This window comes from Astyanax mexicanus, chromosome 17, assembly GCF_023375975.1.
Source record: "Astyanax mexicanus isolate ESR-SI-001 chromosome 17, AstMex3_surface, whole genome shotgun sequence".
Taxonomy (NCBI): Eukaryota; Metazoa; Chordata; class Actinopteri; order Characiformes; family Acestrorhamphidae; genus Astyanax; species Astyanax mexicanus.
Window position 1 is genome coordinate 5,211,389 of NC_064424.1, and position 59,260 is coordinate 5,270,648.

Genomic DNA, 59,260 nt, shown 5'->3' on the forward strand with positions numbered 1-59,260 from the left:
TGCTCTTACTGGTGCATTAATGTGCAATTAATGAAGATTGAACACCAGGCTGCTCCAATTTAGCCATAAAACCTCCCACACCTATCTATCTATCTATCTATCTATCTATCTATCTATCTATCTATCTATCTATCTATCTATCTATCTATCTATCTATCTATCTATCTATCTATCTATCTATCTATCTATCTATCTATCTATCTATCTATCCCCGTTGAAAAGTGAAGCTGCTCCACAGCGCCGCCGCTGGTAGACAGGGGAAATCGCATTCTCAGACTTCTCGCCCCCCCCTCGCCGACGCTCCTCAGAATCTCGCGATATTCTGCGCGGTTTCCGGTGTTGTGAATTGTCTCTGGAAAGATGGCGGTTAGCATCCGAGTTCGTCCTATCCGGAGTATACGGATGCGAGGTGAGGGTTAGCGGCTCGGTGCGGGGCCGGTGGCGGGTCTGTCCTGCGGGAGAAGGCGGTGTGTTGGGGGCGGGTGTTTGTGCGGAGGCTGTGTGGGTAACTGAGCGCTGTGTGTGTGTGTTTAACAGGGCGGAATGACAGCGGGGAGGAGAATGTACCGCTGGATCTCAGTAGAGGTGGGTTACTCTCCCTGTATATTATATTCACACACAGATATATAAACACTGAAACCTGCTGCTCTTATACTGCTGATATCCGCGGGGAGAGCTGATTAACAGGGCTCAGGGGGAGTGTGAGTGTGTAGGGGAGATATAAACAGGTTCCTGCGGGGTTCTGCTATTCCCTGCCGCCCCATAATCTGTCTCAGCAGCAGCAACATCACCACCAAACAGTACCACCACCACCACCACCTCCACCACCACCACCACCACCACCACCACCACCACCCAGCCCCGCCCAGCCCAGCCCAGCTGCCTATAGCTATAACCTCGCTGCTGCTGCTTCACATAGCTATTAATATAACAATCAGGCTCATTAAAAGCTCCTCATTTACTCACTTAACTCAACCAGGGTGCTATCTAAATACAGCTCTGGAAAAAATTGAGACCACTTAAAAATGATGAGTTTCTTTGCTTTTACTAAATTGAAAACCTCTAGAATATGATCAAAAGGAGGAGGCATGATCACAAGCCATCAAACTAAACTGAACTGCTTGAATTTTTGCCCCAGGAGTAAAGCAGCATAAAGTTATCCAAAAGCAGTGTGTAAGGCTGATGGAGGAGAACATGCCAAGATCCATGAAAACTGTGATTAAAAACCAGGGTTATTCCACCAAATATTGATTTCTGAACTCCCAAAACATCTTTGTATTATTTGAGGTCTAAAAGCTCTGCATCTTTTTGTTATTTCAGCCATTTCTCAATATATGTGCACTGCAAATAAATGCTCTAAATGACAATATTTTTATTTGGAATTTGGGAGAAATGTTATCCGTAGTTTATAGAATAAAAAAAAATTCAAACCTCGCCAACAGTTTATTTTTATGCCTTCAGCCTGGATTGTTTAAAGGGGCACTAACACCCTTAGCTCGAATTTTAAAAATGCTAAAAAAGAAGGAGCACGTTGGAAGGGGCACTTGGTGATGTATGGGTTTAGGGGTGGGGCAGAATGGTGAACTGGGAGAATTGAGCTGAGCAGTGTGGTCGGTATTACTGATTTGCATATTTTGAGTGTTTGTGTACCATTGATTGATTGATTAATTAACCCCGCCCCACTCAGCTCTGAATTCTCAAAAAGTGCTTTTCCGCCAAAATACCTTTTAAGGTCTTGTACTATTTTCCCCTTTGGTTAATTTAAAGTAAGAGTTAATTTACAGTACATTTACTGTAAGTACAGTAAATTAGTTTTGAGTGTAATCTGTTGTATTTTTATTCCAGTTCCAGTGTATGAATAATAGGTTTGTTGCCCATTAACAGATCATTATTGGATTTTCATGATACTATATTGTCATTATAACAATGGCATACAATGGAATTTTATTGAGAGTTATTTTTGTTTTTATAGTGACAGGCTTACTTCTGCATCTGCTATTTTGGTCTGGACCAAACCAAAAAGTCCAAAGGTCCACCTCTAGGGCTGTGTGGATTCTGTAATGCAGAGAACACAGATGCAATCACTGAATTGTGGAATAAAAGCAGAATTCAGATATAAAAACACAGAAAACACACAGAAGTTTTTAGAAGTTGTACTTACTACAAATCCCAAAATGCTTCTGTTTTTCTGTGTGCATGTGTGTGTATAAACAGTAGCTGGCTAGCTGGTGTGGGAATGTCCAAAAGACTATCTTCCAGTATCCAAAAGCAAAACACACAGTCTTAATTGCACATTAAACAACAGTGGTACAATATAAGTAGTGTACTCAATAGTACATTTTTTATAAGTGTACCCTGAAAGGAATAACATTGGTCTTTAGAGGGTCAGATGAAGTTCAAAGTTTTTCCTAACAGCAGGATGTAGAGATTTGTACCATTTAAATAGCCAAAAGGTACATTATCACAGTTCTGTATCAGTATATAGATTTGAATTATACATTTTGTATTTGAAAAACAGAATTTTAAATCATCACATTCTTGACACATGTTCAATTGATTTATAATGTTTTTAATCTTTACTGGTACAAAAAAACATGGGTACAAAAAAAGATATTCACTGAAAGGTGCTCTGTTGTACCTTAATATAAGTTACAGCCCCAGCGAAATGCTTTGTACTCTTTTAAGTACAAATCTGTACTTATTTTTTTTTTAGTGTTTGCAAATTTAGTGCACAACAGTATCTATGTGGTATATTTGAGTAAGGTACAAAAACATGTATTTATGTAATGAGGAACAACATATTGTTGTGGGCATTCACTACTTCCACAGCTTTGTGGGGAAACGATTAAACTAAGCTAAGGATGTACAGTTGCATTGAATTAAGGATTTAAGGGCATTACTAAAAGGATATTTGTTTGAAAAAGAGATTTGCTGCAATCAGACAGTTTATTTTTATTTATGCACTTTTATTTATGGCTATATTACTTTTTTGCTATTGCTAAATGTATTTGCAGTAATTTGTCATTTAGTCATTTAGTCATTCGTTCAGAAAGTCTGTCACTGCTTCCTTCCCATAGTGTTTACTGTACACTTCCATGTCTCATTAATGGTGAGGGTATATCTTGTCTATAACCCAAAACAAAGCAGGAATGACATTTGTTTGAGCTTGAATGCAGTAAGGCTTTCTGAGTCTTTCTGTACTGAGTTCTCCTTCTTTGTTGATAAACCCTGTGACTTCACACGCTGTCAACAATGTGGTGTTTGTCGTTTTAGGCTTTTGTGCTATTCTGAGTTCCTGTTAAGACATCTGTTTTTAGGTGAACGCAGAACTCTGGTTTCTATTTCTGGTGGAGAGCTATGTATGCAATTAGGAGTATCACATCCTTTTGAGTTCAGGTACTGGGCAGTGAGAGGGCTTTAGTTATATCAGCTTGTTTGTGTTTAGGCATTTTATATTTCTCACAGTTGAAGGTCTGTTCACGACTGTATTAACAGCAAGAAATCTGCCACTGCAGCTTTTCACAAGTTTAGAAAAATAGCAGCTCTCTGTCTGTAGTTATAGCTTACATTTCTAACTGCTGTACACAGCTCTGGGGAAAAATAAGAGAGCACTTAAAAATGATGAGTTTCTTTTATTTTACCAAATTGAAAACCTCTGGAATATAATCAAGAGGAAGATGGAGGATCACAAGCCATCAAACCACCAAACTGAACTGCTTGAATTTTTGCACCAGGAGTATAGAAGGCATAGAATTATCCAAAAGCAGTGTGTAAGACTGGTGGAGGAGAACATAATTCTAAGATGCATGAAAACTGTGATTATTGAAAATGAAAATGAAAACGGTGTTATTCCACCAAATATTGATTTCTGAACTCTTAAAACTTTATGAATATGAATTTGTTTTCTTTGCATTATTTGAGGTCTGAAAGCTCTGCATCTTTTGTTATTTCAGCCTTTTCCCCATTTTCTGCAAATAAATGCTCTAAATGACCATATTTTTATTTGGAATTTGGGAGAAATGTTGTCTGTAGTTTATAGAATAAAACAACAATTTTCATTTTACTTAAACATAAACCTATAAATAGCAAAATCAGAGAAACTGATTTAGATACTAAAGTTGTCTCTTCATTTTTTTCCAGAGCTGTATAATATTGATGCTCATTGCTATCTCAAACCTCCCCAACAGTCACTGAAGTGGTCTCTTAATTGTTTTCCAGAATTGCATGTACAAAGTGTGTTATAAATGTAGTTTTTTTTTTATTTCATCTTTACAAAGAGGAGTACCTTTAAGGTTTAAGGTTAATGAGCCTTTTACATACTAGTAGCGCATCTCAAAAAATAGAATATTATTGAAATACATGATACATTATTTTAGTAATTCAGTTCAAAATGTGAAACTCATATATTATATAGATGTATTAAACACAGAGTGATCTATTTTACATATTTATATATTGTATTGTTGATGATTATGGCTTACAGCCAATGAAAATCCAAAAATCAGTCTCTCCGAAAATTAGAATATTATACAGGTATAAGACCCAATTGGTACTTTTGGCAGTGTGGGCAGTGTGCCAAGTCCTGCTGGAAAATGAAATCCTCATCTCCATAAAAGTTGTCAGTAGCAGAGGGAAGCATGAAGTGCTTAAATAAGATTTTGTGGGAAAACAAAACTGCACTGACTTTAGACTTGATAATAAAACACAGTGGATCAACACCAGCAGATGACATGTCTCTCCAAACCATCACTGATCATCAGTAAATTTTACATTTCATTTGTAAATGAAGGGAGCAGAGTCTGGAGGAAGAGTGGAGAGACACACAGTCCAAACTGCTCGAGGTCTAGTGTGAATTTCCACCAATCAGTGATGGTTTGGAGAGCTGGAATGATGAACAGATTTTTTCCCATATTATTATCACTAGGAAAGCACAATGAAATTAAAGTCACATCCATGCTGGAAGGCTTAAGCTAGCAGTATACTTGCTAGACTTCTGGCTGCGTTGTAAACATATGTTATATCTACTAGAGAATGATTATATCTGTCCAGTATCATTTTATTTTACTTTAATCCTGAATATATGGAGATATTTGGTGTGCATTATTAGTATTATTAGTAGCATGATATTCTGGATCATTGACTTTTGTTACAAATCTGATCAAATTCTTTTTTTTGTATATCTCAGTAAGGGGGCGTGCCATATTATATTGTATACAATAATAAAATGCAATTTTCATTTTGTTGCAGTAGTGTATTCTTGAAATATTTTTTTAATTCAGTGTTTTGTCATATCGCCAAGAGTATCGTTATCGCACAAAATACCATGGAATATCGTGATATTATTTGAATTTGTGAAATTGTGTTCTGAGTTGGGATGTAAATTGTACCAGGTTTACTTGTTCCTGTCACACTGCGGCAGCATAGTCTATAAACACAAGCGTCTCTGTTCAGAGCTTTCACAAACAGCCATTGTTAAATTAACGTGCAGCACAGAGAAGCACCATTTAATAGGACGAGTGAGACGATACGGGCAGATGTTTCAGATTGTATCAGACGTCTGAACTGTGTTTATCCAACAGCCCCATCTCTTCTATAGAAAATTAGATGTTTGTGTTTTCAAATTGTGCCCTTTTGACATTATCTCATCACTGTTGTCTCTTTATTGTTTATTGGCTGTGTGGCAGAGAGGATTCACTCGCAGTGATTCAATCATGCTGATGTAGTGCAGTGTGTCTGTAGTCCACTAAAGGGAAAAAGAGACAAGATTTTAGCTTCTCCAGTTTCCTGGGATAAAAATGTGTTTATATATATGCATATATATATATATATATATATATATATGTGTATATATATATATATATATATGTGTGTATATATATATATATATATATATATATATACATATATATATATATATATATATATATATATATATATATATATATATATATATATATGTATATATATATATGTGCATATATACATATATATATATATATATATAAAATAGACCACTTAAAATGGTGGGTTTCTTTGATTTTACCAAATTGAAAATCTCTGGAATATAATCAAGAGGAAGATGGATGATCACAAGCCAACAAACAAAACTGAACTGCTTGAATTTTTGCGCCAGGAATAAAGGCATAAAGTTATGGAAAAGCAGTGTGTAAGACTGGTGGAGGAGAACATGATGCTAAGATGTATGAAAACTGTGATTAAAACCAGGGTTATTCCACCAAATATTCTTTGCATTATTTGAGGTCTGAATACTTTTTTATTATTTCAGCCATTTCTCATTGTCTACAAATAAATGCTTTAAATGACAATATTAGAAGAAATGTTGTTTGTAGTTTATAGAATAAAACAACAGTGTTCATTTTACTCAAACATAAACCTATAAATAGCAAAATCAGAGAAACTGGTTCAGAAACTGAAGTGATCTCTTATTTTTTGTCCAGAGCTGTATAAACATATACACATGCAGAATTATTCTGTAAAGAAAAAGTGTTAAACAAACCAGAATATGTTTTATACTTTAGATTCTTCTGTCTTTGATAAATGGTATTTTAATCTCAGTGTCTTCATGAGGGAGAGTCACCTGAAATAGTTTTCTCTGCGTCTTGAAGGAAAGAGTTCCTAGAGGTGCTGAATAATAGTTGCTGCTTTTCCTTCAAGCTGTGAAGCTCCAGCTCATCCCAATTAAATCACCTCAATCAACCATTAATGTGGAGAACAAACACTTTTTTACTGTTTACTACGTAATTCCTTTAAACTAAACATGTCCCTTAATTGTTTTTGTTTTTTTTAATTGTGTCCAAACTTTTGACAGGTACTGTATTTGGGTTCTTCTGCATTTAAAGCGGGATCATGCACTAAAGTTTTTTACTCACTTTCCAAAACTTAATGACTAAAATTGGTAAATTGTTTTTTGTGTTGAAGTATATTTTCCTTCTGTAACTCTGTAATTATTCTGTACTGTAAATTCTCCCGGTCTCTTCTCATTTCAGACCCTAAAGATAATCTGCGAGAGATCCTCCAAAATGTGGCCAAACAGCAGGGTGTTTCCAATATGCGCAAACTGGGTCACCTGAACAACTTCATCAAGGTTTGTCTTCATGTCTGATGGCGTTGGAGCCTTGTTCACTGTGTCAGTTCCACTGTAACGATCCGTTTACACAGATTACGGGTTTTTCCAATTTGAAGAATGGATACAATTTTCAGTTAAATTGAATCTTTATTTGATTAATGTGTCATTGTCCTCCATCTGAAGAGCCGGAGAGAAGCTGCAGTTTCGGACCAGCGGTTTCAATTTTAGGCCAGCAGTTTAAGACTAGCAGGTTTTGGCCAGCAGTTTCAGTTTTCGGCCAGTATTTTCAGTTTTAGGCCAGCATTTTTAGTTTAAGGCCAGCAGTTTCAGTTTTGGGCCAGCAGTTTAGGACTAGCAGTTTTTGGCCAGCAGTTTCAGTTTTAGACTAGCAGTTTTAGACTAGTAGTTTAAGAATAGCAGTTTAAGACTAGCAGTTTTTGGCCAGCAGTTTCAGTTTTAGGCCAGCAGTTTAGGACTAGCAGTTTTTGGCCAGCAGTTTCGGTTTTAGACTAGCAGTTTTAGACTAGCAGTTTTAGACTAGCAGTTTAAGACTAGCAGTTTTTGGCCAGCAGTTTCAGTTTTAGACTAGCAGTTTTAGACTAGCAGTTTTAGACTAGTAGTTTAAGAATAGCAGTTTAAGACTAGCAGTTTTTGGCCAGCAGTTTCAGTTTTAGGCCAGCAGTTTAGGACTAGCAGTTTTTGGCCAGCAGTTTCGGTTTTAGACTAGCAGTTTTAGACTAGCAGTTTTAGACTAGCAGTTTAAGACTAGCAGTTTTTGGCCAGCAGTTTCAGTTTTAGGCCAGCACTTTAAGACTAGCAGGTTTTGACCAGCAGATTCAGTTTTGTGCTAGCATTTCTAGTTTTAGGCCAGCAGTTTTGGGCCAGCAGTTTAGGACTAGCGGTTTTAGGCCAGCAGTTTCAGATTAGTAGTTTCACACCAGCAGTTTCAGTTTGGGCCCAGCAGTTGCATTTTTGGGCCAGCAGTTTCAGTTTTGGGCTAGCACTTTCAGTTTCTGGCCAGCAGTTTCAGACCGGCAGTTTCAATGTTAGCCACACATTTTTAAAGTCTGCTAGACTAACTAAACAAGATGTGTTCAGCAGTTCCATTCAGAGTAAATCAAAATCCATAGCCTTATTAAAGCCCTTTCCTGACACTTTGTTGTGTGGAAGTTGTGAGAATCACAGCTACCAGAAACTAATGTTGTCTTATGGACACGTATAATAATTATAGATGCAAATTATAGTGGTATTATATTGCATGTCTAGATCTTTTAAAACCAATACTTGCAGGCATATTTATTGTATGCCAGTAAAAAGACCAAACGGTGCTGACCACACTATTACCATGGGCCCATCCATACTGGCTGTGCTACTTTAGCAATTTAAATAGATCTATTGTTTTAATTAACCTTTATTATGCTTATTATACTGAATACTTATCATGCTGTACTAATGTCTCTTGCCTCTTTGTCTCCTACCTCTCACATAGCTACTTTGCAATATCGGCCATTCAGAAGAGAAGTTTGGCTTTACCTATGATGAAATCATTATCTGGTGAGTCCTGCCTTAAACAGGAATAAACATTTTGACGGCACTCATTTGCACATAGTAGTAGTTAATCAGGGTATCTGATTCTTTAGGGTATTAGTATCTTAAACTTGTTTACTTAACCTTTTCAGACCTGAATTCTGTTCCAGTGGTGAAAAAATATAAAAATTCTAATTTCTGTCTGCAATGCACACAAAGGAAAACACCAAATTCAATCCAATGCATTTTAAATGTCCATTGCATTGCAAACGTTTTAATATTTTTATTTTATATTTGATATGAACCTTTTATTTCACAAACTATCACTGAACATGTTTTTTTTTTTTTTTTTTTTTTTTTTTTTTTTTTTAAGTGTTCTAAAAGCTTCTGTTTTAATGGCTTGTAAACTTTTTTTTTTTTTTCATTGGCTGGTTCATGGTCAATTCTCATAGACAGCAGGTCTCAAAAAGTGTTATGCACTACAGAACATTTTAAGAACAGAAGAAAATAGATAATATCTGTTTTAACGGACGCAGGGTCTGAAAGTGGTAAAACAAGGTCTTAGTTTGTTTTAAATTGTCTTAAAAAAGCAATTTTAGTATATTTTTGTTTATTGCTTTTCACAATTTCCAAAGATAAGATAAATGTGATTAGAGGAAGCATGGTAGTCGTGACCCGTGATATTGTATGTAGGTTAGGAGTAAATAAATAGCAAATAAATAAGTAAGTGGTAAATAAGTGGTGATATTAAACATAGTAATGGTAAACGGACTATTCCACACATTTTAATCAGATTTATTTTTTTCTTAGTAGAGCACTACAGTGGCCATAAGTAAACAGTTCTACTACTTTCTGCAGAGAGGAGCATCTGTTATACCCTGTTTAGTGAAATAACTTTATTATTCTGCGTCTGTTTCCAGCCTCCGATTGGCTTTACTTAACGAAGCCAAGGAAGTTCGGGCTGCAGGTCTCCGAGCTTTCCGCTACCTGATCAAAGACGCCGCTATTCTTCAGAAGGTTCTCCGCTTCCAGGTGGATTACCTGATTTCCAGGTAGGTTGAGCTCGTTCTTGTAGGTTGTACAGTATTGGTATATCATTGGTGGTTTGAATTGGGGACATTTAGCCAGTGTCCTTTTCTAAAGACCCTGAAGTAGATAGTAGTGCTGAAGCTAATGCTTAGAGAAGACTGGATCAGCTCATGTTAGGGTGTGTGTGTGTGTGTGTGTGTTAGAGAGAGGCTGAGTGAGACCCTGGGAAGTGAAAGTCAGCTGTAGTTAGGATCACTGTGAGGCACTGGGCTCTGCAGTGTAGCTCTGCAGCAGGGATGTGGTGTTCCCTTTGTGCCGGTGCTGTCTGTGCGCATCTCAGCCTGCCGCAGGGGATCTTCTCTGAACTGGATGTTCCAGCCACAGGGTCGCACCTCAGAGAATCACAATAAAACACCACACTTACGTCTGTTTCTCAGGGCATATTTTATTGACATAATCTTCTTCTCTTCTTTGTGCAGTTTTGCTGAAAGTCATTATATAGGGCACCTGCTGTGACACTTACAATTTTACACACCAGTGCAGTTTCTCATCTAGCTTTAACAAATGTAGTGAATTTGCATTGCATCTACAGTGAGAATAGAGGACAGTTTTAGCCGTTAAGTTATGAGACTATTAATTTGATCAATTGAAATGACTGTTTTAACTGTTTTAATATGATTTTTAAGATAGAATAATTGCGATTGTACATCTTTACATATTAAACCTTCCAGAGGCAATCTTAGTAGATAAAATAGCTAAATTAAACTTTCGTTTTTATATTGGTTTCATGTTGTATTGAGCTTGGAAGTTTTTGACAATAGTTCACATAGTTCAAAGCTGTGAATAGTGAGGTTTGTTTCCTTTTTGGGACTAAGCAAGTGAGCGAGAGAGGAAGAGACAGTGCCAGTGAGCGAGAGACAGTACGAGAGAGAAAGAGAGAGAGACAGCGCAAGTGAGTGAGAAACAAAACAAGAGAGGGAGAGACCTAGCGAGAGAGGAAGAGACAGTGCCAGTGAGCGATAGACAGATTGAGAGAGGGAGACACAGAGTGACATAGCGAGAGACAAAGCGAGTGATTGAGACACAGAGTGAGTAAGCGAGAGACAGCGCAAGTTAGCGAGAGACAATACAAGAGAGGCATAGGCCGAGTGAGAGAGGCAGAGGCAGTGCGAGTAAGCGAGAGACAGATTGAGAGAAGGTGAGACATCGCAAGTGAGCGAGAGACAATACAAGAGAGGGAGAGACAGAACGAGAGACAGTACCAGTGAGCGAGAGACAGATTGAGAGAGGGAGAGACATAGCAAGTGAGCGAGAGACAATACAAGAGAGGGAGAGACAGAACGAGAGACAGTACCAGCGAGCGAGAGACAGATTGAGAGATGTGCGACGGAGAGACAGATTGAGAGAGGGAGAGACAGCGCAATAGAGCGACATACAATACTAGAGAGGGAGAGACCAAGCGAGAGAGGGAGAGACAGCGTGAGTAAGCGAGAGACAGTGCCAGTGAGCGAGAGACAGATTGAGAGAGAGGGAGACAATACAAGAGAGGGAGAGACAAAGTGAGTGAGCGAGAGACAGCACGAGAGAGAGGGAGAGACAGCACGAGAGATGGAGAGACAGATTGAGAGATGGAGAGACAAATTGAGAGAGGGAGAGACAGAACAAGAGACATTACCAGTGAGCAAGAGACAGATTGAGAGACGGATTGAGAAAGGGAGAGACAGCGCAATAGAGCGAGATACAATACAAGAGAGGGAGAGACCAAGCGAGAGAGGGAGAGACAGTGTGAGTGAGCGAGAGACAGATTGAGAGAGAGAGAGAGAGAGAGAGAGAGACAATACAAGAGAGGAAGACAGTGCGAGTGAGTAAGATATAATACGAGAGATGGAGAGACAGATTGAGAGAGGGAGAGACAGCTTGAGTGAGCGAGAGACAATACGAGAGATGGAGAAACAGATTGAGAGAGGGAGAGACAGCGTGAGTGAGCGAGAGACAATACGAGAGATGGAGAGACAGATTGAGAGAGGGAGAGACAGCGCGAGAGACAATACAAGAGATGGAGAGACAGATTGAGAGAGAGAGAGAGAGACAGCGCGAGTGAGCGAGAGACAATACGAGAGATGGAGAGACAGATTGAGAGACAGCGTGAGTGAGCGAGAGACAAAACAAGAGCTAGAGAGGGAAAGACAGAGCAAGGGAGGGAGCAAGAGAGTTTAAGTTATATTGATTGATTGATTGATTAATTGATTGTTCATTAAAATCACAAGGGCAAATAATTAGAACTGTGTGAAATATCAGTTTCCTGCTTCATATAATCTTAATTATCACACATTACTGTAACGTATCACTGTCTCCTCACTGTGTTTAGGTGCATAGACATTCAACAGAGTAATGAGGTGGAGAGAACCCAGGCACTCCGACTGGTGAGAAAGGTGAGGCTCTTAAATTACCCTGCTGATTTTTCTACATCAAGACTGTTTAATAACCCAGTTGACTAATATTCTCTCTCTGTCTCTTGTTCCAGATGATCACTGTGAACGCTCAGCTTTTTCCGAGCTCCATCACCAACTCCCTCATCGCCGTAGGCAACGATGGCCTGCAGGAACGCGACCGCATGGTGCGCGCCTGCATCGCCATTATATGTGAACTCGGTGGGTGGCGCGTACACACACACACACTAAAGACGTTTTACTTTACTGTTTTGTTGAGCTGAATGTAAAGTGATGTGATTGGTCACTTCACTACAGCACTGAAGAATCCAGAGATTGTGGCTCGGAGGGGCGGCCTCAAAACCATCCTGAAGAATGTGATCGACTGCCAGCTCAGCCGCATCAACGAAGCTCTGATGACCACCATTCTTCACCTGCTCAATCACCCCCACACACGCCAGTATGTGCGCTCTGATGTTGAGCTGGAGGTATGGGACATACTTTCTGTACTCAGTTTAGAAAACCAGTACTGGGAAACCATCTTGTTATTCTTTTATGTACTCTTGAGAGTGCAGTCCGGTTAGTGGAGTTAAAGGAGCGATCCTGCAGTGCAGTGAAACATGATAACGAGTAAGCTTTTAGCTGATGTTACTAACAGGCTTACAATGCAAGTGATGGGGGGTATAGCCCATAGGGGTGGGCAATATTATATCGTATACAATATATCGTGACACAGAATTATCATGATATTAAAAATCCATATTGTGATAAAAGGGATGTTCTGTCTTAAACATAGTCTATTATTTACTGTAAAGCTTTAGGTGTATTTATTGTATAATTGTTTTAGTTTGCAGTTTATATGCATGCACTAAATATTCTGCAATATTTTTTGCTGCATTATATTATTTTATGCTATATTATTTATTTTGCCACATTATGATTATTCTGTTATACTATTATACTATATTCCTGAAATGAATGAATTATTTTAGTTTTCCTATATCGCCAAGTATATTGTATCGCAAAAATACCCTGAAATATCGTGATATTATTTTAGAGCCATATCGCCCACCCCTAGTGCATGCCTAAAGTTTAAATGTGGCATTAACACATTACACATTACACACATTACACATTCATGACTCTGTAGGTAGAAGTATAGAGACTAGGGTCTATAGGGGTCTGCAAGCTCCGTACCAAGTGTTTGAACAAGGAACTTTTTCAATATCGTGCAACACTAATAACCAATTAATTTTTCCATCTCTAACTGGAGACTTACAATAATAGTGATACACATGAGTATTATGGTATGTTGTTTTGCAGTACTGTAAAAAAAATAAAAAATACTAAAGAAATGCACTTTTTTTGTTCATCTTTCTTTTTTTAGCAAATCTTGGCACCTTATACAGACTTCCACTACAGACACAACCCAGACACTGCAGAGGGACAGCTCAAGTGAGTAGCGTTTATCATAGTACTGCCTTTCTTTCTGCAACTTACGATGACATGACCAACTACTGCACAGTGCACTTTGTGCACATGTATCTACTGCAGACTTTGCACAAATCCACAGCAATGTTAGCAGCTTTATTAAGCCTAGATTACAATGTTCCCTATTTTGTATATTGAGTGTAATATTGTCCATAGTCTTTAACTAATGTCATAGTATTTTATTTTACTTGTTTCAGTAGCTTGTGTGTTAGCAGAGGACTCACAAAGTAGGAGTTTGTGCATTGTACTGTGTAAATGCCTGTTATTATTGCATGCATATAAAAATACAAAATACATAGTAAATAATGGCAGTGCAGTGAATTTCACCTACGGTTTTCTTTCTAGGGAGGACAGAGAGGCTCGATTTCTGGCCAGTAAGATGTCAATTGTTGCTTCCTTTCGCTCATGGTCTGGTAAGTGATCTGACTTCCCCTTGAATTTGTTGATCGTATTTTTTTTTAATTGTCCTAAAACTCGTCAGTGTGCATTATAATCCGGAGCACCTTATGTATAAATTCAGTAAGATTGTAAGGAGCAGTAAAGCCACTCTGCTGAAGTACAGATTTATACAGGAGTTTCAGTTTAGTTCTCCAGAACCGAGGCTGGAGACTGGAACTGTATTAGCATTATCCGCTAACCATGCTAAGCGCTAGATGTTTTGACATTCAGAGGTTGAGTATATTGGCCTGTAGCCTGCTGACATTGAAGGAAAACATGGCGACACCCCTGTTCCTTACTAGTATGGCATAATGCGCCTTATAATCCGGTGCACCTTATATATAAAAATAGACCAGAAAATTGACGTTTACTGAAGTGCTTCTTATAATACGGTGCGCCTTATAGTGCGAAAAATACAGTATTTAATATTTTCATACATTACAATGGTAATAACATGTTACTTAAAGTTAACTATTAATCATAATTTAAAAAAAAGTAATTTAGTTATCTGTATTTTCGTTACTCCAGATTTTGATCTTACTTCTTTTTCGTCTGTTACTGACCTGTATGTTGTTTTTTTTCTGAATCCAGGCATCATTAACCTCTGCAAGTCAGGCAGTTCTGGCATCCAGTCCCTTACTGGCCTACTCTGTATACCAAATATGGAAGTGAGGGTATGTAGAGACAGTTTGAGGGGTATCTTATAGGCTGTGTTCACATTACCAGCCTGAAGTGACTCAAATCTGTGTTGTTTTAATGTGCTACAGAAAGAGTTAGCCAAATATGAGTCATTTTTAAATGTGGTCCTAGATTTCTCCTTCACGTGCTTTAATCTTTCATTTTTTCCATCACTACAAACAATAGAATATCTGAAGTTGTGCGTCATTCTGTAGTGCTCGTACGGCTTCTGTGTCTAAGTGTTTTTTCCCTATGAGAAAAATGAATGGGGTTTTTAAAAAACCCGCCTCTATCACATTCTGTGGAAAATAAATAAATCTGTTCAGACATCTGTACGTTTTATTCTGTGTACATTTTACTCCTGAACCTCACTGGATCCTCTGAATTACCAGATCGTTTAAGAGTTGTAATGAGAAAAATGCTAACTTTAAGCTAATGCTACAGCGGAGTGAACCGACCTCCAGGCGCCGCTGCAGAGATTAGCAGGGGACTGTTTTCGGCGCAACACCAGAGAACTCCAGCAGTAAGTTAGGAGGAGCTTTTTACACACAGCTGAGCCTAATAATGAACTTTCTGCGCTTACTGAGGAGAGCTGAGAGTGTCACAGCATAAAATCACTAAAACAGGACAGTGTTACTCCAGAACCAGCTGTAACACGTTTTAACATTTACCGTCTTCAATATGCAGTGAAATAAATGGGTCTTTCTTGTTGGTTGGCGCCTCAGTGAGGGCAGATAGTTAGTTGATTAGTTGATTAGTTAGTTGTTAGTTGAATATTTGGGTCAGGTGTTGTAATTTGTATAAACTAATGACCGTAATTAAATACTAAACCTGCAGGGAAGCGCTGCTGAACTGAGAGCGACTTTAGGTTATTATCTGCTCTTTTAAAGCTGTAACACAGTCTACACTGCTCAACATCACCCTGCTCAACATTACTGAAAGAGTTTTCACCTGTTTAAATGCTTTAATGATCCTCTGTGAAGAAGCATAATAATCCAAAACGCTTTCTGATGGGAGTTCTGATGGGAGTTTCTGGTGTTGTGCAGAATCCAGTCCGGGGTCATTTCTAGCCGCAGTGCGGTGCCGTCAGTTAAGCATTAGCTTAAAGTTAGCATTTTTTTTATTAGTCCCCTTAAACAATCTCGAAATAAAGAGGATCCAGTGATATTAAGGAAGTAAATGTACACAGAATAAAACGTACAGGGTTCTGAACATATTTATTTACCACAGAATGTGACAGAGGCCAGTTTTTGAAAAGCCCATTCAAATCCCATATTGACTTGGACGGCTTAGACACGGAACCCCAAAGGAGCCCCAAATATGGGCATAAACAACATTGTGCCGACTACAAAATGACGACACAACTTCAGTGGTCTATTGAATATCTGTGACAATAGAATATCTGAAGACTGCGTGAGTGTACTCTGTAGTACCGAGACATTTTGCTCGAAGCCTTTTTGGTATAGGATTTCAATAACCCAGACTTAACTGTCAAGATAAAAGAGAGCAAAACAGAGTCATCATCACAATGCACGTTTTTAAAGTACTTTTTTAGCATGCTCAGTCTAATTACACAATTTCAACAGAGCATTCTCTTACTTTAATAAGGCTTGTAATGTGAACTATTTAATCTTACACAAGGCTTTTTACATTTTTACATTGTATATTACATTGTATATTTGATTTTATTTAACTAATTCTCTAGTAACACTTACCCTTTTATTTTAACCTTTATATTATACAATATATTGAATTTAAACGTTAACCAGTGAGTCGTGATTTGTCGTAATTGAATGACAGCTTGCTGTAGTGGTGATCTGTTCTGATATGAGATGTTATTTCTACAGAGAGGCCTGCTGGAGGTGCTGTATGACATATTTCGTCTCCCCGTGCCCGTAGTTACACAAGACTTCATTGAAGCTCTTCTTAGTGTTGGTGAGTGCTGACTCGGCGTGAACGCTGGCGCTGAATCTGCAGTATGACGCTGTGCTATGAATAGAAATTATTATGTGACGGGGCTTTTTCTTTCTGAGCATTTATAGGTAGGGATGTGCCATATCACTGTGACAGTTATATGATCAAAATTCTGAAGTGTAAAAATTATTCTGTTTTTTATTTGTTTTGCTATTTACTGTGAAGCTTTATAAAGCTATATTATTGTTATGTTTGCTCTTTTGTACTCTTTTGTTAATTTAATTATATTGATGCCACATTATTCTCAATGTATACAAAATTAAAGTATTTGTATGTTACTATTTATAAAATATGCTTTATAGAGATGATATTTTTTTGTTGTTGCTGCTAAATGTTTGAAGCAGTTATATTTACAGTAATTAAAACATGTATATTAATATAAAAAATATATGATTTGTCATATCCCCAAGAATATCTCACAATCCTACTTCTGATTAGAGTAGTCTAGTATTAAATTACAAATACTTGTTGGTTATCTATACTTTACTGGAGTAATTAATCATTTTTGAGACAACATCCAGATAAATCTCTCCATCCAGACAAACTCCAGTCCAACTAAGCTTCTTTAATATATTTACATTCTACTAAAATACATTAATTTACAATCAGCATATATGCAGCTGAAACAGGGAACAGCCTAGTGCATCCCAAATTATATTATCAACATTAACATTTTAATATGTTAACATTATAGTCATTATGACTTTTAGTAACAGGTGTTTTGGGGAGGGGGGGGGGTAGTAGTGCACTATAGGACTCTGTGGACGTGGCCTAAGCTTTTGTTCTGAGTGGCTTTATTTTTTCCCCCTTGTATTACTTTTACTTTTATACTTTAAGTAGTTTTTAAATCAGTACTTTTTTAAACACTTTTACTTAAAGAGTAAAAACCTTGAGTTGATAATTTTTCAACTTCTACAGAAGTATTTTATTTAACCCTAGTCTCTATACTTCTACCTACAGAGTAATGAATGTGTAATGTGTGTAATGTGTAATGTGTTAATGCCACATTTAAACTTTAGGCATGCACTAGGGGTGGGCGATATGGCTCTAAAATAATATCACGATATTTCAGGGTATTTTTGCAATAACGATATACTTGGCGATATAGGAAGACTAAAATAATTCATTCATTTCAGGAATATAGTATAATAGTATAACAGAATAATCATAATGTGGCAAAATAAATAATATAGCATAAAATAATATAATGCAGCAGAAAATATTGCAGAATATTTAGTGCATGCATATAAACTGCAAACTAAAACAATTATACAATAAATACACCTAAAGCTTCACAGTAAATAATAGACTACTTTTAAGACAGAACAGCCCTATTATCACAATATGGATTTTTAATATCATGATATTTCTGTGTCACGATATATTGTGTATGATATAATATTGCCACCCCTAGCATGCACTGTATAATATATATATAATGTACAGAATGTATAATAACAGCTAAATATGCCTCCCCATCTTTCCTCCTGCAGATCCTAGCAGATTTCAGGACAGTTGGAGGCTGTCAGATGGCTTCGTGGCCTCAGAAGCAAAAATTATCCTCCCTCATCGGGCGCGGTCAAGGTGAGATCTCCCGAGGACGAGAATGATGTATGACTGAGGGGGGAGGAGGGCAGATATAAAACTGGAATTGCACAGAAGCTAAAAGCCGAAAGCACTTATGGTATAAAGTGTGTATCTTCCTCTATCTCTGTAGGCCTGACCTGATGGATAACTACCTTGCACTTGTACTTTCTGCCTTCATCAATAGTGGACTTCTAGAGGTACAGCTTGTTTTATTCGAAAGCATGTGTCTCTCTTTTTATTGGAATATTGTGTCAGTCACTTTTACAGGAATGTTGTATTTGCCATGGACGTACATTGGCATGCAAAAGTTTGGGGATCTCTGTTAATTAGTGAATTAGTAATACTTCATTTACAATATTGGGTCCCACTTCATAATAAGTGTCCCTAAGTACTATGTAGTTACACTGTAACAATCTATGTAACTACAGTGTAACTACTGATGAAGTACACATTGTTACAGATTAACTACAGAGGTACAGGTTATGTAATTACACATGTGTATTTAGGTTAATGTTGACATGTGTAAGTACACATGTGTACCAGGGTGAATGTATTTACTCAAGTGAGCAAGTGTACTTACATATATGTAATAGTGTGTGTGATAAGTTGAGTATAAACTTATCCAACAGCTATTGTTTAGAATGTAATTAGGGCTGATTGAGTACACACACGTTGTTACACATGTGTAAGTACACTTGCTCTATCACTTGTGTAAGTACACTCCCCCTGGTACACGTGTGTACTTACACAAGTCAACATTAACCTAAATACACATGTGTAGTTACATAACCTGTACCTCTGTAGTTAATCTGTAACAATGTGTACTTCATCAGTAGTTACACTGTAGTTACATAGATTGTTACCGTGTAACTACATAGTACTTAGGGACACTTATTATAAAGTGGGACCCAATATTGCAATGTATAAACTCTGGCTGGACAGTGTATGCTATAATTATTGTTATATTCGCAGAGTTGGGGTGTGCCATATCGCATCGTATGCAAAATATCGCCAACATTTTTTTGAGTATGGGGAACGATATCATACCCTGAAATATGGTGCCATATCACCCACCCCTAATTATCACATCAGGATACTAATTTTTTACTATTTTTCACTTTTAATCCTGGATATATGGAGATATTTGGAGAGCATTATTATTAGTATCGTGACATTCTGGATCATTGACTTCTGTTACAATTCTGATAAAATTCTTGTATTTTTTAATATTATAAAATATTATTTTCCTTTACGAAAATACCACAAGATATTGGGATATTATTTTAGGGCCATATCGCCTAATTGCTCATAATTACCATAAATAAAGTTAGGATTTGTTTTCCTTTACTCTTTAAGGGCATCAAATTTCTTCATGAAGCTAAATATTTATTCATAATAATAAATACATACAAGCACTGTCCTGGTGACAGTGATGTGATATAAGAAGGAGAGAATGTATAGGTTAGTGTTTTAAATATATTTAAAATAACTTTTTGTCTGACTTTTGTCGAATAGCTCACTTCCGTTTACCCCCAGCATTCTCAAATAGATGCCAATGCTCCCAACAGGTTACAATGCTAGTGATAGGGGCATAGAGTTACCCATCAAATAAATGACTATTTTTACATCATTAACAAACTCATAGTAGCTCCACATTTTATTGGTAGAATCCTGAGGGCCCTGATATTTTAAATGAGTCACTGGAAACTTTAAAAGTGCACAGATAGTTTGTTAGTCAGCTAAAATCAGGGGGTTTAGTGTTGTCCTAAATCTTTAAACTAACAGGTTTTTTGGGTCCATATAGGATGCCCATATATTTGCATGCCCCAGTACAGTCCTGCTGAATATTTAGACTCCAGGAAGCTCACTGTGTAAAGTAAGTGTTGAATCTGATGTCTGTGCTTGTTGAAACCTGCTGTGTCCTCAGGGGTTGGTGGAAGTAGTCACTAGCAGTGATGACAACATTTCAGTCCGAGCTACCATCCTCCTAGGAGAACTCTTGCACATGGTATTTATTCCTTTCATTTTATATCACAATAAATTAACCAGAGCTGTATCGTAGTGTTCTAATGAGTAGGTTGGGTTATTGACCTTGAAAATGGGATAAAAAATGTTAATAAATTAATTAAAAAAACATGTATTTTGTTGCAGTAGTAGGGATGTGCCATATCATATCATGTACTCAATAATATGGCAAAAATGTGACATAATAAAAAAACATATTTGGGTTTTTATGGCCTACTACCTAACATAGCATATGTGTTTCATCAAGTCAATTCAAGTAGTTTTTTTTGTCAATACTGCATATGTACAGGACATACAGATAATTGAAATTGTTACTCTTCTTTCTAAAAATGACAGTAAGTACAAAAAAAAATATGATGATGGGGTGATTAAGATGGAATGACAGTACAAGTACATGATCCCATTTAGTGCTGTGCGATATGACGATATTTATCTTGGGGACAATAGAAAAGTGTCTATCGTGCTACTTACCTTCTATTGTCTCTATTGTTTCTACAGTAACTTCATCATTTATTCATGCAAATATATAAAGTAGGCTATGATGAAATGTATGGGCGTGGTCACTTTGCATAAACTCGGTTTATATAAGTGATAATAAAGTAATCTTCGCAAAAAAAGCTTCATAATGTGGTTTTGCGACGTGACGCTGCTTTACATTATTTGACGGACACTTAAAAAAAATGTGTTAATTGAGTTTATTTTGATAACTCAAGTAAAATACCTGTATATATATATTTTTTTTAATTAGCTACTGCATCTACCTCATCTGTTTTCATTTGATTCATATATATTGCTGCACTAAAAGGTAGTAATTCTCATTTGTGAAAGTTTGGTTTAATGTCACTTTGAAATAAAAGTTGGAAAAAAGTAAGCAATGATATTATTTTGTCATATTTTTCAAAGAATAACTGAAAACATATTAAATGCGGTATATCATGATATATATCGTTATCGTAATATAAAAAATTCCATATCATGATATATGATTTTTCCCATATCGCCCAGCACTAATCCCATCCCATCTTAATCCCATCCCATCCCATTTAAACCCCCCCCCCCCCAAATCACTATTGCACTATTGTCTTCTGTCTCATTTATGTCTATTTGTGTCTTTGTTGTATTGAACATATAGTGTCTCCCATCCTTTTATAATATATATCTTATTTCTTATTATATCTTATTTCTGTACTTGCTGTAATTTTTAGGAAGGAGAGTAACGTAATTTTAATTCTCTGTATGTCCTGAACATATGCAGTATTGACAATAAAACTACTTGACTTGAAAAGAACCCGTATAATAGTAGTGCAAATATGGTATAATAGCTACAACTTAAAGAACTTAAAGTTCACAGATTTATGGGGAGTTAAAGTGAGTAATGCAAATCTACAAAGTAGTGAATAATACAAATAAAGAACAAAAATTAATAAGAATGTGTGTCCAATCGTTTGACTGGTACTGTATTTATTTTAATTCTATTTTAATGCAGTTTAAGAATAGGCATTTAGGCTTTTCCTTAATCTGACTGTTGTCTTATTTCCTCTGCAGGCCAACACCATCCTCCCTCACTCCCATAGCCACCACCTGCACTGCCTTCCCACGCTCATGAACATGGCGGCCTCCTTCGATATCCCTCAGGAGAAGCGGCTGTAAGGATTTCTCTCTTTTCTTCTTTCTTCTTGATGTAAGAGATGCAGTAAAATGTTCCAGATGCTGAAGTTTTCTTTATCTCTCTCTCTGATTCTGTTAGACGTGCCAGTGCTGCAGTAAACTACCTGAAGCGCTTCCATGAGAAGAAGAAGAGAGGCCCCAAGCCCAACAGCCTTTACCTGGACCACATCGTCCGCAAGTCAGCTCCTGCCCACTACTGCCGAGAGCAGCAACTGAGACCCCAGAAAGACATTTATGTGATTAAGGTATAGCCGGCATGTCCCCATGACATAAAGTGTGCAGGGTTAGTGGCTAATGCCGCCCAAAGGCCTAACATTGAAGAACCCCGAGTCTTACAGTAAGCCAGGGCGATATTAGCTAGCGTTTTTTCTCATGTAGCTTTTTTTAAAAAATTAAACGTGCAGAAAGTGCTTAGAGCGGTTTGCAGGTAATGCTAATGCTGCTCCAGCAGTGCTAGCCAGGGTTAGTAGCAGGCCAAATGCCGATAATACTCACCTATGAACAGCCAAAGAGCTAGCGCTTAAGAGGTAATGCTAATGCTACCCCAGCAGTGCTTGTTGGGGTTAGCAGCAGGCTACACGCCAATAATACTCACCTCTGAACGGCAAAAGTACTACCGCTTAGCGTGGTTAGCGACTAATGCTAATACTGCTCCACTTTCGAGTCTTTGTGCTGGAGAACTAAACAAAAAAAATATATATAAAGGTGTTCTTCAGCAGAGTGGCTTTACTGCTCTTTAATACCTGATTGGTAAAAATCATACATAAGGCGAACCGAATTATAAGACGCACTGAGGATTTTTGGGCAAATTTAAGGATTTTAAGTGCACCTTCTAGTGCGAAAAATACAATAGCAATTTTATTAATCTATAGGCAAGCCATCAACCACACAGCGTGCAGCTTGATTTAGGCGTGTAAGTATGTCTTTGCTGTCGTAACAATGGGAAAAGTACACCTTGGGCAAAAGGCATGTATTAATTCTCTTAATTAATCATGGGTGTGTTTGGGCATAATGTAAAATAAACCAGTCAGTGTGTCATTTGACATTTCCCTTTAGAAGACATATCAAGGTAGCTGCGCTGTTAAAATTGCAATCCTCTAAAGTTGGAGCACCCCTGCCTCTTAAAAGGAAACACACTCATGATTAATGAAGAGAATTAGTATATGCCTTTTTCTTACATTTTAAGTCACGCAAGGTGTACTTTTCCTGTCGTTACGATAGCAAAGACACACTGACACTTTGGTACGTGATTGACGGCTCACCTAAAGATTGCTAAAATTGGGTCCCTAAGTGTTATATCACTTAACTGTGGTGTTTTTGTTTAAGGATACTGAGGATGCACTGTTGATGAACCTCAGAGACAGCCATATTCTCAATCACAAGCAAAACCTGGACTGGAACTGGATCCTTATCGGTACAATACTAAAGGTTAGTAGCTCCATAAATCAGCGTACTATATATAGGCACATGTAATCTCTATATGTTTTGAATTTTGCATTTACTCTCTATAATTAAAACATGTTTTCTTGCATTATTGTTTCAGTGGCCAAATGTTAACTTGCGCAGCAACAAAGATGAACAGATGCACAAGTAAGAATATGGTATTTTTATTGTATTCCACTGTAACTGTGCTGTCGTAGCTGGTAAATTTATCAGATAAATGTGTAATTTTTTATTGTAGGTTTGTTCGGAGGCTCCTGTTCTTCTATAAACCCAGCAGTAAGCTGTATGCCAGCCTGGAGCTGGACCACAGCAAGGCCAAACAGCTGACGGTGGTCGGCTGCCAGTTCATTGAGTTCCTGCTGGAGTCAGATGAGGTGAGGGCAAATAAAGCCAAATGGAGGCGAGGTGGATGTGTGTTGTGAAATCAGATCTTTTTGCTGATATACAGTACCAGTCAGTACCAGTTTAGACACTCTAGAAATGCAGCGTTCTTCATTATTTAAAAATGTTCTTGACATCTTGTCTCTATTTTTTAGTCAGTTTTATGAGGTAGTGTCACCTGGAATTCAGGCTTTCAGTTAACAGCTGTGCTGAACTCATCAAGAGTTAATTACTTGAATTTCTTGTCTCTTAATAAAGTGTTTGAGAGCATCAGTTAAAGTAAAGTAGTGAAGAGGTAGAGTTACAGGTATACAGTGAATAGTGAATATTTGAGTAATGTTCTAATCCAGATTATAAGAAGCAAGAACTACTCAACTAAGTAAAGAAAAATTACTTTAAGGGGAAAAAAATCAAGAACTTTCAAAGTATCCTTAAGTGCAGTCGCACGGACCATCAAAAACGTTATGATGAAACTGGCTCTCATCAGGACCACCCCAGAAAAGATATACAGCTCTGAAAAAAAAATAAGAGAGCACTTCAGTTTCTGAATCTCTTTCTCTGATTCTCGGAGTGAAATAAACATTGTTGTTTTATTCTAGAAACTACAGACAACATTTCTCCCAAATTCCAAATAGAAATATTGTCATTTAGAGCATTTATTTGCAGAAAATGAGAAATGGCTAAAATAACAAAAAAGATGTAGAGCTTTCAGACCTCAAATAATGCAAAGAAAACAAGTTCATATTCATAAAGTTTTAAGAGTCAAGAAATCAATGTTTAGTGGAATAACCCTGGTTTTCCTCCACCAGTCTTACACATTGCTTTTGGATAACTTTATGCTTCTCACTCCTGGTGCAGAAATTCAAGCAGTTCAGTTTGGTGGTTTGATGGCTTGTGATCATCCATGATTCCTCTTGATTATATTCCAGAGGTTTTCCATTTGATAAAATCAAAGAAACTTGTCATTTTCAAGTGGTCTCTTATTTTTTTTCTACAGTTCAGTACATTTCTGTTCTTTTAAACTCATTGCCCGCTTCCCCTCTTCTCAGGATGGACAGGCGTACCTGGAGGACCTGGTGAAGGACATTGTTCAGTGGCTGTCCTCCTCATCTGGACTCAAACCGGATCGCAGCTTACAGAGCAACGGTCTCCTCAACACCCTCAGCCAGCACTACTTCCTCTTCCTGGGTACTCTGTCTGCCCACCCTAATGGTGTTAAATTATTGGAGAAATGCAGTGTCTTCCAGTGGTGAGTTAAAATAAAGCTTTTTTCTGGGGTGCATGATATGCATGTGCCACTGCTATGCAGCATGTTTAATGTATTTAATAAACAGGGTACCTGCAGGTCCTTAAATAGTCTTAAAGTGTCTTAAATTGTCTTAAATTTAATGTAAATTTGCTGTAGGTATTACATTTTCAGATGCTGCATTTAATGCCGGCGGAAAAGCACATGCTAAATTTAGCTGTGAGTTAGCTAACGTTACCGGAAAGAGAACTAAGGTTAACAGAGAGCTAGCTAATGTTAGTGGCAAGCTAGCTAACATACTAATGTAAGCAGCGAGTTATCTAGCTACATTACTGGGGAGACAACTAAGGTTAGCGGAGAGCTAGCTAACATAGTATCATTAGAGGCGAGCTAGCAAACATGCTAACATTATAACATTAGCAACGAGAGAGCTACCTTACTGGGGAGACAACTAAGGTTAGCGGAGAGCTAGCTAACATAGTATCATTGGAGGCGAGCTAGCAAACATGCTAACATTATAACATTAGCGAACAGAGATCTACATTACCGGGGAGAGAACTAAGGTTAGAGGATAGCTAGCTAACATAGTAACATTAGCGGCGAGCTAGGCAACATGCTAACATAATAACATTAGCGGCGAGTTAGCTACGTTACTGGGGAGAGAACTAAGGTTAGGGGAGAGCTAGCTAACATAATAACATTAGCAGCAAGTTATGTAGTTACATTATTGAAGAGAGAACTAAGGTTAGAGGATAGCTAGCTAATATAGTAACATTAATGGCGAGCTAGGCAACATGCTAACATAATAACATTAGCAGCGAGTTATGTAGCTACATTACTGAGGAGAGAACTAAGGTTAGAGGAAACTAGCTAACATAATAACATTAGCAGCGATTTAGCTACATTACTAGAGAGAGAACTAAGGTGAGCGGCAAGCTAGCTAACGTTAGCACCAACTAGATAACATAGTAATGTTATCAGTGATTTAGCTACGTTACTGGGGAGAGACCTAAGGTTAGCAGAAAGCTGGCTAACATTAGCATTGTGCTAGATAACATAGTAACATTATCAGCGGTTTAGCTACGTTACTGGGGAGAGACAGTACCAGTTTAGACACACTTAAAATTCAGGGTTTTTAATTATTTAAAAAATGTTCTTGGCATTTAAAAATACCTTAGCTGGATTTTCTCAGTCAGCTTTATGAGTTAGTCACCTGGAATTCAGGCTTTCAGTTAACAGCTGTGCTGAATTCATTAAGAGTTATTACTTGAATTTCTTGTCTCTTAATGTGTTTGAAAGCATCAGTTGTAAGGTTGTGAAGAGGTTGAGTTACAGGTATACAGTGGATTTGACTATATTTGAGTTATATTCTAATCCATATTATGGCAAGAACTACTCAACTATGTAAAGAAAAAATGACAAGAACTTGGAAAGTATCCTCAAGTGCAGTCGCACGGACCATCAACGTTATGATGTAACTGGCTCTCAACAGGACCGCACCAGAAAAGATATACATTACTGGGGAGAGAACTATGGTTACGGCAAGCTAGCTAACATTAGCTTCAAGCTAGATAACATAGTAACGTTAGCGGCGAGTTAGCTACATTAAGTTTTATTTTCTACCAAAGAAAATATCACCACATTTTTGGGTTTTCTAATATTTTTTGTTTTCTAAAAAAGGTCTTAAAAAGCATTTAATTTGACTTTTAAAATGGTGTCCTGTTAAGGGTACTGGCATGAGTTATTCAGAAATATTCTTTCATTGCTTCAGAAATATTGCTTCAGAAATATTGCTTCATGAATGCATTATTCAGTGCTTTTTAATTAAAAACTCTATGAATTCTAAAGAAAAACTGTTCTGTTGAATGATGGTTGGTTGCTGCTGTAGTTGTAGTAGTGATTATCTGCTCCTGTGTGCTGAATCATAGCTTCCCCTTTCCTCTCCACAGCCTGCTGAACCTCTGCTCCCTGAAGAATCAGGACCATCTTTTAAAGCTGACTGTATCCACACTGGACTATAGTCGAGACGGCTTAGCGCGAGTTATCCTCTCCAAGATCCTCACTGCTGCAACTGATGTAAGCAAATGACTTACTGAACTATGGTTAAAGAGTTGATATCAGCTGATATTATGGCCATACGGTGGCTGCATTTCACACTATTATCTAGTGCGATTTATCTATAAGTTTAACCAGTCAGGTAAGTAGTAAAGCTACTCCACTGAAGTACTGTGTAATACAGGAGTTTCTGTACCCTGCTGCTAACCCTGGCTAGCACTGCTGGAGCAGCACTAGCATTACTCCCTTACTTTGCTAAGCGCTAGCTCTTTTAGAGGTGAGTAATATCAATGCTCCAGCCGTAGTGCTGAAAAAATTTGGGAATTGCTAAACTCACCCAAATAAACATTAACAACGTTTTCTGGAGAGAAATCTGTGCAGCTCGTTTGACTTTAAAAGAGTGTTTTTTTTATTACAGTTTTGTTTACTTAAATTTACTTTACTTAGTTAGCTCTCCTGATTTACCAAATTTACAAGATAACCAAACCAGGTGTTAATATGTTGAGAACTAGAAATAACTTTAGAGAACTAGAAATAGATGTTTTAAGGAAAACAGGGCTGTAAAAGCTGTAACTGCTTTTTGTAAAATTGCTGTTTGTATTTATTGTAATGCTGTAATGTGTTTTACTGAGCTAATAAACACTTACTGCACAGATAAGAAGCGTTTTCTACACTGAAATTCCCACAGGTTTCTAAAACATTTGCACAATACTGTAGGTAATAGTAAAAAGATGATGTGAAAACACCTCATGATTGACTTCTATTGCAATTGTAATTGTTTGTGTGTGTGTGTGTGTGTGTGTGTGTGTGTGTGTGTGTGTAAAACAGAACTGCAGGCTCTATGCCACTAAGCACCTGCGAGTGCTGCTTCGTGCCAACGTGGAGTTCTTCAGTAACTGGGGCATCGAGCTGCTGGTCACTCAGCTCCACGACCGAAACAAGGCCATCTCTATGGAGGCCCTGGATATACTGGATGAAGCCTGTGAAGACAAGGTGAGAGATCTGGTTCGGCTAGGAGGACTAGTTCAGATACACTAGTTCGGTTTATTCAGTTTAAATATTCATTTTTGTATGGATACAGTAAGTAGAACTGTGCAATAGTTGGACAATAACTGGAGTTTTCAAAGATGTGTATAAATTTATTTACACACATCTTTATATATATATATATATATATATATATATATATATATATATATATATATATATATATATATATATATATATATATATATATATACACACACATACACACACACATACACACATCTTTAGCTCCAGCTCATCCCAGTTCATCAGATTTAGGTGTAGAAAATGAGTTAAGTAAAGAAAAACACTCTATGAGAAGGTGTGCCCAAATGTTGGCTGGTACTGTGTGCATATGGTCACCTATGTTGATAACTATATTACAGTGCAATTTATTAGGATAAAAATAAATTATAATAATATTATTCTTAAATGGTGCTGTCCAACTTAGCTCTAGCAATAGTTTAAACAAATGTTAAGCATCCCATCCTGGGCAGTAATGGTAGTGGAATTTTGAGTGTACCACACAAAGTTTGCCTGTTTTTACCTGTTTTCACCTGGTTTTTGATTTGATGTTTCCGTTTGTGATCTTTAGGCGAATCTTCATGCACTTATTCAGCTGAAACCAGCACTGACTCACCTGGGGGACAAGGGTGTGCTCTTACTTTTACGGTAAGTTACAGAACCTCTGCGTCGTTTGGCTGCATGTCTCGGGCTGACTGCAGTGAAAGACAATAGTCTGAAACAAGAAGAGACATTAAATACCTTTAAGAGAAGAGTGTTGTATGAATGAAGCTTTTGACTTTTTGGATTAGCAAGGACAAAAGGCATGTTAGTGGTGTGAATCTCTTTGATCAGATCGGATCAGATCTTTGAGTCACGGGTCCAGAAGAATGATTTTAAAAGATTCTGTTCATAAAGAAGGTTTATATTATGAAGTTGAATAATTGGAAATATATATATTTTTTATTTTCATGCAGCCCTGCTATTAACACAATCTTTTTAACGTGACCCATTTCTGACATTTGTCTGAACAGTTGTGCAAAAGAGCAACGTGTGACATTTCAGTTTTATCTTTGGCAGAATCACAGAAAAAAATAACAGGTTCCAGCGGCTCACATATGAGCTTATCGCAGAGAATCCGGTCAAGTTTGCTGTAAAAGTTTGTGGTAATTGACCACTGACACTTTCGTAGAGTGCTTTGTTTGTTTCCAGACTTTCTGACTTTTTACTTTGGGTCTGAACCAAAGTAGCAGGTGTGGAAGGAGGCGTGAACCACAGTCGGGACCAAATGACCATGATGAGTTTGGACCAATCAAAAGAGGAGGTCTTGATCTGGATCTACTGAACCAGGGTCTGGTTCACCTTCAGTGTGCAACACTTTTCTAAATAGTTCGGACTTTCAGATTAATTTGAGGACGTCGAGTTAGTGTTTAAACAAACCAAAGGAAAAAAATGGGTGTTGTGCACAGAAAAAAAAATAATCTAAGAAGAATCTTTTACACACAGGGTCCTTTTTAGTGATCTGTAGGTGAGCTGCGCATCATGCAGTTTGATTTAGGGCATCAGTGTGTCTTTGATATCGTAATGGACACAAAAAAGTATGCTTTGCACGGCTCAAAACACCCAAAAAGCATGAACTAATTCTTCTAAATAATCATTGGTGTGTTTTTAGCATAACTGGAAATAAACCAACCAATCAGTGAGTCACTTGCCGTTTCCTTTAAGAGAAATGTGGCACGTTCGTATCTTAACAGCGCAGCTCTTTTGCGTGTCTCAGCAGAGGATACTGTCCTGCTCATTCATGCTGTTAAGGTGTGCCAGCAGGTAATTTACGCGAACAGCAATGTTATTTTCTTCTTTATACTATTTATTGATAATATAAAAACTGGATTTGCGCTTTGCAACGTGCCCATGTGTGTGCAAGGTTTGAAAATAGACTGTTGATTGGGTGTAAGATAGCAAAGAGCATTGCGGTGCACCAAGCGCAGGGGGGACTTGTACATGAAGGGAAGTTGTATTCTGACAGAGAGCTAGAATTACTGATGAATTACCCACATAACTGATGACAACAGGATATAGTCATTTTTTTAAGTCCGCTAATTACCTGCAGTGTGAAACCGAAACTAAACGGAAGAAATACAGTATATATAACAGTGGTGTGCAGTGAGGCCCTTCTAACCCTTCAGAGAAGGGGTGACAATAAATGTATGTAAATAATTACATAATTTTTAATTAGGAAATATATTTTATAGCTATTGTAAGTGTAAGAATTTATTTTATAAATGAACTAAAACAAAAAAAACAGCAACTAATTCAAAGCATTAGTCTGTGTTTTTCAGTTGCTACAGGACTCTTATCTGACTGAGAGCGGTTTTAACCAATCAAAGCTTTTTAAAATGGCTTCTGCCCCCTTGTGTGTCTGTGTGACCCTTCTCCTGATTTTGAGAAGGTTGTAGTAATGAGTCTATTAGCAAAGTCGAAGAACAGTCTAACCAATCAAATTCATGATTTTCACTAGGGGGCGTATGGGGTGGTGGTTGCAGAAGAGGTACCCACTATATTCACTGCACACCACTGATACATAATGTAACAAAGACATGAACCCTGGTGTGGACTCTGCTCCAGACTTGCAGGTGTGAAAATGCTCTTTTGGCAATTTTGGTCACTAGAAACACTGAGCATTTGTGACAAATTATTTTAATGGGGACATCAGTCCAGATTTTTCAGAGGTCTGTTACTTCGCTGTGTAGCTTCTGAAACCCTCACTAACTGCTGTTGTGGGTTTTACTGTTTTCCTCACAGCCTTTTTTCTTCTACTTGATATAAAAAAGTCTCCTTAACTGCTGAATCTGGCTGTTCAGACGGAGTCGAATAATACTTTTTCAGTACCAGATAATAAAGTGGCCCAAATTGAAATTTAATCATGTCAGATTCAGTGTGTTTTTTGCTGTTTACACTGCTGCTGTGAGGACGATGCCTAATAAGAGTTACAACGCTGTTCCACTAGTGTTTTTCCTTTTATACATGACTTGTTTTTGTTTATGTCTCTCCAGGTTCTTGTCTATTCCAAAGGGTTTCTCCTACCTCAATGAGAGGGGCTACGTCTCCAAGCAGCTGGAGAAATGGCAGAAGGTGCTGTATATATCTTATGTATATAATTAGTAGTGTCAATAATAATTAGTTGAGGCATTACTTAACCATTTAACAATGTTAATTATTATATATTATTGAAAGTGCTGTTAATTGTGACCGTTATTATAAAGTGTTACCTTGTAAATAAAGGAATTTTTTGTTCTAATTACTTCTCACTAACCTCCACTAAAAATATGATTTAGATTATTCTGGCACATTTCCCTGTTGTATTAACAGCACTCTGTTTCATCTTTTGATAAAGGAATATAACCTCAAATACGTGGACCTAATAGAGGAGCAGTTGAATGAAGCACTCACTACTTACCGCAAACCTGTCGATGGAGACAACTATGTGCGCCGGAGCAACCAAAGGTAAACCAAAGGAGATTATTCTTTATATCTACGTATATCTGTGTTTTTGTAGATTAATGCTAAAGTGATCCAAACTCTAAGAAAAAGCATATGGAATTATTTATTAAACTAAAAAAGTGTTAAACAAAATAGAATATGTCTTATATTTTACATTCTTCAAAGTAGCACCATTTTGGCATTTTCTCAGTCAGTTTTATGAGGTAGAATCACCTGGAATTCAGGCTTTCAGTTAACAGCTGTGCTGAACTCATCAAGAGTTAATTACTTGAATTTCTTGTCTCTTAATAAAGTGTTTGAGAGCATCAGTTAAAGTAAAGTAGTGAAGAGGTAGAGTTACAGGTATACAGTGAATAGTGAATATTTGAATAATGTTCTACTCACATTTTTCTGTGGCTTCCATCAGGTTGCAAAGGCCAAACGTTTATCTTCCTGTGCATCTGTATGGCCAGCTGGTGCATGATAAGACTGGTTGCAATCTCCTAGAGGCTCAGGTAAAAACTAAAATCAGATTTCTTATTAAAATTAAATAAATATTTTGTAAATATGCATTCATATACAGCTCTGGGGACAAAATTAATAGACATTTGTTGTTTTATTCTATAAACTACGTAGAGCATTTCTCCCAAATTCCAAATAAAATATTGTCATTTTAGAGCATTTATTTGCAGAAAATGAGAAATGGCTGAAATAACAAAAAAATAATGCAAAGATCAGTTCAGTTTCAAGTTTTAAGAGTTCAGAAATCAATATTTGGTGGAATAACCCTGGTGGTTTTTAATCACAGTTCTTTTCGTGCATCTTGGCATCATGTTCTCCTCCACCAGTCTTACACACTGCTTTTGGATAACTTTATGCTGCTTTACTCCTGCTGCAAAAATTCAAGCAGTTCAGTTTGGTGGTTTGATGGCTTGTGATCTTCCATCTTACTCTTGATTATATTCCAGAGGTTTTCAATTTGGTCAAATCAAAGAAACTCATTTTTAAATTAATCAGTTCAGTCTCTTTTTTTTATCCAGAGCTGTATAGTTTCTTTTTTTGAAGCACCCATGTATTTTGTCTTTTCATTTTTATAGCTTGCTTTTGATCTATTGCGTTTTTTTTCTCTTTCTCTTATCTCATTCTCTCTCTGTGACAGAATGTCGTACCAGACCTAAGTTACACGGTGCGCTCCCCGGTGCTGGACACGTGGGAGGGCATCAAACAACTTAAAGCTGCTTTGTGGGCCTTGGTAGGTACAGCTCCATCTGTGTGTGTTTAGCTTTATACACTTTTTTTCAACAGTGTGTTTGGGATCATTCCTAGTCAAGTCATTAATATCATTCTTATTATACGATAAATAAACATAGGATTTCAGCTCTTGCTCATAAATATTTATACATGCAAACATATCGCCTCGGATTGGCTGACAGCACTGCGACTCCATGAGCCAGCGAGACGGACAACAGTTACAAACATTTAAAATAAAGACATTTTTACACTAATAACAGTCTTTGCAGTGTCATATGTTACTTTCCAACATGTGTAATAATGCCCTGCTAAGTGCAGTTCAGCCACTGACCTAGTCTTAAAGTCTCTGTAAAACACCAAATCCACCGGAGATCCTATGTAAATCTAGTTACTTCTACACAGAGGTGGGTAGTCCAGGTTCAAAAAGTAAAAATCAACCCCGAGGTTTTGTTGGCTGAGTCGCAGCAGAGCCGCCCAGGCAGTTGGAACAAAACCCTGTGGTGGATTTTTACTTTTAACTAGTGTAAACAAAACTGTTCTAAACATACACTGCTGGTGGCTTTCTATAGACAATTTCGAATCACTTGTTGCTTAGCTCTGAATTACTGGGTAAAGCGTATATATAACACTTATGTGTTATTCGCACAAATAACACAGGAATAAACTGCATGCTGTTCCTAGCGCTGTTAGATTCTATCTGACGAGATGGCATCTGCCTGTGGGTGGTCACGAGCCGAGGTGGGTGGGGCCATGAATACTAATTCATGGGTTAACGTAGACACGGTGCTTTTCCTGATCGACTTGTTTTTCTGAATATTTTCTTTTACTAACTACTGCAGACAATGGAGCTTAAGGAAGTGTGTGATTGTGTGTGTAGGTGTGTAAAAGTGTGTGTAGGTGTGTGTGTGTGTTGCGTAAGTCTCCACGTATTTCGTCAGCTTTTGGAGAAAATTCCCTGAACCTGCTTATTATGTTTTTGACCGCAGGGTAATATTGGCACATCAAACTGGGGTCTGAACCTGCTGCAGGAGGAAAATGTGATTCCAGACATTGTGACTTTGGCCCACCACTGTGAGGTTCTCTCCATCCGGGGGTAGGTTACCACAAACCACAAACATCCCCTCTACTTTCCGTATATATGCCCGTTTTTAGGAAAAATGGAAAAACAGGAATATAAAAAGAAAAAGAAAGCAGTTTTGTGCAAGTTTGCCTCACCTACATTTCTTAAGCATTCTCCAACATCTGAGTCATCTTCCTCCCTGACTTACTGAACCTGTTTCCTCCTCCCCCTCCCCCTCCAGGACCTGTTTGTATGTGCTGGGTCTCATTTCTAAGACGAAGCAGGGCTGTGAGCTGCTGAAGCTGCAGGGCTGGGATGCAGTGAGGCACAGCCGCAGGCAGCAGTGGCCCGTGGTTCCTGATGAAGTAGAGCAGCAGCAGCAGCAGCTGCCGGCCCCCACCCTGCTCTCCTCCGTCCCCAGCACCCTCAGCCTCAACTCCGAGTCCACCAGCTCCAGACACAACAGCGAGAGCGACTCCACCCAGCCCAGTGAGTGTGCAGAGGAAGCACTCAGCAGCCATTAGACACATTAGCGGCTCCGGGTCTTACATTTCTCGCTTTTAAATTACCTCTGCTGAGTGCATTACCTAGGAATACACAGTGCGTGGCTGTTATTGTGGTGTAAATGATTGCTCACAGTGATGTTGACTTTAGCTCTGGCTTGTTTTTCTTTAATATTTAATAATAGGGATGCACCAAAAATATTGGCAACCGACTGAAAAACGTTCCTTGTTCAGCCGAACATGTGAAAATACATACACACAAAAATTATATTTTAGCAAGATGTAGTCATAGTGTCTACAAGTCATAATAAAACTTGATTTATGCAATTAAAGCTTCTTAAAAAAGTGTCTTATTGTATTGGCAGATAATTTTGTTTAATTCATGAAACAACTGATAAGAAATAATGCTTAGAGGCTCCGCGTGGAGATCGCTGGTTCTAATCCCGGTTATGTAGCTTGCCTTCAGAGAGCACAACTGGCCTTGCTTTCTCTGGGTGGGTAGATGGCTGCGCCTGTGAGCTGATGTATCAGAACCGAGTCGCTGCATTTTCCTCCCAATGCGCTGTGATGCTACTCGGCAATGCTGCATCAGCAGCAGCAGCTCAAAAACAGGCGGTGACTGAATTCAAACGTATCGGTGGAGGCGTGTGCTAGTCTTCACTGTGCTAGTGATAGGGGGATATACAGCTGGCTAGCAGCTGAGTGGGTGGAACAGTTGGCCAGATAAATTGGGAGAAGAAAGAAACAATGCTTAAAACAAGCTAAAATATCTGATAAGGAATTAGACACTATAATTCACTAGTTAATAGTTAACTTTAAATTAGCTAAGATTAAAATTTTGAACGATTTATACTGAACAGTGACTTATTAATTTAGGTATTATTGCGTTCTTTACTCTAATGTTAGAACTGTTGTCAGCAGTGGTAGCACTTTACTGGATTCCAAGATGCGAAACGGATCCAAAAAGACATTTGAAAGCGATTTGATATAATTACAGTATTGATACAGCTCTGGGAAAAAGAAACCACTTTAGTTTCTGAATCAGTTTCTCTGATTTCGCTATTTATAGGTTTGTGTTTGAGTAAAATTAACATTCTTGTTTTATTCTATAAACTACAGACAACATTTCTCCCAAATTCCAAATAAAAATATTGTCATTTAGAGCGTTTATTTACAGAAAATGAGAAATGGCTGAAATAAAAAAAAAGATGCAGAGCTTTCAGACCTCAAATAATGCAAAGAAAACAAGTTCATATTCATAAAGTTTTAAGAGTTCAGAAATCAATATTTGGTGGAATAACCCTGGTGGTTTTTAATCACAGTTTTCCTGCTTCTTGGCATCATGTTGTCCTCCACCAGTCTTACACACTGCTTTTGGATAACTTTATGCATTTACTCCTGGTGCAAAAATTCAAGGAGTTCAACTTGGTTTTATGGCTTGTAGTTTTCAATTTGGGAAAATCAAAGAAACTATACTGTCCCAACCCTAGTATATACTATACTTGTTGTTGGTGTCTGCGGTGATGTTTAAATGTTCAGTCTTTAATAAATATTCATGCATTGTAGTTTTGCCTTTCCCTTTTCTTTTTTAAATAGCCAGGCAAAATACATTTATGCTGTTTAATTCATGCAGTGATACCAAAATGTTTGATTTTGTTCAATTTTAGCCAAAAACTGTTATTTTAGTTATCTATATCTAACGTGTTTCTTCTGTTTTTCAGGCATGTACATAATGGATGATGATAAGTTAGACGGTTCAGAGCTGTCTGAGGACCAGCCTCTGTACTTCAGGTCTAAGCTGTTGAAAGACCGCAGCCCCTTCACCATCCTGGCCTCCAGCCGCTTCGTTCGGAACCGCTTCCTCATCTCCCTCTCCAGCAAGAAGCTGCGCAGCACCAGCGACCCCAAAGGCAGCGGCGGGGGCAGCGGCAGCAGCAGCAAGCACAACAGCGACCTAAAGCTAGGAGGCCTTCGGAGGAACCGCACAGTCACCGAACCCTCCGTCTACTCCCCGGGGCAGGGGGACGTGTTCAGCCCTGTCTTTGCTGATGGACATCTGCCCAAAAGCCCCTCGGTGAGCTTAGAGACCTCTTTTGTGGGCAGCAAGACTGCAGAGCACCAGGGGAGCACGCCCAGCATCACCGAGGGGGAGGTGCGCGTGCCCCGGGCGTCGGACCGGAGCTCGGGAAGCGCAGACGGCCAGCGAGAACAGACCAGCCGGGAGAGGCTGGCCGGAGATGGGTCCTCCACCGGAGGTGGGGGGCAGTTTAAAAGCCGCAGCCAGAGCTTTAACACGGACACCACCACCAGCGGCATCAGCTCCATGAGCTCCAGCCCCTCCCGAGAGACGGTGGGTGTCGTGGACGCTTCCACCATAGACACGGACTGCGTCAGCCTCAACACGGTCATCAGCGCCCAAACCATCAAAACGCTCCACTCCCTCACTCCCCAGTCCAACCACCTGCCCCTGTCCAAGTCCAACTCTGTCCTCCTGGTTCCCCCAGGCTCCTCCCACACGCTGCCCCGCAGGGCGCAGTCGCTCAAATCCCCCTCTGTCACCACCATCACCAGCCTGACAGACTGCAGCTTCATGTACGCCAGTCCCAGAGACGCCCTGGGCTACGCCACGCTCAAACGTCTTCAGCAGCAGCGCATCCACCCCTCCCTCTCCCACAGCGAGGCGCTGGCCTCCCCCGCCAAGGACGTGCTCTTCACCGACGCCATCACCATGAAAACAGGCAGTCTAGACTCCAGGCTCACGTCCAGAAGGTAGGTTCTCACACACACAAGAGAAAGAGAGAGCTGGCATCAAACTGTCATTCACAGTTCTCTCTTCTTCTTCTTCTTCTTCTGTTTTACTGTTGAGCTCTGGAAAAACAAATAAAATAAGAGAGTTTCTTTGATTTTACCAAACTGAAAACCTCTGGAATATAATCAAGAGGAAGATGGATGATCACAAGCCATCAAACCTTTAAGCTGAAGAGCTTAAATTTTCGCACCAGGAGTGGCTCCCATAAAGTTATCCAAAAGCAGTGTGTAAGACTGGTGGAGGAGAACATGATGCCAAGATGCATGAAAAAACTGTGATTAAAATCCACCAGGGTTATTCCACCAAATATTGATTTCTGAGCTCTTAAAACTATGAAAATAAATTATTTTCTTTGACAATGACGGTATTGACAAAAAAAATATTTGGAATTTGGGAGAAATGTTGTCTGTAGTTTATAGAATAAAACAACAATGTTCATTTTACTCAAACATAAACCTATAAGTAGCAAAATCAGAGAAACTGATTCAGAAACTGAAGTACTCTCTTAATTTTTTTCCAGAGCTGTATAAACACAGGCTTAACCAGTTTTGCTAATAAGTATTGCGCAGTCACTGGACACTTTTTCAGGAAAACCCACTTTGCTGGTGTTTTTATTAGCAAGGGCAGTGTATTAACATGAATGGGGTTTAATTGGTTTATATACTCTGAATTAGGGTATTCAAATATGTGAGCGAATCACAAAATAACTATTAAGATTTTTAGTTCTTACTTAACTTTGATCAATTTGTAAACAGACTGCACTGTTTAAAGTGATGCACAAGCTATTTTTTTCTTTCATTTCATAAAAAAAAAGTATGAATCGTAAACAGCTCTTACTTGCAACTTACATGCAGCTTTTGTATTAAAAACAGTGTAAACATAACACAACCTCCTCGTATTTCAGTTTTCATATAAGGAAAAGTGTAAAATATGAAAATCACTGTTATATAAATGAGTTATTTACAGATTTCTGACAGAAGTGAATGTCTATCTACTGAGATTCACTCTGGCAGCATCTAAACGTAAAGATGCACAATCTCCATTATCCCTTAAAAGAAAAATTAAAACGGCATTAACACAGTAATTCAGTTAATCAAATGAATTCCATTAACCTCCCAGCTCTATTCTGAATATTCTTAATAATTAAAAGGTGCATTGCTTTTTAAAATGGTGTAAAAGTTTAATTATATACTCATTTATTGTCATTATATCATAGCGTAAAATAATTCTAAAATGGCAATAATACCGTTTATCATGACGAACTTTGTTATACTAGTTTTTCCCACACACCTATGCTCAGTTTGCTCAAGCTCATGATTCACTTAAATTTAGTAAGTGCATCAGTTGCATCATGGACTGCAGGAAACGTCTGCTTGGTTATCCGTCTTTCTGTATCCTGCTGAAACATGCAGAATATTTTCACTCTCTTCCCTTTTCCCTGAAAAGTTGGGTCACAACCACATCTGTTTAAAATGGGCGTGTTTATTTTTGCAAGACTCAGTTCCTTGTCTTAAACACTGTAAACAAAATATTTTTTAAAGCCCCTAGGAACACGTTTTGATATTATTTTGGAAAATCAATATACCGTATTTTTAAAATTAAACATTTTGCTAAAAGTCTACTTATAATCCGGTGCTCCTTATGTATGAATTCTACCAGTCAGGTATTAAGGAGCAGTAATATAGTAAGTATACAGGTGATTTTTCAGTGAATTTTCTCCAGCACTAAGGCTGGGTGCAGCAGCATTAGCATTAGCCGCTAACCACAGCACTAGCTCTTTCACCATTCAGAGGTGAGTATATTGGACTGTAGTCTATGTAATTATCGTGTTAAAACAAGCTACATAGGACGCACCACTAGCTGATAGAGCCCTGGGTAACCAGAACATTTAGGATTCCTTAGTCTTGTGCTATTGGGCGACATTTACGTCACGCCAGCACTGCGGTTAGCTGCTAATGCTAATGCTGCTGCACCCAGCCTTAGTGCTGGAAAAACTTTGCGGAAAACTGACCCTTAGACAAAATATTGGAAATCTAAGCTTACTATAAATAAACAGAAGCACTTTACTCACCCAAACAGGAGATAAATCTGTGTAGATTACCATTCAGCGATCGTTTGACTTTGAAAGAAGTCTTTTTTTTTTCTTTTTTTTAAGAATTACAGTTTTGTTAAATTAGGCGCTTTCCGCCAGCTTTCCCACTGGAAGGGAAACATGGCAAAACCCTTGCTCACTTCGATTTAGGCGTCCTTACTAGTGTCGCTTAATGCTCTTTATAATCCAGTGCACATTCTATATAACAATAGACGTTCATTGCGCCTTATAATCCGAAAAAATAAATAATATTAATAATAATCTGAAAAATGGAAACCCCAATGCAGAAATATGGTAATCAAAAGAAATTACTAAGCAAGCAGTTAAGACAAAACAAGCATGCACACACAGTGATATATACACTGCCTGACCAAAAACATGTCTCTCACACTGTGAGACATATAAAAGTGCACTGTAAAAAGTGCCTTTCAGTAGTTCACACGACACAACTAAGCGAGAACCTAGTGATCAGATTTTGTCAGCATAAAGCGGCTAACAAAACAGGCTAAAATCATGTTCTGTGGTCTAGACCAGAGACTGTAAAAAAGATGGACGCCGTGTCTACTTTCCCATACATTTCAATGAAAATGAAGCCAAAATCTTCCGCCATGTTGGCGATCCTGCCACCCAATTCTGCGCAGTAGAGACCAGAGGAGGGAGAAAGACTGTGGATAGCAACCTACTCATTTAAATAACCCCGCCCCTGAGGGCTGCCTCGCGGTCACAGACTGCAGAGCGGAGCTGAGTGGAGCTGACGGTCTGTTATTGGTCCCGCCCATAAGCAGCCCTTTTACCATAACCACACCTTTGACATTATAATTGACAATATAAGCAAAGGTTACACTAGCTGCTGCATTTAAATAATGGAGGTAGAATTACAGAATATTAGAAAAAAACGTGATTAAAAGTTGTTCTGTTTTGCCATTGAAACCTGTGGGGATGGGTGGAGTTACACAGCTTTCTGCAGCCGAACAGCAGGGGGCGCCCGACCTGTGGTGGCTTCACTTTTGAGAGACGATGCTCTGTCCAGCTATATACAGTCTATGGTCTAGACATGTTAGCATTAGCTCACCAGGTTGTTCAGCCTTAAAAGAAGATGAAGCCATGTTAGCTTAATGACTAATTAAGTGACTAATTAAAAAGAAAACTCAGATTTAGGCTCCCAGGGGCTTTAAGTCTCAGTTCAGCTTGTTATTATTGCATTTTTATTGCAAATGTTAAAGCTACATATCAGACTGGATATGTACAGTGAGTACAACCCTCACATTTCTGCAGATATTTAAGTATATCTTTTTTTTATGGGAAAACACTGACAAAATGACACTTTGACACAATGAAAAGTAGTCTATGTGCAGCTTATATAACATAAATGAATTCTTCCCTCATAATAACTCAATATACAGACATCAATGTCCATTAAAATCACCCACAACAAAAGTGACTACACACCTTAATGTCCAAATTCAGCACTGCTAGTCATTTTCCCTCCAAAATATCATGTGACTCGTTACTAGGTTACTAGGTCTCAGGTGTGCATAGGGAGCGGGTGTGTTCAATTTTGTAGTAAAGCTCTCACACTCTCTCATACTGCTCACTGAAAGTTCCAACATGGCACCTCATGCCAAAGAACTCTCTGAGGATCTTAAAAGATGAATTGTTGCGCTACATTAAGATGGCCAAGGCTACAAGAAGATTGCCGACACCCTGAAACTGAGCTGCAGCACAGTGGCTGAGATCATCCAGCATTTTAAAAGAGCAGAGCCCACTCACTTTTGTGATACACTGTATTTACTATTTACAAACATTAGATTTGGCCATAAGATATATTTGTTTTTGAATTCTGTGTACTTCCAGTTAGCCCCTATAGTAAAATCTGACCTTTGTGGGGGGAATAATGTGAACTGTTTCTGATGGTCCCTCTCAGGTATTCTAAAAAGCGCTTCAGCTGTCTGGGCCAAGACTCAGGCAGACCCCGCCGCCGATTTCTCCTCCCACGGTGCGTGGACCACCTTAAGGACCGGTGTCTCTCTGATGTCTGTAAAGGCCGGTCCTGTCCTTTTTTAAAAAAAAAAAAAAACTTTTACCCCTTGCATCCAAACAGCCCCCAGCCCGCTTCATCAGACATGCTTTTCCCCCATTTTGATTGGTCACAAGTGTCCCTGTTTTGCATATTCCTGCCCTGTTGATTCTGAGCAGCCGTGACTCCACCTCTCCACCTCAGTCCCAGTGTTCCCCGTTCAGCATCAGCAGAACCTCCTCCTCCTCTCCTCCCAGTGATCTGAAGAGTCAGAATAGAGGAATGACTCTGCTGTAGATCCTCCTGCTCAATATTATTCCTGTTAGAAATGCAGATCCTGCAGATCATGGAATTCTACCCTGTTTATTCCCTGCAGTCTTTCAGTGCCTGAATCAGAGGCATGTGGAGTTTAACTGCTTAAACTAGCATCCTAATCAATTATTCCTAATCATATTTCTATTATTTATATAACTGAGAAATACATTTAGTTAAATTCTTTAATTGTTGTTCAAACTAATTTCATAGCCTCTAATTGCATTTCTCTCTCTCTCTCAGTCTCTCTCTCAATTTCTTTCTGTTCTTACTGTTTTTTTTCTTTCTTTTTTATCTCTGTGCAGCTCTCTCTTTCTCTCCCTCTCTTTCTTTTCCTATCTCTTTCTCTGTCTCACTTTGACTTTCTCTGTCTCTTTCTTTCTCTCTGTGACGCTCGGTCTCTTTCTTTCTCTGTTTCTTTATCTCTCTGTGTATCTCTGACTTTCTCTCTCTGTGTTATCTGTGTTGCCTTCTTTCTTTCTTTCTTTCTCTGTGTTGTTCTCTCTCTCTTTCACCTCTGTCATTTTCTTTCTTTTTCTCTATTTGTCTTTCTCTTTCTCTGTCGCTTGCTCTCTTTCTTTCTTTATCTGTCTCTGTGTATCTGTCTTTCTCTTTCTTTGTCTATCTGTGTGTCTGTCTTTTTCTCTATCTGTCTCTGTGTGTATCTATCGTTTTGTCTTTCTCTTTGTCACTTTCTTTCTGTCTTTCTTTTTTTGTCTTTCTCCGTCTCTGTGTCACTCTGTCTATTTTTCTCTCTCTTGTTCTCTATCTGTCTCTCTCTGAGTATCTTTCTTTCTCTCTCTCACTTTGTCATTCTCCCTCTATCTCTGTGTTGATCTCTCTCTCTTTCGCTGTTTTCTTTTTCTCTATCTGTCTCTTTGTCTTTCTCTGTCTCTTTCATTCTGTCTCTTTGTCTTTCTCTGTCTCTTTCTCTCTCTGTTTCTTTATCTCTCTGTGTATCTCTGACTTTCTCTCTCTGTGTTGTGTTGTCTTGTCTCTTTCTTTCTTTCTCTATGTTGCTGTGTCTCTCTTTCTTTCGCCTCTGTCATTTTCTTTCTTTTTCTCTATTTGTCTTTCTCTATCTGTCGCTTGCTCTCTTTCTTTCTTTATCTATCTCTGTGTATCTGTCTCTCTCTCTTTGTCTATCTCTGTGTGTCTGTATTTTTCTCTGTCTGTCTCTGTGTATCTCTCTCGTTATTTTTCCCTTTGTCACTTTCTTTGTCTTTTTTTTTCTTTCTCCATCTCTCTGTGTCACTCTGTCTCTTTCTCTCTCTGGTGTTCTCTATCTGTCTCTCTCTGAGTATCTGTCTTTCTCTCTCTTACTTTGTCATTCTCCCTCTATCTCTGTCTATCTCTTGTCGCTTTCTCTCTCTCTCTCTCTCTCTCTCTCTCTCTCTCTCTGATGTCTGTATTAATCCGTGTGTGTGTTTACAGGTTTCTGAAGGCTCTAAGTTTTGCGTCTCTGGATAAGGAGGATCTGTTGAGCCCCATCAGTCAGACGTCTCTGCAGCGCTCGTCCTCAGTGCGCTCCATGGTGTCCAGCGCCACCATCGGCAGTTCAGATGATTACATCGGCCTCGCCCTGCCTGTGGACATCAACAACATGTTTCAGGTACTCACATTTTTTCTTTTCTGTTATGGTAATCTTGTCATTAAGGTTACGTTTACACAGCACTGGTTCAAATCCCGGTCATGTAGCTTGCCATCAGCTGCCAGAGCCCTGTGAGTGCACAGTTGGCCTTGCTCTCTCTAGGTGGATAGATGGTGTTCTTTCCCTTCATCACCCCTAGGGTGATGTTGATCAGCACAAGGCTGCATCTGTGAGCTGATGTATCGGAACTGAGTCACTGAGCTTTCCTCCAATCGTTAGCGCTGTGATGCTACTCAGTAACGCTGCATCAGCAGCAGTTCAAAAAGAGACGGAGTCTGACTTCACATGTATCAGAGGAGGCATGTGCTAGTCTTCACTCTCTTGGTGTTGGGGCATCACTAGTGATAGGGCGAGTCCTAATAAGGTGGTTGGGTAATTGGCCATGTAAATTAGGAAGAAACAGGTTACATTTTTTTATAAAAAAAGTGACTCTAATCCAATTTTCTCTCCAAACCTGATGTTTATGTCAAGCAACTCACAATTATCTTTTTTCGTATGTGACCCAAATGTAATTAATCAGTGAAAATAATTGTTAGATAATTGTCAGTCAAAAATAATTTAGATTAATCAGTAAAAAAGTTGTTAGGTTCAGCCCTAATTTATTATGTCTGGTAGATTCTGTTTGCCACAATGTTCTTTATCTGATGTTTTGTTTTTTATACTTTTCTAATAGATAAAAGAGACTCCATATTTCCAAAAGAGGACGAGTCCACCATCAGAGGACCGATCAGCCAAGTTCTTCTCTGGAGACTCTGATGGTAAAAATACTGTTATGTGCTTACAGCATGTTCTACATAATAATACACAATAATAATCCCCTTTTATATTGTAAATATTCTATTTATAAACCCCTGTCTGACAGGTCCGAGTGAGGGCTCACGGCATGGCGTGCTGAAGTCTCAGCTGAGCATCACGGAGCTGATGGCGGCGAGCCGGGCGGATCAGCAGCAGCTGCTGGGCTCGGAGGAGACCGGCCTGCAGGAGCACACTGAGGAGAACTGCCTGTACTGTGTGGGCTGCAGAGTGCTGGGCTGTAACACCAATACCCCAACACAGGGTCGACCAGGTGAGCAGCAGGATATATTCAATTCTACTTAATTCAATCCCCTTCTCATCTATTCAATTTCCAATGCCTTTGGGGGGGCTTTGTGGTTTGGTGGTTGCCATGTTTGCCTCTCAGTGCTGGGGTCTCGGGTTCAAGTCCCTATCTGGATGGAGTTTCCATGTGTCCCTGCATCTAAGTGGGTTTTTTTCCCCCACAGTCCAAAAACATGGTCAGGTGAATTGGATGCTCTAAAATTGCCCTGGTGTCTGTGTGAATGTGTGAATGTGAGTATCACTGACCTTCGATGTAGTCTTCTAGGAGGACGGTGGTTTCCGGTTGAGAGTACAAAGTGTGTGATTGGCTGCTGCTTTTTGGTATTGTGTGTGTTGAATGCTGTTGTGATATGTCTCATTGTGTTCATTTGTGATAAATTATTAACACGTGGCATCAGATATGGTCTAATTATAAGTGCAATTTTTAATAATTCATGCATGGTAAGCTCGGCACAGTGTTACTTAAAACAATAATTATTATTAAATACAGTGCTGTGAACACGTATTTGCCCCCTTACAGATTTATTTGGTTTTTGCTTCTTTGTCACACTTAGGCTTTTCAGATTATCAAACAAACTACAAACTATAACGCTGAGAAAACTATTCCAGGTGACTCTCCCTCATGAAGACACTGAGATTAAAATATAAAACAAGAGTCTGCAGATCTGTCCTCAAAGATAAATGTGACACTTAGAAGAAACTAAGTTTCTGTTAAGCTTTGATATATTCTTCAAAATTAAATTTAGTGTAAAAAAAATCATAAAAGAAAGAAAACACATTGAAGGAGAGGAAGTCTGTCCAGATTTTGCACTGGTACTGTAGAAATATATAAATATAAACTCTTTTAAAAGCTTTTTTCTATGTAAATGTGGTTTGTGTGTGGTGAACATGTACAGTGGTATGTAAGACGTGCTGTTGTGCAATGTAGAAACAAGTAGAACAGAACTGACCAAAGAGAACAAGCTGCATCATGTTTTACGGGAAGGGAACTGAGGGCAAAGAGAGTTTGTTATTTTCTCTCTGTTTCACATACAGTACCTACTATACTCAGTAATTTGAGGCTGAATTGAGTCAGGCAGGTTCCGTAACTCAGCTGTAAGACATCAATTTAGCATTGTTAAAAAAAACACCTACAAAATATTACCAACAACTATGGGTGTGCCAAATCTTATTATATGCAATAGGGGTGTCACGATTTCGATATTTTATCTAAATGAATCGAAATTATGTCGTGGTCTCGAGCATCGAAGTCAAAAAGATGATCGACGATCCCTCCCTCTAAGCTACACAGCACACTACGCAAATGGTGCAGCACACTGTAGCCGACGCCACGGACATTGTGAGTGCTCAAAGAGCAGCCCTTTCTCCAGAGAATGTGGACATTCTCATCTTCTTAAAGAAAAAATATATACATATAAAAAAAGAATAACAGTTGTTTTGTCTAGCCTCACATATGTTAATAGTTTTGGTACCGTAAGGAGCATCTTTCTCTCAGATAAAGTTAATAATATATCTTTATTAAAGAAAAAAAAAATCATTCTCAGGGACTAAAAAAGTCTTAAAGTCTTATTTTTCATGTTTAACTGTTATAGTAGGATAGAGTTCAGTTTGTTAAGGCTCTAATTGTTCTATTATTCTTTCTTGACTGTTCCTGTATTATTTTTATTATTTATTTTGTTATGTTGCACATTGCTGTTTTAATAGTGCACATTGCTGCTACCAAAAAAAAAACACTAGATGGCATTACATATATATCTTAATTAAATGATTTAAATTTGACCATTAGTGCCTAATGTGGTGTACTACAGATCAATTGTATCACTTTGCTCTCAGTGCTGGGGTCTTGGGTTCAAGTCCCTATCTGGATGGAGTTTCCATGTGTCCCTGCATCTAAGTGGGGTTTTTTCCCCCACAGTCCAAAAACATGGTCAGGTGAATTGGATGCTCTAAAATTGCCCTGGTGTCTGTGTGAATGTGTGAATGTGAGTATCACTGACCTTCGATGTAGTCTTCTAGGAGGACGGTGGTTTCCGGTTGAGAGTACAAAGTGTGTGATTGGCTGCTGCTTTTTGGTATTGTGTGTGTGTTGAATGCTGTTGTGATATGTCTCATTGTGTTCATTTGTGATAAATTATTAACACGTGGCATCAGATATGGTCTAATTATAAGTGCAATTTTTAATAATTCATGCATGGTAAGCTCGGCACAGTGTTACTTAAAACAATAATTATTATTAAATACAGTGCTGTGAACACGTATTTGCCCCCTTACAGATTTATTTGGTTTTTGCTTCTTTGTCACACTTAGGCTTTTCAGATTATCAAACAAACTTTAAAATTAGACAAATATAACCTGAGTAGATTTCAAATGATGATTTATTTTCTGAAGGGAAACATCTATCCAAACTTTATGATTCAATGAAAATAAAGAGACAACAAACATCTTTATGATCGCCAGGACTTTGGGCAAAATATTCTGTGGACTGACGAAACAAAATTAAAACTTTTTAAAAACTAACACAAAATTTCAGTAAAAGAACATCATATTAAATGTGAAACATGGTGATGGTAGTGTGAACTGCTTTTTATTTTTTCTCAGGTTATCTTTGTTTGATATCATTTTTTTGATAATCTGAAAAATATTAGTATGACGGAAAAAAAAATCTTAAAAAAAAAAGAAAAATACTTTTTCACAGTACTGTAACTTAATTATATGACTTAATTATATCTGCTTCTGTCCTGATTTTATGTCATTTCCTTTTTTTTATTAAAGCATTAATTTAAATATGGGTTTTCAGTAGAGACCGACCGATATGGGTTTTTCTAAGGCCGATGCCGATACCGATCATTAGTGGTCAGAGTCAGCCGATGGCCGATGTGACCTGCCGATTTTTAGGGCCGATATGCTATCGTATTATATTTATTTGGCATGCTTAAAATCATACTAGTAAGAGGAGGCACAACAGTTGTAAACTTCACACAATTTATTGAAAATAAGGTTAGCATTTTATAGTGACTTTAATGTTACTATATCACTATATGTTAATAAAAAAAATATTAATTTTATTTAGATTGTATTATCCATAACATTTTATTTTATTCATTATATAACATATGTTCTATATACACTATATATTCATGTTTATAGTAGAAATATTATGTTGGCTATTATATAAAATTTACTGTAGGGGCCTACTAATTAACAAATGTATGACTTGTTGCAGTCTGTTAGTCTATTAATTATTCATTTTAATATGTTTAACAGAGTGCAAGAAGACTTCCATAATGTGACAACTTTAGTTACTCCAAAACGGCAAAGCTCATTTCTTCTTCAACTCCATGCAGTTGAAAACGAATGGACATGGGAGGACAATGTTATAAAATGTTCACATTAGGGCTGCAGCTATTATTTTACAAAAATGGGTGACGTTTAAATTAAGAATAAAATTATAAATAATGCAAAAACAGACAGGTGCTGTAATTTAAATATAGCTTTATCTGTTTTTTTTTTCTTCTTCAAATGAGCTCCTTAGCCAGAGAAACGCGTCTCATCAGCTGTACTGGAGGTTCGGTGCGTGAGCGGAAAATGAGTTGATAAAGCTGAAGAGCGCGGACTTTATAGGTTCAGGATAAAATGAGCTTTTATCAGAAAAGTCTGGAGGGGGTTCTAAAGTAGAACCCGACAAAACAGAAAATTCTGCTCATCGTTTCATTTAATATCTAACAGCGCAAACCGCTTTAAACGGGTGAGTTTTACAGCAGAACAGCAGGAGGCGGCATGATTTAATGTCTGTTTGTAGTGAAGGAAAAAGAGATGTTTTATTTTAACTCCATTATTTTAGAAACTATTTGTTTTATTAATTCGTTTACAATAAAGCTTATTTATATATAAGGAGAAGTACAGTCCTCTAATAATCCTGACTAACCAGTAATTATTATTTCAGCGCAGCTGATGCTGCGAATATCCTTAAACAGTTTTAGTCCTGCCCTTTTTCATTTAGTCTAAAAATAATTTAAATACTGAAAATATCAAGTGTTAATTTGATTTTATTTACTTAGATTTTCGTTTCTGAAGAAGAGACGTCAGTTATTTTATACTAGAGCTTATAGATAGGGCTTGCCTTGCATAGTCAGGGCGCATTCCAAATGCACTCCTGCCATCAACGCTAAGCATATTTTCGTTTGGAGAGAAATGCTACAACACCGATGCAGTTGAAATTCTATTCTTTTTCAGTAAATGAAGCAACATCACAGATTACTAATCATGAGAGAAAATATAGACTTTGGGACACTGGATTGTAAAAATGGATGCCTTACCCAAGTCTTGCTCACTCTTGAAACCTTGCGCTGCGTTCCAAGTAGCTGCCCGCAGATGTGCCGGATTAAAATCGGCGCGGCCAAATAAGAAAATCGGCCGATGCCGATTGATAAAAAAATAACAAAAATCGGCCGATTAAATCGGCTGGCCGATCGATCGGTCGGCCTCTAGTTTTCAGTAACTCTATAATAATAACTCTATTATTTTAGTATTAGTATTTCTGATTCTGTTTTTGTCCTCTTCACATTTCCAGACTTTGCCGATGCTCCGTACTCAGAGTGGTGCAGTCAGCCCATGCACAACCATCTGGAGGTGATGCCCCAGTCCAAGTTTTCCGGGGTGTCTGGCTGTAGTGATGCTGTGTCGCAGGGTTCTGTTGGGAGCACTCGCAGCACGGAGCTGGTTCTAGGTAAGAACAGTGTCTGGAGATGTTTCAGATTCAGCTCTGGAAAAAATAAGAGACCTCTAAAAATGATGAGTTTCTTTGATTTTACCAAATTGAAAAGCTCTGGAATATAATCAAGGGGAAGATGGATGATCACAAGCCATCAAACCACCAAACTGAACTGCTTGAATTTTTGCACCAGGAGTAAAGCAGCATAAAGTTATCCAAAAGCAGTGTGTAAGACTGGTGGAGGAGAACATGATGCCAAGATGCATGAAAACTGTGATTAAAAACCAGGGTTATTCCACCAAATATTGATTTCTGAACTCTAAGTCTTTATGAATATGAACTTGTTTTCTCTGCATTATTTGAGGTCTGAAAGTTATGCATCTTTTTTGTTTTTTTCAGCCATTTCTCATTTTCTGTAAATAAATGCTCTAAATGAGAATATTTGTATTTGGAATTTGGGAGAAATGTTGTCTGTAGTTTATAGAATAAAACAACAATGTTCATTTTACTCAAACATAAACCTATAAATAGCAAAATCAGAGAAACTGATTCAGAAACTGAAGTGCTCTCTTCATTTTTTCCAGCGCTGTATGTGGTCTGTAGCAGAGTACCAGGAATTTCAACATAAACCTTACTGCAGTTTTTGGCTGAGTGTTTTAGTTTGTTTTCGAGAGAAAAATAACAGAGTACAAGTCAAAAGTTTGGACACACCTTCTCATTCAGTGTTTTTCTTTATTTCTTTTTTTTAATTGGGACACATATAGAATTACGTAGTAAACAGTAAAAAATCCCCTGATCTAAACCTGATGAACTGAGATGGTGATTTGAGGTGATTTAATTGTGATGAGCTGGAGCTTCACAGCGTGAAGAAAAGAAAAGCAGCAGCTATTGTTCAGCACCTCCAGGAACTCCTTCCTTCAAGACGCTGAGAAAACTATTCCAGGTGACTCTCCCTCATGAAGATACTGAGATTAAAATATAAAACAAGAGTCTGCAGATCTGTCCTCAAAGATAAATGTGACACTTAGAAGAAACTAAGTTTCTGTTAAGCTTTGATATATTCTTCAAAATTAAATTTAGTGTAAAAAAAATCATAAAAGAAAGAAAACACATTGAAGGAGAGGAAGTCTGTCCAGATTTTGCACTGGTACTGTAGAAATATATAAATATAAACTCTTTTAAAAGCTTTTTTCTATGTAAATGTGGTTTGTGTGTGGTGAACATGTACAGTGGTATGTAAGACGTGCTGTTGTGCAATGTAGAAACAAGTAGAACAGAACTGACCAAAGAGAACAAGCTGCATCATGTTTTACGGGAAGGGAACTGAGGGCAAAGAGAGTTTGTTATTTTCTCTCTGTTTCACATACAGTACCTACTATACTCAGTAATTTGAGGCTGAATTGAGTCAGGCAGGTTCCGTAACTCAGCTGTAAGACATCAATTTAGCATTGTTAAAAAAAACACCTACAAAATATTACCAACAATTATGGGTGTGCCAAATCTTATTATATGCAATAGGGGTGTCACGATTTCGATATTTTATCGAAATGAATCGAAATTATGTCGTGGTCTCGAGCATCGAAGTCAAAAAGATGATCGACGATCCCTCCCTCTAAGCTACACAGCACACTACGCAAATGGTGCAGCACACTGTAGCCGACGCCACGGACATTGTGAGTGCTCAAAGAGCAGCCCTTTCTCCAGAGAATGTGGACATTCTCATCTTCTTAAAGAAAAAATATATACATATAAAAAAAGAATAACAGTTGTTTTGTCTAGCCTCACATATGTTAATAGTTTTGGTACCGTAAGGAGCATCTTTCTCTCAGATAAAGTTAATAATATATCTTTATTAAAGAAAAAAAAAATCATTCTCAGGGACTAAAAAAGTCTTAAAGTCTTATTTTTCATGTTTAACTGTTATAGTAGGATAGAGTTCAGTTTGTTAAGGCTCTAATTGTTCTATTATTCTTTCTTGACTGTTCCTGTATTATTTTTATTATTTATTTTGTTATGTTGCACATTGCTGTTTTAATAGTGCACATTGCTGCTACCAAAAAAAAAAACACTAGATGGCATTACATATATATCTTAATTAAATGATTTAAATTTGACCATTAGTGCCTAATGTGGTGTACTACAGATCACTTGTATCACTTTGCATCACTTATACCAAGCCCACCTTTTGAAGTAAGATATTGTAAATTTGATGAATCAAACCAATGACTGACCATAGACTAATCTAAAACTGGCTAAGGTCTCTCTGCTGTAAAAAAGAAAGAAAATCGAGAATCGAATCGAATCGTGACCCTAAAATCGGAAATAAAATCAAATCGAGGATTTAGAGAATCGTGGCACCCCTAATACACAATAATATCGACATTATTTTACGATATTATACCCTGAAATATCGTATAAATATCACCCACCCCTAATTATCACATCAGGGTACTACTTTTTTTTTTTTTTTTTTTTTTTTTTTTACAGTTTTTATCAAAAGAAAAATTCACACTGTTCTCATTTCCCATTATATATCTACTAGAGGCAGATTATATCTATCCAGTATCATTTATTTTACTTAAATCCTGGATATATGAAGATATTTGGAGTGCATTATTATTAGTATAATGACATTCTGGACCATTGACTTCTAATAAAATTCTTGTATTGTGACATTTCATAACATAAGATAACATAATAATAAGATTTAAGAAGAAGGTTTCTGTGACGGTGGAAAAGCGTATCTGTGACTGAATAACAAGCTCTTTTTTTACAGTGAGGATCAGACTGTACAGATTAATGTCAGATATGGGTGATGTAAAAAAGATTGCGTAAACAGCCTGAAAATTTGGGATTTGCTCCTCTTTTCACCTGCTGTGTGAACATAGCATTTTTGTGTGTAGAATGGGATTTAAAAGCTGATTCTGCTCCATGCCTTTTCTTTGTGGCTCTTTGTGCTAAGTCAGCCCATACTGATCTGCCACTGTAGAACACAATGGGGTTTTTTCCAGGCAGGGATTAAAGCTCAAACCCATTTCACCCCTGGGTCCTACCACTTAACCCTACACCACTGTTTTGGGAGTGTTCATGTCTAGGGGTAGTGTGTCCTGACTCTTGTTAGGCTGGAGGGGAAGGTTAGGGAAAGTGTTAGAGCTATATGATCCTTCAAACTGAGATTTTTCAGAGCCACACTCCAAACTGAGGCGCTATGAGAATCACTGGTAAGATGATAGCAGCACAAGCGGCCAAAGAAATCCACAAATTTGAGTATTTTCTTGTTAAAAAGGATATAATATCCACTAAATTACTATAGTTTAATCCTCCTGTTATGTTCCTTTGTCAGGAACAGCAATGGTGTTTCCAGTTCAATTTGACCCAGTGCATCTAACTAATCTAACTAATAATTATCCAAAATAATAATCATTTAAAAAAAATCATAAAAAGCAGTGTGAACATTTTATTACTAACTACATTGCTAATTATTCTATCAATATTTAGTGCAATGGTGTTCCTTACCTCTAAAAGCTAATGCTTCAATTATGATAATTCACTCGTTTTAAAAAAAAAATACTTCAAATTATTTTTTTATTATCTTCTATCTTTTAAACGGGTCAATTTGACCCGTAACTTAACAGGAGTGTTAAGGTGTAGTTTCAATATTTTATGGTCATTTTCTTTATAACAAGTGCAAAAAATCACTAGTAGTTCATCTCAGTAGCTAACTAGCTAAGCTGACTCTCCTGTTCTACCTTAAATGGTGCAACAGACGGCAGAAGCTGCAGCATTTAAGGTGGAACGGAAAGATTTAATAAAATAAAAGCTAATTTTAGCTCCCCATCACAGAGGAGTAAAGGAATGGACAATAATAATTAATTGATAATAATTAAGACCCTTAAAGGGTTGCCCAAATTCTTAGAGGAAGGATTTTACTCCTTCCCTTTGTTGTAACTCTGTTCTAAGGGGAAAGGTTACACTTAAAAACAAGGGGTAGGATACAAAAGTAAAATTGGATTGAGGCTAAGTCTAGTTAGATATCTATAGAAATATTACACTTAACCTTAAGAGTCCTTAAGAGTCCTAAGAACTATTTTTTTTTTATTATTTCTCTTTGCTATTTGGGCTAATTGGTACCTGCTTATCTTTTAACGTGATGTAGTTTCTGAAAAAAATGATGTCCACATATGAGGACTTTAGTTTTCTATTTCGATAGAAATATTATTTCATTCTTTCACATTTCTAGCAGTTAGAAATGATGTGTAAAACATTTATTTTGTGTCTGAACTAGGGGTGGGCAATATTACATCGTATACAATATATCGTGACACAGAAATATCATGATATTAAAAATTCTATATTGTGATAATAGGGCTGTTCTGTCTTAAAAGTAGTCTATTGTTTACTGTGAAGCTTTAGGTGTATTTATTGTATAATTGTTTTAGTTTGCAGTTTATATGCATGCACTAAATATTCTGCAATATTATTTGCTGCATTATATTATTTTATGCTATATTATTTATTTTTCCACATTATGATTGTACTGTTATACTATTATACTATATTCCTGAAATGAATTAATTATTTTAGTTTTCCTATATCGCCAAGTATATCGTTATCGCAAAAATACCCTGAAATATCGTGATATTATTTTAGAGCCATATCGCCCACCCCTAGTGTGAACACAGCAGCATTTTTTGTGCAAAACAACAAAACAACAATTGTGCCCCTTTGAGCAATATTGCTCATATGACGTTCTGCTTCAACACGAAGACGTAACAAAGTAAAAAACATAAACATTACTGTATTTATGAACAAAAATCAAAACTGTAACGTGTTACAACTCTTCTGCCATCACTAGGTGACAGTAAAAAAAGGCCTCATAAGAGGACACCAGGCCCTTGTAGAGCAAAATTTAGATTTAGTGTAGTGGTCAAGACAACCCAAAATGCAATGTCCACACATGTGGACGCCAGGTTCTAGGAGGTTAAACGTGTTCTGGGTGTAACTCCAGCATCAGTAATGCTAACGAATCTTCTGCCTAAAACCTGTTTGTTGTAGAAAAATGGGAATATACAAGTTTATTTGCTCTTTCTTCGCTTACTTTTTAAGATTTAAAGAAATGTCCTGGCTAAGTGAATAGTTAACACTGCTATTTTTAAGATTTTTAAATATAACTGAACAGAATTATTTTCAGAATCAGAGTACTTCTGGTGGAAAAGGCTACATGGGACATTTAAAGTGCTGCTTCAACACAAATACGTAGCTAAGTAAAAAAAAAAAAACATTTACAGTATTTATGAACAGTAATTGAAACTTTAATGTGTTACAACTCTTCTGCCACCTCTAGGTGACAGTATAATGGCCTCATAAGAGGACACCAGGCTCTTATAGAGCAAAATGTAGTGTTGTTGTCTTATCTACACAACTCAAAATGCAATGTCCACACATGTGGACGCCAGGTCCTAGCAGAGTTAAGAAAAAAATGGATTCTTGTTTTTTTTTTCATTCAGGGGTTAAAACCATTCCAGAAGATGCTCCAGCTTGCAGAGTCCTGCTGAGGAAAGAGGTTCTCCGTCTGGTTGTGAACCTCAGCTCATCAGTAGGAACTAAAGGGCATGAAACTGGCCTGCTCACGTAAGAGATACTAAACATTAAGCATTTACTTTACTTTTATCATGACTTACAAAAATCAGGATCACTTTTAATCTTGTTTTTAATCCTTTAATCTGATGTTTTATTCCATTTAGGATTAAGGAGAAGTTTCCTTATGCGTTTGATGACATCTGCCTGTACTCTGAAGTTTCCCACCTGCTTTCCCACTGCATGTTCAGACTGGCTTCTCGGCGCTTTATCCAGGAACTGTTCCAGGATGTTCAATTCAGTCCGGTAATGCTTACTCTTTAATTCCTTGTTTTGCATGATGTGTTTTTTTTAATCATTATTTTTCATCTTGATTTTTTTACTTTTTCTTATTTCTCACAGCTCTACGAAGAGGCTGAAAGCATCTTGTCAATGCCGCCAAAGTCTACCACTGTAGATCCTCCACCAGAATCCTGATCTTCTATATATATATATATATATATATATATATATATATATATATATATATACACACACACGTCTGCAGCCTCAGCTTTGATGTTCTCCACCTCTTCCACTCCCCCAAAAAACCCTCTGTTCATTCAATTTCTGGCCTTGCAAAGAATTGAGGAAGATGGAGGCAATAAGAGGTAATGTGAGGATGTGGAACTACATACATAGACAAATGATGGGAGGCTGCTGCTGCTGCTGAATGTTAAAGATGCGAAAAGAAGAAAGAATCGGTACGGCATGTTAAGAAAACGGGATCAACAAACTTTCTGCCTGAACAAAAAAAGCCTGAAACCAAGACAGAAGTCTCTTTCATATCCTGTCGCGGAAGTATAACCAAAACATAGCGATTGACTGACCTTTATGAACATTTAAAGCACTGTCTGTCCAATACAGTGTGACAAAAACTAAAAGATCTATAAGAAGAGAAGATCTACAAAGGAGGAAAATCGCTAAAAAAAAAAAAACACAAAACAAAACAAAGCATTGCATCTTAAAAGAAAACAGATGAAAGAATACAGTTCTGCACAGCCGTGGTTGCCCTACACTAAAAGGGCAAATGCAGCCGGTTATAGACTGAACTTAAGTAACTTAAGCATGTTTTCTAATTCTTCCTTCAGTGGAGACTTCAGCTTTGATTTTAACACTACAAGATTCCAGTGGTTTGTATCAGATCTCTCTCTCTCTCTCTTATTCTCTCTTTTTCTCTCTCTCTGTCACTAACTTCATTCATGTGTATAAAGAAATAAGCAGTGAGCCTGTAATTGAAGCCTGAATTATTCATTGAATTATTGATTGTCTGGCAGGATATCCTTTCACGACTTTCCGTTTGTTTAAAAAATATACTTAGCATAATACTGATGATGAAAATATTAAGGTTTTTGTCTAATTTTGTCAGTTCTACAAGACAAATAAGCTGCAGTACAGTCGCAAGTCCAGAAACATTTTTACCTTTTTGACATTTAATTTAACATGCTCATTATAGCCATGGCCAGCATGGTTTCTAGGTTAATTAATTTACTGCCATGTCTATTGGTTGCACTCAAAGCATGAAAAACATCAAACTGTAATCAGTACCAGAAAGTTGGTTTAGTTGGTCTAAATCAGTGAACAAGCTTGTAAACTTGGAGCATTTTTCCAATTTCCCAGAATGCACCGCGAGAAACGTGAGAAAGTCCTCTCTGCTTATTGATGCAAAAAGGTAAATACAGAAAGAGGTCCTGTTTTCTTGACATGGAGCATCGGCAGAGTTGGCATTTGCTCATATCTGGGCAATATATCCCGTTATTATACATATACAGCTCTGGAAAACATTAAGAAACCACTTCAGTTTCTGAATCAGTTTCTCTGATTTAGCTATTTATAGGTTTATGTTTGAGTAAAATGAACATTGTTGTTTTATTCTGTAAACTATGGACAACATTTCTCCCAAATTCCAAATAAAAATATTCTCATTTAGAGCATTTATTTGCAAAAAATGACAAATGGCTGAAATAGACCTTAAATAATACAAAGAAACAAGTTTTAAAATTTCAAAAATCAATATTTGGTGGAATAATCCTGGTTTTAATCACATTTTTCATGCATCTTAGCATGTTCTCCACCGGTCTTACACACTGCTTTTGGATAACTTTATGCCTTCATCCATCTTCCTCTTTATTATATTCCAGAGGTTTTCAACTTGAAAAAAAAAAAACAAAGAAACTCATCGTTTTTAAGTGGTCTCTTTTTTTTTTCCAGAGCTGTATATAGTATATCCAGATGGTTCGTTTGGGACGAGACCGAGACCACTTTCTCCCAAGGGTCTCTGTGCGGTTGTTTTCTAACATTTCTCAGAGTATAAATACTGTATTCAGAACTGCCTAAACAAATTGCACCAGTGGTGAAAATGATTCCTTATGCTCATTCATTTCCATAGTGCATGTAAACTGATCAAACATAACATTATAACCATCTCCTTGTTAAATATACCCATTATCAATGTTTAGGAGCAATTTGTAGTTGTATAATAATATACAGACTGTAGTTATGTATATGTTACTCTGTATACTTTATTATTCTCCTCTTTTCATCCTGTTCTTCAATACTCAGAACCCCACAGGATAGAAAACCACCACAGAGCAGCTACTATTATTACTTAGGTGGTGGGTTGTTATTCTCAGCACTGCAGTGATTAGCACTGATTGGCATGGTGGTGGTGTATGAGGTCTTAGTGTGTGTTGTGCTGATGGTACAGTGAGTGGATCAGATACGGCAGTGCTGCTGGAGTTTTTAAACACCTCAGTATTACAGCATCCTGTTTGCACTGATGAAGGACTAGAGGATGATGGAACAATATAAACTGTGCAGCAACAGATTCAGATCTTCTGTCTCTGACTTTACTTTATCTACAGGGTGTTTCAGCTGTAGGTAGAAGTGTCTAATAGTGGAGTGGAGGACAGTGAGAGGTGATTAAACACAGTGTTTAAAAACACCAGCAGCACTGATGTATCTGATCCACTCACTGTACGAGCAGCACAATACACACTCATAACAACTCATACACCACCATTACCATGCTAATCACTGCTAATCACTGCAGTGCTGAGATTAATAATAACTCACCACCCAAATAATAATGATAATAGCTGCTCTGTGGTGGTTTTCTCTCCTTTGGGATTCTGAGAATTGAAGAACAGGAAGAAAGATGGATAAAACTGTAAAAAGTATTCAGAGAAACAGATATAGAACTACAGTCTGTAATTATTATACAACTACACAGTGTCCTATATGATCAGTGTAGCTGAATTAAGGAGTTATAGTGATATGCGTGATTTAATGTTTATATACACTTTCAGGCTGCTCATGTTTAGTACTCAGATCATGCAGCCCACTTTTGACCAGTGTGTCTTTTTATTATAAAAAAAACATAAATTTTGCAATATTCACCACTTCTGCAAACACTAGTAGGCGTCTTTACCACTTCCTTGCAGCTCTCCACTATCAGCATGTTGAAACGTTGGAACGCTCATTGTCATTGTGCGGAGAGTAAAGAGATTCTTTGAGTGTTACATAGAAAGTAGTGGACACTTTAAGTGTGGCTTTTAGCCCTTATACTTACACTTTATTGAAGCCAGGGAAAAATAATCAGTATGTGTAAAGCAATGTAATCTTGCATAGATAAAAGCCCAAGTTAAAAGTTAAAAAGGATAAAATAAGAGCTCTGCCCTTTAATATAGAGTTTTAAAGGAGCTTTAGGTGAAGTAAAACATAATAAAGTGTACTTACTTTTGTTTAATAGCCCAGCTTCCCTCTCCTGCAGCTTTCTAAGATCCATTCATTTTATTTTCAATTTGTCCAAACATGCTTTAGAATAGATGATGTGGGGCATATGTTGCCCCTGCAGATAAATTACTTTTTACATCATTATCCAGCTCAAAGTAGCTCCACACACTCATTGGTAGAATCCAGAGAGCTCTGACATTTAAAACAAGGCATTAATGACTCTAAAAGTGCACAAAAAACTTATTAAGCTACTTTAAGCCTGGATAACGGTGTAAAAAGCAATTTATCTGCAGGGGCAAAATATGCCCCATATCATCCATTCTAAAGCCTATTTGGACAAACTTAATAAAATTACTGGATCTCAGAAAGTTGCATGAGAACAGAAGTGGGCAATTCAACAAAGATTAGTACTCTTTCATGTTTTACTACACCAAAAGTCAATTTCACACCAGAGTTCTCCTTTAAATAGGGAAAATATCTTTCCACTAAAACCTCTTTTATAGTTTCTTTCATCAAAAAAAACAAAGCGCTCCTTATCTAATACAGTTCCTACCATTTGTGTGTCAACATCAGCCTTCAGATATTCATCGTTGTGACCTGATTATGGCTTTTAGTTCCACTTTTAACAGAACTTTTCAGAAATGTGTGATGCTGTGTTCTAAAAGGCTCAGCAGACTGAGATGCTGACAGTATTAAAGTCTGCTAATCGCTGGTTCAAATTCTGGTCGTGCTGCTTTGCATGAGCATCAGCATCCAGACTCTGAGAGAGCATAATTGCGCTGCTCACTCCCTTCTTCACTCCTGATGTGATGCTGGCCAGCACAGGCCTCTGTTAGCT

The 59,260-nt window shown here is 37.7% G+C and overlaps 1 protein-coding gene across 1 annotated transcript; it reads left to right on the forward strand.

Moving 5' to 3' along the window:
* Positions 1 to 347: 347 nt before the first annotated feature.
* On the forward strand, positions 348 to 55,662 carry rictorb (RPTOR independent companion of MTOR, complex 2b). The gene is made up of 38 exons (XM_022675946.2): positions 348 to 409; positions 538 to 585; positions 7,008 to 7,105; positions 8,577 to 8,641; positions 9,535 to 9,666; positions 12,012 to 12,075; positions 12,168 to 12,294; positions 12,391 to 12,560; positions 13,460 to 13,527; positions 13,909 to 13,976; positions 14,593 to 14,675; positions 16,527 to 16,614; positions 18,147 to 18,237; positions 18,371 to 18,437; positions 20,168 to 20,248; positions 21,811 to 21,911; positions 22,013 to 22,178; positions 23,260 to 23,361; positions 23,477 to 23,523; positions 23,615 to 23,750; positions 24,807 to 25,006; positions 26,953 to 27,079; positions 27,887 to 28,051; positions 28,680 to 28,756; positions 31,141 to 31,219; positions 31,482 to 31,591; positions 31,995 to 32,082; positions 32,727 to 32,819; positions 33,805 to 33,911; positions 34,120 to 34,367; positions 36,103 to 37,150; positions 43,046 to 43,223; positions 43,936 to 44,020; positions 44,125 to 44,328; positions 48,931 to 49,086; positions 54,579 to 54,702; positions 54,816 to 54,954; positions 55,051 to 55,662. Exons 1-38 carry the CDS (start codon positions 361 to 363, stop codon positions 55,123 to 55,125), a joined length of 5,154 nt encoding a protein of 1,717 aa, XP_022531667.2. The 5' UTR covers positions 348 to 360; the 3' UTR covers positions 55,126 to 55,662.
* The last annotated feature ends 3,598 nt before the right edge of the window (positions 55,663 to 59,260 follow it).

What these genes read in the sequence shown, in the direction of transcription:
- rictorb (XM_022675946.2), top strand. Translation starts at nt 361, where the DNA reads ATGGCGGTTAGCATCCGAGTTCGTCCTATCCGGAGTATACGGATGCGA. An exon ending in ATCCCTCAGGAGAAGCGGCT is followed by an intron (nt 21,912 to 22,012) that starts GTAAGGATTTCT and finishes TGATTCTGTTAG; the next exon opens with ACGTGCCAGTGCTGCAGTAA. An exon ending in AGGATGTTCAATTCAGTCCG is followed by an intron (nt 54,955 to 55,050) that starts GTAATGCTTACT and finishes TATTTCTCACAG; the next exon opens with CTCTACGAAGAGGCTGAAAG.